Source organism: Pyxicephalus adspersus, chromosome 2 (assembly GCF_032062135.1).
Source record: "Pyxicephalus adspersus chromosome 2, UCB_Pads_2.0, whole genome shotgun sequence".
Classification (NCBI taxonomy): Eukaryota; Metazoa; Chordata; class Amphibia; order Anura; family Pyxicephalidae; genus Pyxicephalus; species Pyxicephalus adspersus.
The window spans coordinates 67,964,363-68,015,214 of NC_092859.1; the positions used below are offsets into that span (position 1 = coordinate 67,964,363).

Below are 50,852 nucleotides of genomic sequence, written 5' to 3' on the forward strand. Positions count from 1 at the left end.
TGGGCGGGCACAAGTGCCGCACGCTGGATCTCAGGGGAAATCAAATGAATTTTTTTTTTCTTGTTTTCCCGTGCGGAAAACCTGGTGCGTCCTATAGTCCGGAGCGTCTAATGGTCCGAAAAATATGGTACCTTGTTGCGTTTCCTAGTGATGGTGGAACGTAGCAAGTTTGGTTGAAATGTCTCAATGCATTTCCCTGTGATGACATACACACATACTTACACACAAGTATAGCTCTCACATAAAGCACAGCGCTGTACGTAGATGACTGGTGCACTCACAACAGTCTTGGTCATATGTATGGCAAGTTGGGTTGAAATGTCTCCATGCGTTTTCGGGTGTTGGTGGAATATACATATACACATACATACATACATACAATTTTATATAAATCGATAATTATATATATATTATATAAAGATATAAAGATAAAGATATAAAGATGTGTATTGAATCCAAAACAAAATTATTTGAATTTCCTGCCGCTCCTCCCGCCTGCACCGACGCATGCACCGACTTCACCAGGAAACCCCGGAGATCATCTCTGCAGTTGCCAGCTGGAGATTGGAGGAAGAAGACGTGTCCAGAGGACCTGCAGGGACCAGCAGGACGCCAGGGGATGCCAACGGAACAAGGTAAGTGTTTTTTTTTTATGTTTTTAGTGACCCTGAGTGTTACTCAGGATTACTGCTTTTTGCATGGAAATTCCACCCTATTTTTGGATTGGGTATGGGGTACTAAAGGAATGGCTGAATTGACTATACACATGTAAACAAGGTGTGTGTAAAAATATATGGTTGCCAACCTGCCAGATTCCAATAAGCTGCATACACAATGACCCTCATAACATGGACCCAGTGTTAAAAAAATGTAAAAAGGAAACATTAGCCTATACTTCTTTTAAGACGCTGTCTAAAAACTACTAATTTTAACAGTAAGCTTGATGTGCATGTACCTGTATATACCTTTCTTCATAGGATCTCATGTTTGGAGTTTCCTAGACACTGCAAAGTTAATTACTACTTAAAAATAGTGTAATAGGGACATTTTTACCTGTTGTTGTGTAATACTGTGCACTATTATTGCATTATTATTGCATCATTATTGCACTTATTTAGGTTTCTTTTTGGAAAGGGTAAGGTATACTGAGTACCACTGGGTGTGTGGGACAGATATCTAATGTCCCTTTTATCAGATTGGGCTGCCAGATTCCAAATAGCTCCTCAACTGCCAACCCCCTCCTTAGGGTCACATCCTGGGGATTACCCTTTCTTGCCCAAGAATGGCCTTTGCTATCACTGGGGGCAGACAGGGGGCTTGTTTTAACAAAAGGCAGTGGGCTGAACTCTTTTAGCCCCCATCTTATTTGGCAAGGAAGATTCCAGGGGACCTTTTAAAGCTAAGAGGGATACACTTCTACTATTTACAATCCACAATGGCCCCTGCATGTAGCTTTTCCTGTGTAGACATCTCAAAGCTATGAGACTGCTGTTTGGTGCTGTCATCTTGGAGATGATGTCAGAAGCCCAGGTAGATCTCCCTGAGCTGCTACCAAAAAGCTTGTGTAAGGAAGAGAAGTTTCTGGGCCAGCTTGGTAAATTGTAATGATACTTTTTTTTCCCTCTTCCGTTGCTGAGTGCACCATCCGAGCTGAGACAGACTTCTACAGATAAACTTGTTACTGTATATCTTTGGGTGTGGTAAGCTAAGCTGCAGTCTGCAGACTTGTGGAGCTAAAAAAAGGAAATTGATTTCAGTTTGACATTTTTTTTTTACCTATATCATCGGCGGACAATTTATGAAACAGAGAATGGATTGGCTGGAGGGCAGGGATGTCTTGTTTATGGCGCCAAAAAGGCCAGAAGCATTCTCCTGTGAGGACCTGATCAAAAGCCAGTGCTTGCACATATGACAACCTCTCAATATACTTTTACCTGTAGTGGAGCATTTAATTTTACACCCAAGATTGCTTGCAGTACTATTATTATGCTACAGCCTCTCATACAGAAATGCCTATTCTTTATCTTCTGTACTGACATTTTTACCCATAGTAAAGTATCACACAATCATTATTTCCAAGATGACAGGTGAAGCAGCAGTGTCATAGCTTTGGGGTGTCTACACAGGGAACTGGGGGGGACAACTCTTTTGTGCACATTGCTTAGCCAAATTTTTATTTTAAAGAAATGCACGTTCCCTGCACAACTGCTTTTGCGAAATATATCCGCAGAGAAAAAAATTTTGATTGTGATTGTGACAAAAATAATTTGGGTCAATGAAGTTTGTCAAAAGGAATGTGTTGGTTTCTCCAAGTGCAAATATTAGCATTGGCAATGGGGGTGTGTGAAAAATTATAATCCCATACACCACTAGTTAATACTTACATATTCTTTTTGGACAAGGTGCTGTACCTGACCCACCTGAGGACATGCATTGTCTCTATATGTCAGCTGACTATTTGGTGACAAGTCTGGAGTCTGTGGGGTTATTTATTTAAAATACATTAAAAACTATTGGGTCTTGTAAACTAACCTTTGCAGTAACCTTAATACTGCAAAAAATCCCTGTCTCACCAAAGGGAATTTTCCTTAATGAGTGAGACGTCATGATGCCAAGATCAAAAATGAGTCATTTAGAAAAAAAAGCTGGAGAATACCAATGAATCTGGCAGGGAGGTTTAAAAGATCACCAAAATATTTGAAAAATCAATCATTCAGCTGTAAGAAAAATAGTCTACAAGCGCCATAGATTTTACATGATAGCTGAACTGGTCATCCCAGCAAGTACAGATGCAGCTGCTTTGCTGCTTCAAGGCCTGGGCTGCTTGAAGTTATCAAGTCAAATATGAACTCATGTATCATATCAAAGTGTTCCTGATGAGAATGTCAGGCCATCTGTCCACAGGTTCAAGTCACAGCAGAAATGGGCATTTCAACATGATATTTTTGTAAATAACAATCAATCATATGACATAGAAATGTCACAGAAAGAAGAAATGAAAAGTTATGGACTGACTTAGTCAACGCTTCTGACGTGTACACATTTGAAATGGGGATTTCATGCAAATAGACCGACAATGATCTTGCAAGTAAAGAAATATTGCATGGAAATAAATCATCATAGTTTAATGCAGTTGATGTCAAAGACTGGTTGGCAATAAAGCATCCCCACAAGTTAGTTCAATGCTGGCCTCTGAGGCCAATGGTATAATTACATTTTCCACAGTGTACCATTACATCTACTGATGTTTTTGTGTTTGTTTGTTTTTTTTGCAAGTATATCAATTTAATCTGAATGCCATTTAATAAAATGTAAGTTTGTCTGTTCCAAAATGTTGAAAAATACAGCATTTTATAAGGGGTGAGTATACTTCTTGGCATAACTGTATACTTATGCCATACTGTATTAACTGTATACCAGTAAATAGTATACTGTCATTGTGTGGTCCTCATGATCATGAAGTGCTGTACAGGTGCAACACAAAGATCCTAACTAACATTCAATAGAACAGAAAATTCTTGAAATAAGCAGTCTGGCACTGCAGCTGTGTTTTACATAATTGTTCACTGAGAAGGATATAAGTTCCGTGCTGTGCTGTGAAAACCTTTGTAGAAAATTGCAGGATTCAGCATACATGAAATGGATACTGTTATATACACAAGGAAACTGATAAAAAATGTTTTTTTAGTTAGTCAGAATTCAAACAAAGCAGCTAGCTGCTCTCATTTATTAAAGGTGTAAGCACTTATCTCTAGGGGTAGTGAGGGTTGGGGAGTTATTGATAAAAGGACCCTTTAATGATTAAGTTTACATGTACAACTTGCTATATTAGCATGAAAAAATAGTCCCAGAGGAAAAACAGACTTCTGTAAAAAATATTACAGAAGCATGCAATAAACGTTGCAATCACTGAGCTTCTAATTAGGATTTTGCCCATTGTAACTGTGTTCTGCAATAAGCAAATATGTGGTATTTTAAATCTAAGTTATGTATTGCAAACAACATTATTAGGGCCATTCCTCAATAAACTGATATCTGGAGTCTAGCTTGCTGCCAGTTCATTGATGTCTTTCAGCACACTGTTGAGCTTTTGGTGCTGGTATATTTCTTTGAAGGTTTCTTTTCTTTCTGCTGCATTTTTTCAAGGCATAAACTAGTGCATAGACTAAAGTGCTATTTCAAACTCACATAAGCTACAGCTTTCTTTCACAGGTTCAACTGTTGTCCTAACCTCTCTTTTTCAAGTGAACCATTTTTTGCATGCATCCGCACACAGCTGTGGCTACAGCAGATTGCTGGTAGCTTTTGGCCACAGAGTTGTTCTTTGAAGATTTGCCCAGTGACCGCAGCCGTAAACCTTTGCAAATTTGGTTATCCATGGTGCAGTTTACTGTGTGCCCAGGAGCTGCCAACTGCCCGGTTTCACAACATGGCAGTAAAAGGTCCCTAAGGTAGGTTAATTAAAAACAGAAAAACAATTTTTAATACACCGACCCTTAGAGTTTGAATTTTCTTCCTAGCTTCCCTACTATGCCTTAAGATATATAGGTAAAAATACCAGACCCACTCTCCAGTTTTTTTTTTGTAACATTTATGTTGCTCTATGTATATTTATGTCAACTTTAGCTAGTTTTACTAACATGCTAGTAACAATTTACTGACAAAATAGAGGCTATACACTTAGCAAAGTGCATGTTTGCTGAGATTTCTAAATAAATGAAGCTGTGTTCAGTACAAATCATGTGCTAGCAAAAATACCATTGTTTTAATTCCGCATATGATTGGGTATAGTTTCACCCTATATACTATCATTTATTTTACAGTGAAAAATGAATATTTTTTAATGAATAGTCTTTAACAAAATAAATCAAGCCATTTGTATATTTTTAAGCATTGAATATACATATAAGCACAATACAATGTAAAATAATGCATTGCAAAAATAATCAAGAGCATCAACATCATACTGGAGCTTCAAAAAGCTACATACCTATATCATCAGCTGTAATAATAATTGCAAGTAAAAATACTTATTTCATCTACATAAATCACTAAGCTTCATCACTGGTTAATCAATAAAAAAGGGTTGAATTGCTTTAATGCCATTCAATGTTTTGACAGACTGGTTATTTTTAAATATATCATTGCTAAATATTTCTATTGCTTAACTGCTTGTTTAAATATATGACAATGTTGTAAATTTATAGGTTTTAAACATGTATACATGGACACATGATACATTTTCCTTTTCTTTATTAAAGAAAAAATTATATATATATATATATATATATATATATATATATATATATATTATTTAAATGCATCAAAAAGTGACATGTTGTGCAAGCCAATGGTAAATATGCTCCCTGTCATTAGTGTATTTTCCCTAAGCCCTTCACTTCTTGAACCTGTCATATTTTTAATCTATATCTCCCTCGGGTAAAATTAAGAATTAAATGCAAGTTAAATGAAATTATTTTGCAAGTTTTATTTCCTTTGATAGCAGCAATGAATTGAAACATCAGCTATGATAAGCAAACAGTCTTTACTAATATATTTCATTTAAGTGAGGCTGATTCAGTATTAATGCTGCACAAATTGGTTGCCTGTGGGTATGTAGAAATAGTACACACTGTGAATTTAATCAGGAGGCACAACACACTGTTTAAATGAGCTCCATAAAACTGGTTTGCTTGAAATGCTTTTCATTATTGCAAATTAATTTACTGTTTGCTCAAACATGATACACCTTCCAATCTAAACATAATCTAGATTTAGTCCAATAAAGAATCATAGCCCTGTATTTATTTTGTTCTGTTTACATCTATCACTTGGATGTAGCAGTCAATATACCAAGTAGACTGAATTCTTTTTGCTCAAGGATGCAGAGAGTGTACAACACTGTGTTGTCCCTTTTTTTTATAATACTGTGCTACCATTGATTTCTGCCTGCTGCATTCTATGCTGTTTCCACTTCTTACCACTAGGAGACGCCATGCAATCAGTTTCTCTTCCCAGGACGCTAGCTAATTCTAACAATGAAACGAGATCAAGCAGAGAGAGACAACGGCACTCTCAAAGTGAAGAAGACAAGACAGCATTGTTTTAACGGGAAGGCTACTCTCATCTACTACATTCTCAGCTCTTGAGGATCAGTTAAGTCTCCTAGATCCATGTAAGTGATCAATGCTTTCTGCTGCAGACTAGCTTGTATCCCTTTTTATCAATACAAGTACATTTTTATGTATACTCCAAATGAATGTGTTCTGTAGATTTGCAATTTATATGTGTAAATCTGTTGTTAAATTTTAATTTAACCTGTTTAGTTTGAGAATGTCATTTCTTTATTTTCATGTTGTAGATCAGGTTATGTAAAGCTTTGTGGCTGTACAGGTAAATGTCATATTGTATGAAGAAGCCAGCATTGCACAAATTGTATTGCAGTTGCATGTGTTTTGATAGAGCCACATGTATCTTTTTAGGAAGACCTGACAGATGCACAGAACCTACTGGATGCTAAAGGTGTGCAACTTTGACTGGTGAGTGTGCACAGGTGATGGAACATAAGGCCATGGTGGTTTAGAAGAATGGACCAAACCAAAAAAGAAGCATTGTTCTTAAGGTGTCTTTAGATTGTTTCAAGATCACACCAATGCCATTTTTTAGTGTAAACATGCAGAGTGGTGAAAGTCCATCAGAAAAAACTGGAGGGCAACAGCCAGGTATTTTATATCTGGATCCATCATTCATATATACAAGAAAAACCTTCAGGGATCCAAATATCTGAATACAAAACATGATACCAAGATAAGTCATTGGCAGTACCCTCAACCTTTGTTAAAACTTCATAAAAACTGAGGACTCTGGATATCTTCCAGCAAACCAAGAACAATTACTTTAGGTGCCACAATGATGTTCTGTGGCTCCTTGACCTAACCTCATTCATATGCTCTGGTGCATACTCTCGAGGACTCTGATCCAACTACACACCTCCACGTCAAAACCTTCATCAGAGTTTGGAATGCCTAGTACACTATCACTGCTGGTTTGAGGATATTGCCAGAGGCATGATAGATCTAGTAAGCTAACAACCTGCCATTGGCAGGAAGAAGTTTTAATTGTGGCCATTTAATTTAGAAGAAAGTACCAGAGCTGGAAACAAATGTGTTGTCTTTTTTTCCATGGATCTTCAAAAACACAAGAAATGTGTATAAAAAAAGAAGTGGTTTGCAGCTCTATTTCTAAATGACAAGCGTGAAGAATGTAAAAGTACAGCTAAACACCAACAAAGGTCGAGTCTGAAAAGCTATATTCAATACAATAGATGCAAAGACAATGCAAGAGCTACCTTTGCCTTCAGAAGGGATCAAGCTTTAGCTATTCCAGGTACAGTATTGTCATTTCTCGTCTGTGATATGTACATGGGGTTGGTTGTAATTATCTAAGTCATCCACTAAGCAGTGCAAAGTATGGCTTTAAAAGGCATTTGCAGACTGTAAAGCGAAATGTAATAAATAAATAATGCTGTGACATTTATTCTGTGTGATACATTTAGGGCTGCCTCATGCAGCCTACATTGCCCTAGTTATGCAGCCTGTAATAATGCAGCACTGGATGTGCTCTTTTAATGGTTGAATAAAAATCGAGCTGTATGGGAGAATATAATAAGGATATTTCAGAGCTTAATTAACAATCCACAAATAAACAGACCGTACTGCATATTTATAGTGGCTGTTCTGCTGACACAGAAACTTAGCAAGCTAAAGTTAAGGGGCTAATTATATTAGTAAATATGGATAAATGGCTGGATTTTGAATAGATTTACAAAAATGTATTTATTTTTGCACTGGCATATATACCTATATGCATATACCTATTTTCCCTACAGAATATTTGCCAGTGTCAAGTTTTTTTCAGAAAACCTGTTAAAAGCATCGGGGTACCAATTAGCTGTAATACAACCTGTTATAATAAATAATGTTGAATGTTAGGAAACTATTTAGCCAATAGTTTGCTAAAGTAATAGTTGAATCTGCAGGTTTCTGCTGCGTGTGTGGAACGTTTAGTAAAGGTGCCGACCAAAGAATGTATGCTGGGTCCCTTTAGGTCACCTGTTGAAAATAAAAGGTGCTAGGCATTCCACCTGTAATCAAAGTTGCAGGTAAAGTTATATCTGCAGGCTTTTTTTGTTGGATAAGTCCCCTATGGTAATACTTGTTATGTATATATGATTTATATCTCTTGCCTATAGTTAAATTGTTCAGCTACCTTATATGCGAAACTAAAGATCTGGTGGTGTATGTATAATACAAATTAATACAAAATAAACTATTGCATCTATTTTACAGTAACTGCAATTTCATATGTGGGCACACAATTAAATCTAAAACATATTAAATCATGCAACGCATTTGCATAGATCTGTTTTAAAGACTAGATAAGTTCTGCGGGTGTCTGATGTCTCTTTCCTGCCAGTTCTATTTTTCTCTGCAATTTTAATCATTATAAAAACCAAAGCCTAATAGAAAGGGCCATATTTACCACTAAATATTACAATTTGTTCACAGCAAGGCAAGAAATCAATAGGCAATTTTCAGACCTTCTATAATGAGCAACTATCAGGTTGCATCAATTTCAATAGAGTTGGTTTTCTAAACCTTGCAATGTTTGAATTATATTATGAGTGCCATTCAGTTATTCAGCTACAGGATGCTACAGTGCTGCAATGGAATGCTGCATAATAAATCATCACAGAGATTGTAGATTTAATTTAAATTATAAGGGACACCATACGGCAGTGATAGAAAGAGTAGGAAGATTGTAAAGGGCCTTGTGAATAAATGAATTCTGTGTATACATAGAGCCATCTTTCAGTATTTGTGCTCTTAAGTGCTCGAATGACTCAAGTGTTATATAACTACGAGCTCCAGATACAGACTTGGTATTTAACGACTTCAAAACCAAATGTTAACTGTACACAAGACAGCTGTGGTTTATACAATGATACATGACTATGATAAAACTCCCTATTTTATTAGCATTCAGCGTAGCTCAATTAGAAGAGGATGGCATGTAAAAGTAGACTAAAACCCCTATTTTTTTAATAACCTAAACAGTCGTCTGTTTTGCGTGTAACATTTCTCAAATAGGTCCACGTGAGGACAGGAAAAACAACTATATCAGATACTGTGGAGGTCAGGCAGGTGTTGGCAGGTCGGAATATCCTACATGATAGCGACAGTGGTGAAAACCCTGCACCTTAAAAAAGATTTTCATTGTGTTTATATTGGTTCAACAAGTTTTGGTGCATTTGTGTTATCATAATAGAGCATAAAAATATTTCATAGAGGAGGAAAAGGAGAAGTTATCTTTCAGAGTGGAATTCACTTTGGAATTAACCCATAGTCAGTAACTGTCCACAAAGGCCAATTTAAGGGAAGGCTAAATAATCTTACCGGTATGTTTTTGGCATGTGAGAGGAAGTCCATGCAAACAAAAGAGAAAATACAAATTCCATGTGGATAGCATCCTGGCTGATATTTTAAATTTGGACCATAGTGCTGCATGATGAGAGTGCTAGATATAGGACAAACTAGCTACCTATCTAGTTTTTATTGTTCTGACTGTTAGACCATTCTTGTCTAAGAAGTGGAAACACCATTCTTGATGTGTAAGTGCAAAACCTGGCAACCTCTAAAATAACATTATAATAGATCTAATTTAACCAAATCATTTTGAAATAAATCAAAGGAACTTAGTCATGCTGCATATTTGTTCTTGGTGTTTTAAACTTTGGGATTCCGCCTGTTTGGTTTTGCACCATTCTCACCATTATAGTGTGTGCTTTCTAACTGCAAGTGCACCTTCAGATTTATCCAGGCCATAATGGTGTGTTGCCGCACATGGGTTAACATACCAATTCATCTCAATGCCCACAAAACTGTACCCAACTTTTTTTTTTAATAAAGCCTATCATTGTGATTTGGGATCCCATTCTTAATACACAAACCAATATGCAATTCTACATGAATAGCCCTGCAACACAATGCAAAATTTGCTTTAACATTTCATCATTGCAATGCATAGATCTAAAGGAGATCTAAAAGTCACTCTCACTGACACTGCAAGTTTTTAAAAGCCTTTCATACAACATTACTATCACTCTCAAAAGTAAGGGGGAGGCAGTTCTCTGACCAGAGTAATCCTTGACGTAATCTTTACAGAATTACACTCGTTTGCAAAAATGCAAGGTTTTATGTTAAAGGTTTATGTTAAAGTTCTTTTGTTTTTTGTTTTTTTTTATGAAAATGCTATGAATAATACATAGTATAGTAAGTTCAATGTTACATGTATTGGTCACCTAGCAAAACCTGGCACAAAAATTACTGTAGGTAAAGACAAATCAGCAAAAAATGAACACTCAGAATAAAGTATGCAGCATCCTCTTTATTAGCAGGAGTGTCTGACCTGAGCACAAGCTTGCTGTTGGTACACACTGAAACAAGCAAAAAAGGGGTAAATGAATTTGCTTTATGATGTCATCTGACAAAAGTTTATAAAGTGATAGAAGAATAGAAATATATCACATTTTTTATGTGCAACACTGAAAGACTAGAAAATCAGACTAACATTTGCAATATAAAAAAGCTGATAAAATATATTAGAGATATGTTGGCACATTTTTTAGTTCATAGACTCCTATATATGTAAAGTTAAATATTAGCAAAGATATCTGCGTAACATGGAAGTAAGAGATGTTTGTAGCCTTTTTTAGCCTGATATAAACGATCTACTCAAAATATGAGGGAACATTTTGCCTGGCATTGGGTTTTAAATGTCCACTTCAATACTAGGGCATTTTGATATGTATACAAAGGATACTTTGTATAAAAAATGTTTAAATTATTTCCTTAATAGTTTTAGGTAAAAAATAATCTTCCAACTTTCAAAATTGTCTGCATGTAGTTTAGTGCAATTTGTAGGGAGACATCTCTAAAATCTCAATAATAGTGTATTTTTAAATAAAAGCCTTAACAAAGTTTGTTATATCTTTGCAAAATAGACAGTGAGTGCCTGATATACCTCTTGATTTGCTTATATTACATAGGCATGTTATTATGAGGAATGGCGAGTTAACAGCATACTAAAGAAATGTTTTTTTTTTTAGTTTGTACAGCGAGAAGGTGCTTTATAAAATATATATATTGTGCCCTGTACAACCCATTAAATGAAATGAATTAGTTTAATATTTTATTGCATAACAATTTTTGTAGCAGCATTATATCTTCTGCTTTGTTTTATTAACTTAATTTCCTTTAAATAATTGATTATGATGCTACATTTGTGACATCCTTCTTTGACTGGACGCCTAGGGCGTATTGCTTGATTGGCATATTGTAACTGAAAGTTTTAAAACTGTAACATTTTCAGATATCAGCAATAACATTTCTATAATAACATGATTTTTTTTCATAGTACCTGTAACAGTGATAACATTACCCCAGTTCCAATGTTGGAAACTTAATAATGCAGCTTAGTTAAAATACTTCTTCCAGATGGACACACATAGTTCATCTTAGAGATGATGGCATCTAAAAGCCCATTATTCATCTTTAGGAGACCCCCCTCCCTCAGCCCTGCCACCTTGCGGATCGCTCTGAACTTCTTCATTCTTTTAAATAAAACAAATAAATAGTATTCTGGTTGGCCTGGTTATCCCCTTCCTCTTCAACATCAGTGGCAGAAGTTGGTGGCTCTTACCACTGCTGTCTAATCCAGTAATACTGTAATTCCAATCTGGGGTGATGACAATGGCTTGGATATTATAGTGGTTCTTCTTTCATTGCACCCAACAGCTGAACTGAGTAGTGGGAAGCAAAATAAAAATGTGCAGCGGCACAAGTACACTATATTTTACTAATATAAATATATATATATATATATATATATATATAATGTCCAAACCCTTGATATACTGCATATCTGCTTTCTCCAGAGCAGAGACTTAAAAGCAATAAAAAAGACAAAAAAAACTAACATTCATTGAACATAAAATAATGCCTTTCTGTTTTTGTCCTAGTTGCATGTTAATCCTAACTTCCTTTGAAATTTAACACACAATCTTTTGTCATTCTTTGTATCGAAAAATAATTGTACTAACCTATTTTTATTAGTAAGTTTTCAGCAGGGCTACATAAAATCAAGGATATGACTAACGTGAATTTATGACTAAATAAAAAGAAAAATATAAAGAGCTTAGCAATATACAGCAAAAAAACAACGTCCAGCACCACTGATCAAAATGATTTAACAAGGTTTTTAAACAGAACATATATCACTAGGTTTCCAGCTTCCTGATGTCTGTTCCATATCCACATGCTTTACAGTGAATTTGCTGAGATCAAATATTATGGTGCTTTATCGCAATAATATATTGTTACACAACACAAATGAGCCTTTGAACTGAATGTGGTACATGATAAGGAGATAGAAAAACCATTTCTCATAAGGGAAGAAAAACCCTTTCTCATAGAGGGAGAAAGCTGCAAAGTAAAAGGGTAGAGAGAGAAAAGCATGTGAGCAGAGACCCTCATTGCAGCATACAAGGTATCCTATTTGGTAGCCAATTTGAAGGCTTATTTATGCTAAAATTCTGAACAAGTGCCATGTAGAACCTCCTAAACATAAACATCATACATAATAAGTCATTCACTTCAGAATGTGCACAAACACCACAATATTATTATAGAAACATTACAAGCATTTATATGAGACAATAGTTCTGGGTATCTTGGAACAAATGATGAACTCACGATAAGAGGTTTGACAGCAACAAAGAAACTATCCCTATGTTCATCAATAAGACTTTCCAAGGACCCAGATTTTTTCTTATAAAATTTTCTAGTAGTGAACTTGTGTTATAAAAGTACCTTTACATAGTGTACAGTTAATAACAATTAGAAAACATATAAAAATATATTTTCTTTATTAATATTAAAATTAGTTATGTAGACTTGTTTTAGTGCTGTAAGAAATAGGAATAGTGAGCTTAAAGCGTTGATGTTTTCATCAAGCTGATAAAGCAGGAATGAGTAAAAATACTAGGGTGCTAATGGATACTACCTATAGAGATTAGGTAGGAATATGGCTAATCTACACATACCAGTCAGATGAAATTGGCATTGTGGAAGGGTTTATATATTCCTAAACTCTACTTATGCCCCCCCCCAAAAAAAAACAGAAATATCATACAATGTGTTCTATAAGAGTCTTATAGCTCTGAACTCAAAACTTCAACAGAATAGCAGAAACCAAAAAGATATTATTAATATAATTATTATCAATAAACAGGATTTTATAGCGCCAACATATTATGCAGCGCTGATCATACTAATACCATTTATACCGTTTAAGGTGACCTAGATAGCTGATACATGTATATAATGTAATAATCCATAACAGCTGGATAGCCACAAGCTTTAACTTGGAAACACATCTTTTTTTGGCATTACTACCTGCTGATGCATTTTTTTTATAAAGAGCTCTCAGTAGGTACCTTGTTTTTTGCAGCTTTCTTTTTAATTAATTATTATTATTAAACAGGATTTATATAGCACCAACATATTACGCAGCACTGTACATTAAATAGGGGCTGCAAATGACAGACTAATAGAGACGGTGATACAGGAGGAGAGGATATTTAAAGAACACAATTCATTATCAGTACAAAAACAATAGCACTTGTTCATGATAAACATTACTTTAAGAAACTAAGGCCATATTAATAAACCAGTAAATCAAACATTTACCACCCAGTAATTTAAAACATGTGTTGCAAAAAGATTTGTTTGCAGTGAATGCCATGTTCACTAATCTAAAATATGTCTCTAAATGTTGTCTGGTAATATTTTACATATACTGACATATATTAAATCGTTATATAAACCGTTTTTTTTATTTCCTAAAGCTTCCCACAGTTTTGACATGGCTTTTGTTTGTAAACCAGACTACAGTTGCTCTTTAGAGACTGCTCATTTTTGACTTCTGTCCAGACTTTTAGGGGAGAAAAACAACTATAAACAGTAAGAAAATATGTCACAACCTATGAGGGTTATTCTTTTGGCTGACCTAGAGCTGAGGTTTAGCCCTAGTTTGACTGCCAAAAGTCCTTTTGTCATATCTGCATTTTCTTGTCAGTGTCCCCCATGGGATCTATCAAAATGTCCAAGCTATAAATAGAATATAGGATTGTCCCACAATTGAAGTGCCAATAAAATGTACATTTTACTTATGATGACAGATCCCCAGTGTCCCGTACTTTTTTTCTCTGTATATGTAGAAATGTATTAACAATGTCCTAAAGTTTTTTTTATTTAACTAACAAAACAGAACACATTTTGTGCCTGTTCAGTAGATGTATGCAATATTTTAGAATTGGTAGTTATAAGTCTGATATTTGTTTTAATAAGCCATTATTATTTGCTTGTAATTTTCTAGATTTAAAGTGTGCCTCTGCCTAGAATCTAGACCAATGTTTCTCAAACAATGTTTTTAAACAAGTCTTCGGTGACCTTTCTACGAACTTTTGATGTAATTATTCCTTTATTCCTAAATAACCCTTAAAGAGCACAGCAAACAATCAGTTTTAGACAGTTTCTAACAGATAGGAAATGCCTGCTGGTAGCTTACTGGTAATCAACATATCTTAAAATATTTAACACAGAAGAACCTTTAAAATAACCTTTCGGTCTCAGGGAATCCCTGCTAATAATAAACATATCTACAGCAAATAATGCATTAGTGTTATGGTCAGTAAAAAAAAAAATATTCATAGATTTGTGGTCAGTGGGAAGAACCCCCCCCCCTTTATAGGTAGGCAAAAATATGACAAGTGTCAGTGGTTAAATATTTAAGTGACATAAATTGCTATTTGCTCAGGAGACCTCACCACCTATGGAGAAACATGGCTACATTAACCTGCTAATATTCTGTTCTGATACAAAATCTTTCTGCTTGTGTTGTGAATTTTTGAATTTAATTTCTTCACAGCACTTATAGCTTCACAGATGAATGAGAGCTCATTTTTAGTGCATGTTGGGAATATTTAAATAGTAGTAGTATTATCTGGGCACATGTTCACACTATTTTCACTTTAAATATGAAAAGAGAAAAATCTAGAAGATTGCTTTATTTGAAAATCTTATTTAATAAATTTCTTTTATGTCTGATATTGGCCTATATTCAGAATGCTCATACTGTATTATTGTTTTATATAAATCTAGCTGCACCATCTTACATAGAATAAACTAAAACATGAAGCCTGGTAAATAGCAGCAAGTAACCTATTAGATGTTATAGAAAACACAAATTACTATCCTTGTACATTATTTTGTAATCCTGTCTGGAAATAAATCAAGGGGAAAGTAGATATATATAATTTAAATTACAAATGCTAAACCTAATTGAAGTTGTGTTTTGACATTTAGCCTTCTTTGTATCGAAATTGCACTATCCTTGACCTTGTACTGGTTTCTTGACATAAAAAAATTGGCAGGGAAGGACTGATTGCTATAACACTATATTTTGTTTCTGCAGCAACTGCAGTGTTTTAGGAAGCTCAAGAATGGCTTTACATATGTTGGTATGGCAGTCAGGGCATTTTTTATAATATAGGCACATTGAAGGATCATGCAGTTGCAGGAAAAAACCTGTTGATTTACTTTCTCCTTAATTTACTATTAAAGGCTGTCAATACATGGTATTTTGTTTACTGCTTTGTAGTATGGTAATAAAAGGTGTGAGCCAATAGTGGTCTGTCCAATAGTAACTTTATTTACTGCACCCTTCCCCTCTTATCCTCAACCTAAAGTGCAGTTGTTCTGTAGTCTAAAACTGGGATAAAAACTGGTAGTTGTTTAAGGTTTTTTTTAGATAACACAATGTGAGATAACAAGAAGCAGGTCATTCTGGCAGGATAAAACAATTCATTGCACTTACAGATATACGAAAATACTTTCCATAATTATTTTGTATTTGTAGTGTCATGGAATACCTAATAATAAATGTCCCTTGTTTTGCTTAGGGTGGGTAGTAGAACCCTTGTTATATGTGTTTAAATTGAAAAAAAAAAGTTGGTGAATCTGCCATAGCCCCTAAAATAGGTCTTGTAATGCTGACTTCTAGGTGAGAGCTTTGCAAGATTTTCATTAAAGTTTTAAGTTTAAGGCCTGACACCGGCCTTGTCACATATAGTGATTGGGTTTTACAACCAGGATAACTAAACAGTCTTTGTGCTTTCCACAGAGAGAAACAGCAGGCAGACAGAGGCAGTAGGCTTTAGTTGTTTAAGTGAAAGGTAAACTGTTAAAAAAAATATTTAAAAGCAGTTACATTTGAACTATAGCTAAAAATAAAAATTGTAGTTAGGTCTTTTTTTGCAGAAGGGACAGGTGGTGTCCCTTTTGCAATAAAATTAACATAACTGCGTGATCACAATTTTTTCAATGCACTCACCTGTCTCCATTCCCTTGTGGGTGACACCATCCTTTTCCTTTTGCGTTTGCTGATCTTTCTTGGCTGTGCCAGGATGATGTAACTCCTATGCATGTATGCAGGGGTTTATTCCACTCGATTCCCCTGGGGATATCATACGTTGAGCTGCTTATGCACTTTTTTTTTAATGATAGGAAACAGACAAGTAAGTATGCTTTATTGTAGAATGGACATTGCCTGTCCCTTCAATGAAGACCTGTCCGATCCCTAATTTTCAAAGTGGAGTGGAGTGCAGTACAAATTGTATTTTTGTCAGATAATATGATCAGTATTTATTAAAATAGGGTGCATATTTATATATTTAATATATTAGCTGTATATTATCTTTAAAAAAAAGATGAAACATTTTTTAGCTAGGCAGATTAGTCCCTAAATTATAGTGATGTCTACAACACATCTAGTCACTAATGACTGCCGGTCACAGAAGAATAGATTTAACACATGTGATGGATTAAACACGTGTAAACAAAGGTAACTGTTTTAACCATGGTGAAAAAAGGAATACAAATATTTATTTTATTTTGTAGCAGCTGTATTTTTATTTTTTCAGGATAGCTGACTTTTAATTAGTTGTTTAAGTTATTTCAATAGCTTTTTTATTTTAAAGTTTTCTGCTCTTCCTTTGAATTTAATCAAATGTCCCTGCGCATACTGTATGTGAAGATCTTGTTAACAAATTGTTTCCATACTGAAAAGTACAGAGTTTAGATTCCAGCCCTGATGAAATACCAAATTTTGTACTACAGTATTAGCATATTTGTAGTCAAGAATTACAATGCGTTCAGTTCTCCCCCAGAGAGAACAGATGTAGCGCTGAAACACAGTGACAGACCATGGCAGTTTTTATTTTATTCATGAAACTTTACAGACAGTGATTTAGCTAATATAATGTGGATTAGATGGGGAAGAAAAATTATTTTTGGTAGTATTGTTATGCTAATAGGTGGATATGTGCATTCAGTAGTTATTCTGGAAGATATAAAATCTGTCTCAGACAAAACTTTTTCCCATTTCCCCCCAGCCCCCCCCCCTCTTTCTTGCCCTACCCAACACAATTAGTTATCTTTTACAAGTCCGCTGTCTGAGTCCTTCACAGGGGATCAGTTGTCCAGCCCTGTTGACTCGCAATGACAACATCACCTGCAACATGCAGACTTTCTTGTGGATACTGCATTTCAATTGTTCAGTTGTATCATTACAACTATAAGAAAACATTTTACAGCAGAATTACAGGTTACGGGTTAGTTTTTTATTGGGAGAGTGGGGGGCAGGGGATTGAAGGTATTGTCTGCTGAGAGTGATGACTGTTTTTGTCATCCCTTTAAGTATATTCCCAGTGCTGTTGTTGCTGTCTCATAGCACAGTAAGGCAGAAACGATTATTATTGCACAGCATCGACTTTTCATTTTAATAATTTTTTGTTACAGTTTTCCACAATTCATGTGTATTTACCCCAGTTTACAGTGGGAATACTATAGAAGTACACATTACAGAGTCTGCACTCTCTGGGATTCTTCATTCACACGCTTAAAATAAATTTAAATGTCAATCACTAGCTTGCTAAAGACAATTTTTAAAAACATTTACATACTTTTTTTTTTATATTTTATTTTTTTTAAAGGACAAAAAGTAAAAAAAAAAAAGAAAATACATTTTTAACTTACTTATAACAAAGTTAAAGGTACGTATCAAAGTACTATAATTTAACAAAACAATGGCATGGGAGACAGTTAAGGGTCTTCAGGTTGGTTAACATGAGAAGAGTAACAGGAGAGCCATTTTCCAGTAAGAGATATGTGTACCATCAGGTTTGGTTTAACGTCACCGCTATCCCTTTCTGAGGGCTTCAGGAAGGGTAGCCATGCATGATTCCCATATTTCAAAGAAATTCTTTACTCTTGACTCCCTATCCAATGAGACCTCTATCCAGTGTATTTGGAACACAGATTCTCTAAGAAGAGGCCCAAAGTAGAAGGTTCTGCATGTATCCACTTTTGCAAAATGCTCATGGCTACTAAAAGACTGGAACCTACCACACATTTTTAGCCATTCGTGTTACCTGTATCGCGATCTTCCAAAAATGGCGCAAGCAGGTGATACAGGGGTATAAAATTCACTAAATGACGCTGGGCATATGTCGCCACCACCCTCCAAAAGTACTTCATTTTGTGACAATTCCCGAACATTTGATAAAAAATCTGCTTCGACTGCTTTGCATTTTAAACACTTTGGGGTAGAGCTAGAACCAATATGATAAGAACAGAAGGGAGAAATATTTACCCCATTAACATTTTTTAAAAGCATTTCCCTATATATCGATGAGGAGATTGTTCTCCAAGCTCTCCTAAAATCTTCCAAGGTTTCACCAGGTGTTCTATCAAGGAACTGGGCACCCCACCTTCACAGACCCCTGCCTCTAGTGCCATAATCCAGGTTAATTTTTTATACTTGGTACACATCTGCAATTGCACGACTGTTGGGATCTAACCTCCCCATCTTTCTTTGCGATCCCCGTCCTCTCGCATCCTCTGGCTGACGTCCTCTGCATCTAAAAAGTCACCCGGGAGTTCCCGGTAACGTTGTTACATGCGGTTGGGAGAGTGGCGGGAATTTCAAATTAGTTTGTATTGCATTCAGTACAAAAAGACTTTATTGATTGCAATAAAGTGGATTCGTATGTCTAAAAAAGGTAAATTGTATTTTATTAAAATTTATTTTACTGTATAATATATTAGTATGAGTATATTATTTATTTATTTTTTTTTTTTAAATTTCAATTTTTTTTAATTGTATTTATTATTTTGACATAATTTTGTGTTTCAAACTTTATTATACTCATACTATATTATTATACTGTAAAATAAATTTTCATGAAAAACAATGTACTGCTTTTAGACATATAAATCCGGACAGAAATGAACCGTCGAGGAGGTTAAAGCAGATAACATCTTATCCAAAGACTTAGCCCAATCTCCCGCTGAAAGATTCTTAATAATTACCAATACATAAGATCTTAAATAGATAAATGTGAAGAGTTCAGTTCCCAAAAAATTATATGAATGGAAGCAGCTTCATGGGAACATTGTAAAGAATTTAAACGACACGTGCCCCACTATTTTAGTGTACTCCCTTCTGTCCAGACACTAACTATAGTTAGTTTCTATAACACTCCTTAAGATCATAGTGCAGCCCTCAAAAAACAGTATCCAGCCTAAAATTGTCAAATTTGCTTATCAAAAATTTGATTATTTACTTAAACATTATAAACATTTAAGCACAAGAGGTGACAATTGAACGGAGGCTGCATACTTAAAACAGTAAAGATTTATTTGAATTATCACATCATGTACAAAGAATATTCTGTTTTATTTCTATTTTATGTATGCTTCAATATTTAAATGAACACAGCTACAATATTCTCTGCAAAGCCCCATTGTCTCAGTATAGATTTGCTTTTACATGCAATATAGCCAAATCTATTGTCTTTCATAAAGTAGGCAAAGGTTAATACCCCTAAAAGGGTATTGTTTGCTGTCTTTAGCTGGGGTGGTTTAACCTTCTTTTGCATTTTGGAGATAAAACAGGAATTGAGAAGAATCCTTTCCAAAATCAGAGGAACTCCCATTTTACACAAATGTATACAGAATATTTCTCCCCATTTCCCCTATATCTTGCTTTTGTGACAACTTAAATTTAGCATCTCAATTTTTTCTTTTTCAGTGACAGTGGTCATGAAAACAAATAGAGGGGTTGGTATTTTGTCTTAGTGAAACTTGATGTAGGAAATATTTACCCTTATTAAGTTATAAAAAAAAGGTAATACCTGATAGACGGAAGTAATATATGGCTCTTATTCAGCCTGATCTCATTAGGTATGGTAGCAAACCAGAAATGCAAGAAAAGTATTTTTAATCTCAATCTCTGGAATTTTTTAAAGTAATAGGACCAAATTATAAAAAGATGAATATGAATATATTGTCATAGATATCCTAAATAAAACGTGCAATTTTTCCCATTTACGGAAAAGTGACAGTTACCCTTAATAGGCCACATACTTTCTGCCCATAAAATCACCTTTATATGCTCTATTCTATTTGTAAGGAGCAAGAGGAGCATTTCATCCTAACCCCTTTTTCTACGATGCAGTGCTTGGGTGTTTGGCCAATCACTACGCCCAAACACTGCCAAACAGAGAAAAGTAAAAAGCCATGTGGATGCTTACAATTGGTTTAGACCTAGAACTTCAAAAGTGATGGAACACTATGAAGATAAGTATTTTTTTTATTTAAACATTAGTACATTTGATACATCAATATACAGATTTTTTCGTGTACAAACAGGACTTATACCAAGTTGGACTTATTCCAAAGCGGACTTATACCGAGGTACCACCGAGGTATATATTTGCAATAGTTGGAGTTTAATTTTAATTAATTCAGTATTATAGTTTAAGAAACAAAACATTTGCATTTTGGAATGGAAATAAAGGTGGTAATCTTCATTCCAATCTCCTTTCTGTTCACATATTCAAAGCTAACCATCATATCACTATATATTTTATGTCTAGATCTTTTGATGATGTTGGGTTCCTGGGGACATCTTTTATATTGTCAGCTCTTGAGTTGAATTTGCTGGGCTTGACAGTCCTGGAGTAAATGGTTTAAAATAGTCTGTCAATCCTTTGAAATATTTTGCAAGACTTAAAGATATCCACAACCCTCTTTCTGAGAGCCTTAGAAAGGCATGATGACCCAACATGCATACTCCCAATTGAGGTGTTTTAATATTGGCCTATTATTCTTTTAAATCTGAATAAATAATACATCATGTTAATTTTATGTGTATTTGTTCTGGTATAGCACCTTTATCTGAAGGAACTGTTTGAATAAAGTTCACATTTGCCTGTTCAAATATACTAAAAAGCTCTACAATTTCTGGTATACCTAATTTTTCATATGACTGTATATGCATAGAACACCCTATGTGAGACACGCACAACCCTTCTCATACCAATAACAAGACAACATCAGCATCATCCCCATCGATATCTACACTTGAATCCTATATGAGCCCTACACCTTCCTCCTAGAGGCTAGTAGCTGAGCATGTCAAGAGAGGTGATATAAGTTGCTGATGCAGACTAAGTTAGGGAGCCCAAGGCACCAAGTTTGGGAACAACTGCCTTATATCATACAGGATGAACATTTACTGTTAGAATATTTTTGATTAAAAAAATTCATTTTTTACCTTAGCTATATTATGTACCTTTCATACAGAAGAATAAAGCTATTCCAGTATTAGCAGAGCTCCCCATTTTAGCCATTGAATCTCCTTTGTGCATCTCTTTGTCCATAGCTGCTGGCCACATCATTCATGATTGTATAGTTGTTGTGTACACTCATGGCCACCAATATTATGAGCCTCCTATTACAGTGAGGCCAAATGAGCCATACATATGTATGGGAAAGCAACTACCAACTAAGAATGATGTGGTGGGCAGTGGCTGCATGGACAGAACCCAGAGGCTGGAATCAGAACAGCTATAGCTATAGCCCAGTGTCTTGAATAAAAGCTTAGATTAAAAGCATAGTGCCATTTTATAGGCCAAAAATCTTGCCTTTTATTCAAGTATATACAGTAGATTTAGTTTGTCATTGTTTACTTCTTAGAAAAGATATGTTCCGTAACACTGACGTATTCCCCTAATATTTTCTTTCAACTTACAGATTTAATAATATGGGCTGGAAACCAATATTGACCTAGATTTGGTAGAGCTTACAATTACACTGATGTAGCTGTAATGTGTTTAATGAATAAAAAGCACACCGAAGGATGGGCTTTTAGGTTAATGCAGAACAAGCGGTTAATTTTCTTTCCATTACACGCAAAATCACAGTACACAGACATTTACATATCTTCCAATTTACCATTTTTGGCTAACTTGTCAATGTTATTATTTTACTAAAATACCAAACTTATACCCAAATATTATACTGTAGCAATTTAATGGGCCATTTCACATGATGATGAATTATTTAAACATTATACAACAGTGGTTATTGGTATATTTTATCGAGAAAAAAATGTTTTAAAAAAATTACATACATATATCCTTATTATAAACTTCTTCATTGTAAATGCTGATCTACAGAGTGTTTCATTAACTTTGAAAATTTTTTACCTTTATGAACAGAATGGTGCCCTATAATGGATTTGCCATCCCCTACTGAGAGCTCAAGGTGCAGTTATGTTTTTAACTAATTGAGTATGCATGGTTTTTAACCTGACTATATAATACTAAAACTATAATGACTATATAATACAAACAGTACAACAATAACATTTTAAATGAAAAAAATAGAGTAATAAATTACCCTGATCTATGACATATGTGACAAGATTTCTTTTGGAAAGTAAAGATGGTTTTATCATTGATTCAGTCAGGAAACAGATTCAGTTTGGCCCCTTTGTTGGGTAAACAGCAAAAACACAATGGTTTTTCCTTAGACAATGGGACAACACAGTCTAGTGATAGTTGTCCTGAATGGGATTAGTTCTTCAGTGGCATTTCTGTATTTGTGTTGCTTTTCCCCTTAGTATTGTGTCATTTAAACTTTTGAGAAGATAAATATTATAATAATACAAAAGAGTTTGCAGATATCTTAAATACTAAAGATATTGTAGATGTTGAATTTAGAGGAATGTTTCACCTAAATTTTGCAGGGAAACACTTTTAAAGTGACGGTCACTAACTTTTTGGGTTAGTTGGGAAATTCCTGAACCTTATATTGTCACAAAATGTGCATGTAAATGACAAAAATGAAGAAGAACAAAATATTCTTACTAAAATTCCTCGCTGGGGGTACTGAGCAATTTTTGATTGGATTGCAATTTTTTTTTGCATGAATTAAAACATACATTATGGGCCTGATTTGTTAAAGCTCACCATGACTAGAGAAGATAGACTATCTTAGAAGAACCTGGTTTTCTCTGCAAACCTGAAATGGATCTGGTCCAGGATTGAAAACATTTGCCAAATAATAGCAAATTATTTTTTAAGAAATACATTACAGGTTTGCTGGATCCCCCAGGTTCTCCCATGATAGTCTATCTTCTCCAGTCTTGAAGAGCCTTATTGAGTCAGCTCCAATGTGTATGTGAATTGGTTTATTGCCTACTGATTAGTAATTCAATTTTTGAGCAGTACAGAAGCAGAAGAACACACATCCAATATATCAGCATTGTCAACATTCCAACAGTGGTGTCGCCTGACAGTCTACACAATATGGCAACCGTTTTAACTGTGGATGCCATGTATTATAAGGTATGCTGAGTGTAATTTTACTTCAGGATTCGTACATATGTCAATGAGAAAAATGATAAGCCATTAACAAATTCAGAAGACTGAAGATTCTGAAACATTTTGGCTCCAATTTCAATTACTTGCTGTAATAGTGTTCCCTGAAATTTCAGTTTTAATTGACAGGTACTTTAAAAAATGGTATGGATGGTTGCTAAAATAATTATTTTTATTTTTTAATAACATATTACAAAATATTTTTTTGACAAATAAACATTGATACCAAAGATACACTTCAAATTTTACTACATTAGGATAGAATCGTAATCTAAATAACCAAAAAAAATTATTGTTTTTACAAAAAGGAAATGCATAGATACATATATACCGGTCGGGACTAACCTTAATTATTTTTTAGTACGATATTATTAAAGAATCCTTATTTTAAGAAGCACCTATCCCCAGGAAATTTTTTGTATATCTTCATTTCTAATATGGTTAACTCGCAAACGCAAAACCTAACCTTTAATAAATTAGTGCTTTTAAAACATAATCCAGTAGCGTCTAATGTTCGTTAGTTTATCCATTTTTTTACCTAATGACAATCCATGTTTCAGAATGAATATACTTTTTATATTGACATATTGATATTAATAGGGCACTTAAGGCCAAATTCTGGGCAATTTTGAAATAGTTTCCCAGGAGGTATAAAATAAAAAGATTCTCTTGTTTGATACTTAACAATTGTTTTCTGACACTTGGGGCTCTATTTTTAAACAGGGAATTTTACATTCTCTCAAACATTCCCTCTTGGAATCTTTCAGGTCCATGTATTTCAATAGCAGTAATTGATTCCTAACAGGGAATGTTTAAAGGAATGTCAGATTACCTGTTTTACAAATAGAGCCCTAGATGTTCATGGTACTTGGGTTAAATGCCCAGTGTAATTTAACCAAGTTCCTATGAGTTTAGGGTGTCATGGCAGATGGGGGGCATAACCATGGACCATACAAGACAATGCTGCTCCCAAGAGTGGTGTTACCCAGAGTTGATTAATAAAATGAATTTGCAAATGTATTTGTAGTTTTAGATAGAAAAGGGAAGGGTTTTTACCATCCCCCACTTACCATAATCCAAAATTAAGGAAAAAAGTTTTGGCTTTAGGAGACTTTAAATGAGGCCCACTTTTTCAAAACTGGTAGAAGACATATTAATATGAACTCTTCATTGTTTTATTTGCTGAGTAACACCAACCTACATGTATGTTTTACCTATTTGCAAAATCAATACACTTACAGTCTGTAAGGATTTTTGTTAAAATCAAATGGAAGCAGTTTGCATGGCAAGATTCAGCAAAATACTTATGTAAAAAAAAAAAGACCTAACACTCCTGTTACATTCATGCATTTGCAAATAGAGCCTTAAGACGTGAATACTGAAATAACATTTCTTGTCACATTGTTTTAATGGCAATAAAAGCTACATTATAGCACTTAAGAATATTCTAGCAATAAAAGATTAGAACTTCAGAATAGTGTAGGAAGTAACACTGAAAAAGTGCCATTATTTTGCTAAAGCACTAAAATTCTGATGTTTTTTTCTTCCAACAGCCTGTTGAAGACAAAGAAGAGATCACCTTTTGTAGCAAAAGCAAAAAGAGGAGCCAAATAAATTGACCACACAGAAGCACTTTTCTGCATAGAAGAATGCCCTGTAAATGCAAGTTGGAAAATTAATTCAAAACGCGAGGCAGTAAAAAGGAAAGGCAATCAATAAAGGGAACCAGTCGAAAAGATGGCTAGACTGCAAGTTCAATAACCTATTTACCCGAGACTGAGCTGTGGAAGTTGGGTACTGTCGATAGTATAACAGAATGTCAGTTATCTAGTCTGATGTCCTGCTGCTACACCAACCATTAACTTAGCAATGACAGTCTATTGATGTCAGCGTGTTGAAATGGCTTTTAATAACTGACAATTGCTTTACAGTAGCACTGTGTAACTGCTTAGGAAAAGGAAAACCAAGAGACAATATGGGCACGTAAAAGGACAATGCAGAGAACTGTATTTGCAAGCAATACATGTTACTGTTGACATGCATTGTTTCTACAAGGCAATATGACTTTAAATACAACCATTATGGATGGAGAAATACTGCTTGCAGAAAAGGATTCGTCATTTCGCATCTTAACAGGATGTTTCCTTTCTGTTTTAATACTTTCAACACTTCTTGGAAACACCTTGGTCTGTGCAGCTGTTATCAGATTTCGTCATCTGAGGTCAAAAGTCACAAACTTTTTTGTGATCTCTTTAGCGGTGTCTGACCTTCTGGTGGCGGTGCTGGTCATGCCTTGGAAAGCTGTTGCTGAGATCGCTGGCTTCTGGCCTTTTGGTTCATTTTGTAATATATGGGTAGCTTTTGATATTATGTGCTCAACAGCATCCATCCTTAACCTTTGTGTCATCAGTGTTGATAGGTACTGGGCTATTTCCAGCCCTTTTAGGTATGAAAGAAAAATGACCCCAAAAGTAGCCTTTATCATGATAAGTGTGGCTTGGACTTTATCAGTTCTGATATCTTTTATTCCTGTGCAGCTTAACTGGCATAAAGCGAAAACGACTAGTTTTTTTGACCTGAACATTACGTTACAAGGCAATGCAATGGATAATTGTGATTCCAGCTTAAATAGGACATATGCAATTTCCTCATCTCTTATTAGCTTCTATATACCTGTGGCCATTATGATTGTAACCTACACAAGAATTTACAGGATAGCAGCAAAACAAATAAGACGCATCTCTGCTTTGGAAAGGGCAGCTGTGCATGCCAAGAACTGCCAAAACAGCACTGGTAATGGCAGTAGCATTGATTGCCAACAACCAGAAAGCTCTTTGAAGACTTCATTTAAAAGAGAAACAAAGGTTTTGAAAACGTTGTCAGTGATCATGGGAGTTTTTGTATGTTGCTGGCTTCCCTTCTTCATATTAAACTGTATGGTGCCATTTTGTGACCCCAGTGTCTACACGCGTGGTGCAGATCCCTTCTGCATTAGTTCCACTACATTTGATATTTTTGTGTGGTTCGGATGGGCCAATTCCTCATTAAATCCTATAATATATGCTTTTAATGCTGATTTTCGCAAGGCTTTCTCAAACTTGCTAGGCTGCTACAGGCTCTGCCCCACATCCAACAATGCCATAGAGACAGTTAGCATAAATAACAATGGGGCAGTGATCTACTCATGCCAGCAAGAGCCTAAAGGTTCAATTCCTAATGAGTGTAATTTAGTTTACTTGATTCCACATGCAATTATCTGTCCTGAAGAGGAAGTCCTTAAAAAAGAGGAGGAAAGTGGCTTATCCAAAAGTTTAGACAAAATGTCTCCAGCATTTTCTGGGATTTTGGATTACGATGCAGAAGTCTCGCTAGAAAAGATAAATCCTATCACACAGAATGGTCAGCCAAAAAGCTGAATAACAAATGATGAGAATGTGAGGCTTAAAGTCACTTGACATTTTACCCCGTGAACTCTGGCTTCTGATTGGACACCATTTAAAAGAATTATTCTGAAAGACGTGACTTTTAACTAGATTTCTAAAGATGCATTCCAATGTATTTTGTATAAGTGTTTATTTTTGTGCTGTTCACAGGGAAATAAGCTTATTGGTAAGAGGCCATTATTAATGCTTTCATAGATGGTGCATACAGTGTATACTGTATTATGAGAATGTGTCTTTGTTTTTGTGCAAACATTCAGCAGAAATAGAAGTATTATTCTAACAGAATGCAATGGACAGAGTCATTAAAATGTGTAAAAAACGTTTTAGGCAAAGTCGAACACCTTGGAAAAAAAGCAAAAAAATGTGTGACATACAGTATTAATCGATAACCAGAGTGCAATGGCAAGAAATTTGAATCTTGTTTTAATTTAGAATGTAACATAACAATATGTAAAAGTATAAAATAACAAATAGGGTAAGCCACTGCTACCTAAAAGGGTCAATCCACATAATACTTTAGAAGCCATTAGGAGGTTTTAGTAAGTTGATTCACCCAACTATGTAGGCAAGTTGCAGTTAATCAGGTTTGCGCTTCTTTGTTCCCACCTCTGCCACAGCGATTATTAAAAACGTACAGCTCAATCCAAAGGTAATCAATGATTTTATAATGTTGGAACGAGAACACAATCTTCCCTGTGTCTATGGAAGTATCTTTACCAGTTCTGGCATAGAGGTCTGGAAAGCTATATTGAGAGCAATATAACATACAGTTGTCATCCTATTTGTATACCAATGAATATACATAACATACATATTGGTAAGTGCATTTTTTTGAATAGGACATAAGCCTGTTGAGATTCTCTGCTTTGTATTCAGTAGAACGGGTTTATTACCAGCCCAATGCACATAGGGATTAGATGTACTTAAAAATGTCTAACTACACCTACATTTAATAGTAGAGATGAGTGGTTTTAGGTAAATAGATTTTGCCGCCAAAATACCAATTTGGTGGAAACTTAACTTACTGAGCTGTTTAGGTTAACTTTGCTTGAAAAGAAGATCTTTTTTTTGTTTATGCAGAGGACTTTTCTTTTTTTTTTTGCTCTTCTCATTCACAATAATTTTTAACATATTTGCAGGGCAATGAAAACTCTAGGTTTTGTTTATCCCCATCCCATTGTTTTAAAGCCATATTGGTACTTCAGGTGGGTAATATAGTAGATACCCTGCCTGCCCTCATATTTCAGAGCACTTTGTGGGAAATTTTGATGTCTATTGAGTATGGGGTCCCATCTTAAAACATCATTTACATGCTGATTTTGATTGTTATTAACAGAAATGGATAATGTCTGATATTCTGTGCTGCTAGCAATTTAAAGTAATTATTTAATATAGTCTAAAATATAAACCTGAGAGCAAAGATAACATTTTTTTTTAAATCAGCAAATACAAACCATGCTGTTTAGAGCAGATTTTTTTCACTATTTGCACATTCAAACTTTGAACAAAAGTATGACAATGCGTAATATGTCAGTACTATATAAATACTAGTTAATATTAATAATATTAGAAAGTTTCAGAAGGAGCTTGGATAGTAATGGCTATGGCAGAGAACATATATGGAATTTCCAATTTAAATATCCTAAAACAGGGGTCCCAAAAGACTGCATTAATAAACACTGTAGTTAATTGCACTTAACCAGTGAGCAAGAAAGACTACACACAAGATTATTTTTTAGAATATAAACTTTTATTTGGCATCTGGCTTTGATTCAATATGGGGTGTGTCAAACTTCGGGACTGCTAATTACACTAATAGAAGCAGTATTTGCCATGAGTAATGTAAAACATTATTGTATACCTTTTCACTGCACACTAAATGTATGTAAAGAGTTTTTTTTTTTTTTTTTTAGCAAAGATCAACTGAACTTCAGTTACTTGTTTTTTAGTAGTATTTAATATATATATATATATATATATATATATATATATATGTATATATATATACTGTACATTGCACAGAATTTAGTTACATCCAGCTAAGATCCCACAAACCCCCCCTACAGCTTCTAGGCAGCTAGAAAAGGACCAGCAGCTCATTAGATTGAACTATATTTTACTATAGTGTTTTTATTTTATTTTAAGTTTACAGTGTTATTCTTTTGTTAACAATCCCATAAATGTTGTTTACTGAAATATTAGGAAATTACTATTGAGTAATTAATATTGAGGCATACTTACTAAAATAGTTGATTACTTACTGGTACGTCTCGTGTAGTAAATCCTTTCACTCTTTAATGACTCTGTCCCTAAGTACTGCGAACAAAATAATGCAAGAAACACATGGTGCAATTAAATGACTAGGTTGTTACCGTGATGGATTGTGTAAAATAATACGTAAATGCCTTTATAATTTCCTGTTTGAAAAATAATGGAGCCTTATAGTAAGAGTGGGTATTTTTTTAAGAAAAGATTATTGTAAGCATATTCTACTTTTATTTATTATGTTAAATCAATATTTTTAAGAGATAAAAGAAAAACTCTATAAAGATTTACCTTTATTTAGCTTATTTTAAACCGCTCTGTTTTGTGAGACTTGTTTTAATGTTTCTTTTCTGCATTCAGTACAGTAAATTTGATATTGAATAGGCAAAAGAATCCATCCAATCACTTCTTCCATCTGTATTTCCTTAATATGTGATTTCCATCACTAAATTAGACTTTCTCTAAGTATATTTAGTAGTTTTATCAGTGGTGTCTCAATAATGGAAATCAATGGTACACATTTAAATATAGCCTAATTCTTTCTGATACTTAAAAGAAACTCTGTGCAGTTGATTAGCAATACAAATTCTCTAAATACATGTGTTGTCAGCTTATTCCAGTAATAGTCTTACACATATCGATCATTATGAACTCTGCATCCCCCTTTGATGAGTTTATTTATGTATAATATATTTTTATTGAGGTTTAACAAGTTTACAAAACAATGACAACAAAATGAGGGGAGGGGGATAATAAGGTAGTGGAGGGGGGTGCGAAGAAAATGTTCACATATATAAGATATATATATAAGATATAAAAAGTACCATTAGCATATATTAAAAGTCATTAGCATCGTACAGAGAAAAAGTAGTGCATTGCACACCAAAACAAGGTCGCTCCAAATACATACAATCTCATGAGGCATATTATAAACACAGTATCACGCAACAGATATCCATAGGAACTAGCACCATATGCCAACTTGTCGGATCCTGGCAAGAATATAGATCAGTGCCCAACATTGGTAGTACCTTGTATATCACTGAAGATACAGCTGGATGGATGTCTTGAGATAATCTAAACATTTCCCAAATATCCCACAACATTTTGTGCTGAGGCCCTGGTTCTTCTTGTAATATTTGTTACTCAAAGCCTGCAATAATGTCCATTTCTGTTATCCATTCCAGCATGGTAGGGACTACAGAAGAACCCCAATGTCTAGCAATTATCCTTTGGCCTGCAACCACAAAATGGCGAAGAAGACCACGCTTTATTGCTTTATTAGAGCCAGGAAGGATGGCCAATAAAGTAATGTGTGGGTGTGTAGACAGATCTTCGTCCATAAGTTTGTTGTGTATAGCAAAAACCTTCTTCCATAATGCATTAATAGAGGGAAAGAGCTACAAATATGTAACATAGAGCCATGACCGTGTCCACATCTCCAGCAAGTGGGCGAGTATGTGGAATCAAATCTGCGTATATCTACTGGACATTTGCTTTCAGAGTAATGTTCTGAGTCTCCCGTTCCATCACCTGCTTGATCTATATTGATAATATGAGGTAGCAAATATTTTAATCGAACAGCCAAAAGCTTGGAGTAAATCCATATATCCAAATTTGTTTTTGAAGAAAATGGGTCGGTAACTGCCACATAAAGTATGGTCCCGACCAGGCTTGAGTTACACAGTTATGTGGGCCTTCAGTGACTGGATGAGAAACACGGAAGAAGCTGATACATCATTAAAGATGAAAAGCAAAAATGGTGAAATGTGTTCCTGAAACAACTTATAAAACCTAGGTGTGAACCCATCGGGGCCTGGGCTCTTACCAGGTATTAATGAGGATTTACAGACCTGCAGTTCTAAATCTGTAAAAGGAGTATCTAATCGGGATTTAACATCTTTAGAGATGGTAAAGCTGTGTCTGAAATATATTCATGTACTTTAGATTGGAAAAGATCAGGATCCATATCAGTGAACATCCCTTTCAGATTGTATAAATCCGAATAGGACTCCTTAAAGGAAGAAACAATTTCCTACGGGTGGAAGGTTTTTTGACCTGATTTCTGGTTTATACAAGGAACTGTAATACTGTTGATTCTAGGATGAAGGGCCCTAGCTAAAAATTTCCCGGGTTTATCGCATTGGTGATAGAATAATTTGTGAGTTCTGTCTCTCATTTTAAGAGAAAATTTATCTAATAATGCTTTCAATTGTTGTCTTTTCTGTGACAGAGAAAGCAAAACCTCTGTTTCTGGTTTTTGTTTATGAGTTTTTTCTAAAGAGGCCGTGCTGAATGTTTTTTCAGATAGCACCTCAGTACACATTTAAGCTCTTCCCATTGGGTAGGCAGGGGCGTGTTATCAGAGGTATGATCCAATATTAAATGTTTGATAAGTTGGGGTAGCTCAGATGCACAATCGGGGACAAATAATAGATTATCATTTAGTTTCCACATAAAGGTGGATCTAGGTATATCCGTGACCTCTAGAGACATAAAAACAGGTGGATGATCGGACCAAAGGAAGCTTTACTAAGATATGTTGGGATACTAAAAACATATCTAGACAATGGTAAGTATAAGGAGCAGGGGAAAAGTATGAATAATATCTATTGTTTGGATAGGTTACTCTCCATATATCCACTGGAGAGTATTGGGTGAGTGTCTTCCTAAAATGTTATAACCGGGCCCCCACTAGAGGTAGAGTCTATGGGGGGTTCCAGCACAAAATTGAAATCTCCAATAATGATCTGTCCCTCTTTAAAACTTATCAGTTTGTGTAGTATATCGATACCATATTGATTGGGGTCTTGATATAGATTAACTAAGGTATACGTTTTACCATAAAGCTCTATGTTCAGAAAAATAAATCTTCCTTCTGGATCAGATTGTTGGGCTATCATAGTGAATAGAACAGACTTATGAAAGCCAATGGACACACCCCTGGATTTAGAATCTGAGTTAGAACTATGGAACCAGTTAGTAAAGTATATGTTGCCAGTCTGAGGGATATGCCCAGATCGGTAGTGGGTCTCTTCGCTAAAAGAGGATGCCCACTTTTTGTTTATGTAATGCATAGAGTATTTGAGAGTGCTTCTTAGGCACATTAAAACCTTGTAAGCAAAATTTGAGGTTAGTCATCCCAGAAATTGGTCCAATCGGGAGGGGTGGAGTAGGACCTAAGTTAAGTTAACTAACGTAAAGGGTGAAGCTTACATTTCCCTGAAAATGTAGGAGCCCTACGTGGGGGCGTGGAGGGCTATCAACCTGTATCAAGACAAGGCGCCTCCACACAGAGGCGTTGGTATATTTATGAGTGTATATACAAATCCTCATAACATAATAAGATAAAGAATGACATCTCCTAAATAACAGATAGCAATAACAAAATATATCTGTGTACATATATTTGCAATCCTATTTCCAACTCACACTAGCCAACAGTATATAAAACAGTATTATTTAGGCCTGCAATTTTTCGCATTCAAGGTAACACATCAACACAAAATTAGAAAAACCTATATAGGGAACACAGTGGTAAATCCTGTGCATCTTGAAATCCTTTTACAAAAAAATATTCCGCTGTGCAAAGGACGCCTCACCGTATGTCTATCCTTTAGCCATATAAGTTCATCCTGGACATAGAGCAGCATAGGAAGAAAAAGATAGAAAAAAAGGAAAAAGAGTACAAACATTGGTCATCAGGAAACAAACTGGAGAAGTGGGTCAAACCGAGCTATTTCTCCAGAAACAAAATAAACAAAAAATACATCAATCAAAATAAAAATGCATGTAAGCCGAGGGTATCCCAATCCTGTAAACATTTTATGGACCAATAATCTCACCTATATGGCATATCCCTTGATTTTAATTCCTCCAGTATTGGTTTGAGGGCCCTGCGTCTTGACAGATCTTATAAAAATAATAATTGCGCACTATCAAAGTCCAGGATTCATTTCTGAAATAAAAATAATGAACTCGGCTATGACGTCTCTCGGGCACAATAAATCCAAAGACCTGGGACCCAGCGCTCTGTAAGCCATGACAATAAGAATTTCAGTTGTTACAGGCCTGTCCATTAAAAGATTAAAAATCCCTTGCACTGTTGCCATCAGATCTGGAGTGGCAGTAGCCTCAGGCAAACCCTGGATTCTGATATTATTTCGCCTGTTGCGATTTTCTAGATCATCCAAGGAATAAAATGCATATTGAAACTTGCGATTATGAGCCACCATTTGGTTCTCCATCTTGGTCATTCTAAGAGATAGGGTTGCATGCTCTACTTGTAAAGATAGTACGTCTGTTTGTGTGGATTCCAAATTTTGCTTAAGTTCAGCAAGCTCCTGTTTAAAAGATGCTACCCAACAGCATGTGTGATGTTCTAAATTTGTACTAGTGGGTAGGGGGCGAAGAAAAGCTCCTATCTCTTTCAGGGCTGAGGGTGATTCAATCTCACCTGTTGAATGTGGCAAGGAAGGAGCTTCCGAATCCTCCACAGAGTGATGAGATAGTGGTGAGGGTGCTGAACCACATGGTGCGTCAGCCATCTTGTCTCCCCCACTAGCTTCTTCCTGCATCTTTGAAGTCTGTGGAAAAAAGTCAGTTATGCCTCCACTAGCTGACACCCGCGGTCCGCAATTGGTAGCAGGGGTGTTCTCCTTCTTAAGATGAGTGTGCTTAGGGTTTTTCGCCAGCATGATGAGAAGGTATATCCAGAAATAGAAGCGCTCTGTGTGGAGCTCTGTAGCGTGTGTCTTTACTCGGCCATGCTCAAGCCACGCCCCCTTGGTGAAGTTTATTTAGAAGGAATACACATCTGTGAAAGAAAATGCCAAAGACATGTCACTTTTAATACAGGCTATGCCAGCCATATATAACTAAGAAAGTGAAATTGATTTTAAAGTTTTTATTACAATGATTACCACTATTTATGAAGTTTTAAAGAGACCTTGTTAACTCTCTTAATATGTTAAATCAGCAATTAAGTGAGTGAAGACTGGACAATGGAACCGTGGCATGTGGCAGAAGACACAGGCTTCTGAACACACTGAAACAAGCTGCAGTGCTGGAAATGCTGGAAGAGAGTTAGATGACATAGACAACCAAGGACAATATACCTCTACTTGCTAAGAGAATATAATCCTTCTTGCTAATTTGAACACCTTCAATGCTTTTCTTGTAAACTTTGAGGATGAATCCATCCACATTGTGTGAAACTACAGAGGTAGTAAAGGCTTGGGAGCATATTTACTACTAGGAATATGTGAATATTTAAATCCCATCAGTCCAGCCAAACTTCCGATTTTAGTTATTTTTTTATGTGACTTGTACTTTTAACAGTCATTACCTTCAATCTGTTTCTTATTTTATTTGAGACACAGACAACAATTGTTAGGCCCGTTTTCATTAAAATAGGAAGGGGTTTAAACCTTAGTTATTATTACCCTGAGTAATACATTATTAGGTAATTAGAGTAATAATTGAAGAGAAGCCAACACACAAGGTTCCATCTGAAACCTTTACTGGAGTTCCTTAAGATTAGTGTGATCTCTTAGGGACAAACTGTGGCCCCTATTTATAAGGCAACATACAGATGTTATGTCTGCTACATATGGCACAAGGCGGCACAATTACTTTTAATTACTAGATGTTTTACACTAGTCTTAAAAAGCTCCAGTAAAGTTGTTTGAATTGTAACCTGGTATACTTGCTTCTTTTACCACAATTGCTGAGCACTCAGTAAATAAACTGTGAACATATGAGGATTAGGTGTAGGACAGATTGTTGTGATTTATGTTACTATTAAGGTCTGTGTTTTCATATAATGAATACAACCACCCCCCTATTTTCTTGTTCTGTTGTCCCACTCCCTCTCACAGACAGGAAGTGACATAACCATTCCAGGGACAAGGGCAGCAATAAATAGTTTACAGAAGTATTTACTTCTCCAAGTCTATATAAAGCAAAACAAAAAAAAACATTGAGTTGAGCTCCTACCCATGGTTACCTCTCACTCTACAGTGGAGTCCTACTCATTATGCAGTAGTAGGAGGAATCTCTATCATTTTGTGGCATTCTGCTTTCCCTTGCGGCTATGAATTTAAAACAAAATTGTAGTCACAAACAAGATATAAAACGTATAGTCTGAAAAAACTAGGGTTTACTTCAGTATTTAGCTTTAATCAAATGTTTTCCCACTTTACATTTCTTTTTTGTTAGATATACCCATTGTTATGGACAGCGCTAAACGAATTCTGTGGAGTACAGGTTATTCTGTTTCTGTCTTAGCCTGTTACTGGACAGTGAAATAAGGAAAAAGTGTAGTTATAAGCCCCTTGCAAAAATGTATGTGGGCTTAGGGGGGACAAGCCTGATGATATTACATGTCTAAGCAATGACCTTGAACCACCACATATTGTGTATAGTATACATGCAAGAGATCAAATTAAGGTAGAAAGATGAAGCAGCTTGGAAAGTTTCTACCATTAAAATGGTCCTTTTTTCCTAGCTACACTAGTTTTGCCAGGAGTCAGGAGGAACCAGAACATCACTTCAAAAATACCCTATAAACACTGAATGAGATTTGCAGATATCATTCCCATCTTAACTAATATATATATAGCTTTACCTAAAAATAAAAACAGTAAAAATAGGTAGATCATTATTTTGAGATCCCTTTCTTTAATCCCCACTGCTACTGTATAAGTAATTAACATAACATACATTGCTGTTGAATACAGTAAGGAACAGCTAATAATTTTTATTTACCCAGAAACAATCCTGGATCAACATTTGTAGACCAATATGACAGTATACTGTAAGCGCACTGTACTGTAATGTACTGTATGTGCAGGCAGATGAGCTCTGAATAGAAATGGAACTGGCTCTGTGGACTCTTTGTGCACTGTATAAGACACAAGAGCTGTCATTGACACCCAAAGAAGCCCAAGAACAGTCTAAAGCTACATACACATGAAAAACTAGCATGTGTTCAGTGGTTCCCCGACATCTTTCATCAATCCACATTGACGTACAGATAACTGACCAAGTCACAATGACCAGTGTACTTTTCTATAGAGGAAAGCATAGCTGGGAGTTGCTCGCTCATCCTCCCCCCTCCATTCTCTAAAAAATAGAATGGCGCTGTGTGTACAATCACAAAAGATTGTTTACAGTGAGAGTAATCTGTTGTCTATCTGACGTCTGTACAGAGTTTAGGACAATCATTGGCTTTAGTGGAAAACTGGGCAGTTGCCTACAGCAAAGAGTGTGTACTGCAATATCTTTTATTGAATTTCAGGATTTGTGCAATAGGGATAAGGAGAAAGTTTTGGAACAGCAGTTTTTTTAAGTTACAAAGGCAGAAACGCATGGGACAGCAACAGGTGATGCTGGAGTTCTTCTGTTATGACATTTTAATGATTACAATAATGTGTTTTGATTTGATATATGCAGAGTTCAGCTTAAATCCTTCACTTCACTGTAAGTAGGGTCAGTTAACTAAAACAAGCAGCACAGAGATTTCCAAACAATATACCTGAAGAGATAACACTCACATGTATATTCATAATGAAGTTCAAATATTCACTTTACTATCCAGAAACTTGTCATCTGTGATGGCTGTTTTAACTTAACAGATGGAGTTCTCTGTTTCTCTGCAATAAGAAATAATAGAATATTCAGCAGAAGCAGATCAGTAGACACAAATGTTCAGATGGGAATCCCACTGCCAGAGTCTATGAGAGACAGAAAAAGCTGATGAGTGATTCAGCCAAGCAGCACACACCCTAACCTGAAACTGACTGACCTTTAAATAATGAAGTGCTGTCAGCTCAAATATTTTATAACACATACTAGCTAACTATACAGTGTTCAGAAACAGGGTCTCAGAAATGTAACATAGCCTGCACTTCAAGTGCTGCAAAGAGCCTGGAAGGCTTGACATGTGACATCTAGATCGTCTTGACTGCTTTTTGTGACTACCTCTGACACAATAGTCATAATTTTAAAATTAGGAACACAAATCGGTGATCATATGTAAAGAACAATACCCACAACAACCTACTGGTTTGCAACAAAATAAACTATTTTTTTTAATTTAGATATACTTTAAGTATACACAATATAGAAATTAAAAGTACAGAAACAACAAAAATAGAATGGGAATGATTTGCTAAAAGACATTTTATTCCTACCGAAGTAAACCTGTTTTCGGTCAAGAGCATATCTAGGTGCATACAGCTTCACTGAGCTAAGTAAAAATGTGCTCCCTTAGTTAGTCAACCCTAATAAATCTGTTGATGTCTTTAGCCTTGGATCCATCTTCAAGAGATTAGAGATTATGAAAGGCAGGAGACTGATTGATGTTGGAGGTTTGATACAGTTACTATATTTATCCTTACAGCAGCTTGTTGGATCGGTTTTACTCCATCTGCCCATTCAGACGAAGAGTAAAAAATGCAATTGTGACTTTGTTGCTGTTTTCAAGAAATGTCTGTAAAGCTTTCAGTCATGTTGATTTTTGGATGTGTCGTGGTAGTAAATTTAACACAACTAACTGAAAACCCAAGAATAATCATTAAGTCAGTGGTGTTTTCTTTACTACCACTAGATGCCTAAAAATAAAAAAAAATAAAAGAAAAGCTAAGCTCACTATAAGTATTTAAACTCAATCACTATCATTTCATATAGGCTTTACTATGTAATTTCATAGGTCTTTTCTAAACCTGCAGCAATCATTAAAAAAATACCTGATCAAAGTCGTTGGTTGCTATTATATGATGGCGTTGTTCTAGTCCTGTTTTTCAATTGTTCTTTTGTGTTGTTAATTTACAACTTTGGGCATGCACAGAAGGGGCATTTTCCTTCCCTGATGTGAAAGTGATGCCGTTCTCACGCATGTGCAGTGGGATCAGCACTCTTTTTTTTCCCCTTTTACAACAGGCTAGGTCACCTGATCTCGTCCCTGCACAGTACGAGATCGGATGACGTACCCAAAAGAAGGAAGAAGGAGGCCGAAGATGGCAGCGCCCAGCGTTTCCGCTGTGCAGGGAGGAAGAAAAAATGCCAGGAATTCTATCGAGGTAGGCTCCAGCATCATCGAGGGATCCGCAGAATTAAAGGTGTAATTTTTTATTTTTCCAGTTCTCTAAAATTTTACTCACACTATACTAAACAAAATAAAATGTTTTGACTGGAATTGGGCTCTAAGTAATCTATAGAGTATTAAATACTGTATAGAGTAATAAATCAGCATCAATATTTACTGATAAATCAACAGGAACAGCTATATTAACCATAGGACTCGGATAAATGAGACCAGATTTCTAATTCTTTTTTCCTAGAGAAGTGGTGCCCAACCTTTTTTCATCTGGGGGCCGCTGTTGAGATAAAACTTGCCTGCCACAATGCAAACAAACATTAAAGATGTATGTTTAAAACTAGAATAGTTTTAATTTAAAAAAAATTGAAATGGTTCTAGTTACGGTAATGTACATTCACCAAATAAAAGAGATGCCAAATCAAGAATTTCTGCACTCACCATTTGATTATCATTTTATTAATACAACATTTATTAATGAAAGATACATAACTAAAGCTATCATTCGCTATCATTCAGTGCTGGCTTGTCATATATTGCTCCCTGCTCACCAATTTTGTACCAAAGAGCAGAAACTACACCATACAATGCGTCCTGTGAGTTATAGGGGGCCACTAACCTTCTTTGTACCCAAAAATCTCTGCAATTGATACTTCCAGAGAAATGCAATTCATGTGACAGATAGCCACATAAACAGATAGGCCCCTACATCTCCCCATTACTGAGAAGTTAGGGTTCATAGAAGCTAAGTGGCCAGCTATGTGTGACATGGTAGCATAGTATGACAGGTATAGTTTTTTGTATTTTGTGATAGTGCCATAGTGATGAAATTATAGGGGGAGTTAGCCACAAGAGTCCTGCACTTGCAGTTACATTTCCCTTTTCTTACTTTTCTTTTCTTCTTTTCTTGGGTTTCATAGAGAGTAAAGGGATAGTAAAGGAATAACTATGTGTGACAGGGTAACATTATATGATGACTATGAAATTATATTTGGGGGGACAAAAGTCATTTTCAACTGGCACCACATTTCCAGTTGCCAACATTCCTCTATTCCAGAGAAATTGAAGTCGTCAGTTGTGTGTAACAGGCACCTCACCAGCCGCGCAGTCCTTCACACCACAATGTCTGCAGGTTCGACTCCAGACAGCAGTGAGCAGTACTAAGCATCTTGCCCTAGGCAGGGTTCTATGGCATGAGGAAGGGGTAACTGAATCACAACATCATCGCCAACCTGAATGCAATCTCAAGCTGCTGCTTGGATTATCCCACAGTACAAGTTGGGTGGGGAGCAGTCACAGCTGATTGCCAGGTCTATAGTACACGCCCACTCTCCTGACAGCACAATCTCATAGAGCAACATAGGAGATGTGCGCGCCCTATTCCCTGCAAGACAACAAGCAGAGAAAGCAGAGAGGGAATAAGCAGAGGGCCGGATATTGCAGGCCCTAGGTTGGGCACCCTTGTCCTAGAGGAACCCTTGAAATAAGGTCTTAAGGAACCCCTAAAAATGAATATACTTAAAACTAATAAACTATTATTAAAAATAATTTGAAATAAAAGAAAAAAAGGATGTGAAAAACCTATTTGACACCCAGTCCAGATAGTTGTTTAACAGCCATATATATTTCCAGTACTAATCCTGAACAAAACAACCTAAATTGGAGGTCAGTGAAAAGTAACCTCTCCATCTCCACCAGTGGCCATTGTAGGTGGGAGTCTCTAATGCTTTCCTCCCTACAATGGCAACCAGCAACATCATTAGGTATGCTAGATCAGCAGTCGCCAACCCGTTGTCCGCGGACCAGGAAATTTTGCTTATGTGTGGCTCCAGCCAGTGCACCCCGAGCTGGGTCAGGAAAAGGACCTTGCTTGGGGGGGCCCTTCGGCCAGAGCTGCGGACCACGTCTATCGTATGGATCACAGGCTCAGGGTGGGTTGTCTCTGAACACAACCATCCCACTCTCCTATCGCAGGCTCAGAGTGGGCGGGTTCTGGCATCATGACGTTACTATGGGGCATGCACTGTACAGAGCCGGTAATTAAGTTGTCCGTGGGTCCAAAAAGGTTGGCAACCACTGTGCTGGATGACAAAAACAGACTTATGATGCAGTCATTTAGGAATAAAGTTAGTATTTATATGGCTGTATTTAGAAAACTCTGATACCCTTCACAGGACATTTAGGCAAATTGTTTTCAAGCAGATAACAGGTGAGTAAAGATACAGTGGATAACAGGTGGATAAATTAGGTATAAGTTAGTATAAAATATCAGTACAATCTTCTTTACAGGTGTAAAAAACATTAAGGGAAATACAATAGTTTTAAATATTGAAAGCTAGAGGTATCTGAGGCTCGAATAATGTTGCATAGTGTGGCAGCACACATCATTACTACCAAGAAGAGTGGACAAATCTGAAAAAAAAACAAATAAAAAAAAAAAAACCTTAGAAGGATGGGGGGGGACGTAAAGTTGAACAGTTAGGCGTCTGTGACCTAAGGTATCAAATACACGTGATTAACTCTCAAGCCAATATCTGGAAGTAGTAAACATCCCAGCTCCACTATATCCGTTCAAATTTGTCAATAATATTTTTAAGTAGGGCTGTTAGATACTCCATCAGGCGAACATCTTGGATACGTTTATGTAGGTCCTCCATAGAGGGGGGTAAAGTGGCTTTCCACTTGGTGGAAATCAGTGTGCGAGCTGCCACTAGGATGTGGGCTAGAAGCCTACAAGTAAATTTAGGAAGGCCCGTAAGGGGCAGACCTATGATGAGTGGGCGGGTGCATGTTAATAATGTATTGACTCTTTCCCAGCAGCTTTGAAGGGGCAAAACCAGAAAATATGTTCCAGAGTACCCCTTTGAGCCTTGCAATGCCAACAAATGGGGTCAGCATTATGGAACAGTTTATGGAGCACATCTGGAGTAAGGTACCAATGAAAAATATTTTATATAGATTTTCTTTGTAAAGTGTACAAATTGAACTTTTATGCACTGTTTCCCAAATCTCCAACTATTCGTCTCCTTCCAATGTTTGACTGAGTATATTCTCCCATGTACACATTTATGCAAATTTGCCATAGTTCGCCTGTACAGTTGTATGGACAAAACCAGTAGATGGAGGAGATGAGACCCTTAGAATATGGACTATCTGCACATTTTCTCTCAAAAGGAGTAACATCAAAGAACCTGGAGGACTAAATAAGGGAAGATACATAATATCTTATTTGTAGATAAGCATAAAAAGATGAATGAGGAGCTCACATTTGTCTGGGAGTTCAGAGAAGGAAAGTATTCTTTTCTCTACTGGATGCAAAATAAGTCTGAGGTGAAAAAACCCTCTTTCCCTCCAAGGTTGCGACATAGCCCTGGAAAGGCTGTTGGGTATTTGTGGGGTGTGGATGATAGATGTCAGCACTGTAGCTGGAGAGGAAAGACTATATTTCTATTTGCAGGTTTGCCATATATTCTTTGCAAACACCACAGGTAAAAAATCTTTGCAAGTAACATAAACAAGCTCCATAACTTCACATTTGGGTGGATGGGAGCAATCCAGTTCTCCTCCAGTTACCTACAGACACTAAGGTCCATGATGGTAGATAGCGTAGGTGAGCTGCTATATAATATTTGTTCAAATCTGGGACCCCTAGTCCTCCATGTTCCCTGGAAGTACAAACAATATGTTTAGCCAGTCTGTGCCGCTTGTATGCTCAGATGAAGTTTAAGAAATTTACCTGTATTTTTTTTATGGCTTGCGCTGGCACCCTAACTGGGAGAGTCTCAAACGAATATAGTAATTTGGGAGGAAGCATCATTGTTAAAGATGCTATCTGTCCTGTCTACTAACGATAGAGGATGAGTCTTCCACTTATCCATGAGGGCGTGGAGCTCCTGAAACAATGGTGGAAAATTGTGTGAGTACAGTTGATTATATGTAGCTGTGATCTGGGTCCCTGAATAGCAAATAAAATGTTCCCACCACATAAAAGGGTAGGTATACCGCAACACAGAAAGCTGTGCAGGGGCCACGTGCAGAGGTAGTGCTTCAGTTTTTGTTGAATTTACTTTATAACCCTAAACTTCACAAAAGTTGCAGGGCTCTCTCCATAGGTTCAGGAGGGTAGTAGTCGATTGAGTCAAAGTAAGGAGATTGCCGTCTGCGTACAATGAAACTTTATAAGGATGACCCTCCTACTGAGACACCCTGGATCTTGGGGTTGGCTCTGATCTTTGTGGCTAAAGGCTTAATGCACAAAGCAAAGAACAGGGGTGAACACAGGGCAACCCTGTTGCAAACAATTTTTATAGGGAACGTTGATGGAGACTGTAGGGGACCTGTATAAGTATTTGTCTGCCTGAACGAAGGGTCCTGAGATGCCCATTCTGTTAAGGGTAGAAAACATGAAAGTCCAACTTCAGAAAGGCGGTCAAAAGCCTTCTATATTATTGTGGAGAAATCAAGCCATACTAAAGAATAAACTGGTTTGTAATGAAGAGAAGTTGGCTGGTTGCTGAAATCGATATGTGGTTGCTGAAAGAGGATAAAGGTAAGTTAAAGGTAGGTAAAGGGTAAAATAAAGAGAGAGTTTATTCATGCTGATATTATAGTAGTGTCACAGATACCTGCAGGTCCAGGGGATCTGTGCCTCTTCAGTGCCACCCACCTTACACTCCCCTGCTGCCAGCTCCCCCTCTGCTAAGGCATCACCTCCTCAGCTCACTTCCTGGTCTAGGTTATGTGACTCCCAGTCAGCTGCTTCACTACCTCAGAGGACTAGAGCGTTTGCGCTCCCCCTGCTGGTGTAGATGTGAACACCACCAACCTCTAGTCTCCAGGACCCCCTCTGGTGGTAGGATAGGATTTAGCAGGTCACATGACTCCATCCATCACATGACCTGCCCTAAAAGGGCAAAAGGAAGTTGCCTGAACAAGGAGTTCCTTTGGCTCTGCTTCCAGGTTCCTCTTGTTTGTTTCTCTAATTCCTGACTTTTCGTGAATTGACCTCGGCTTGACCTTGACTACTCCTGATCGCTGCCTGCCCTGACCTCTGGCTTCCCTGACTACTCTCTGCTCTTCGTTCTGGTACCACGTCTTGTTTCTGCCATCAGCAGTGACCTGCCTCTGCGTGCACAAGGGCCGCAGCCTGGCAGTTGCCCGCAGCACAACACCCTTACCTCTAGAGGCTCTGGTGGAGACCGTGCAGCTGCCTAAATTCTGCGCTCTTTGCACGTCTCTACCAACTGAGCTGGTGACACAGAGGGTCCACCATCCTGCCTTGCAGCTACTGTGACAAGTAGTACCTTCTGTGGGTGGGTTATATGTTAGGATTGCTTAAGGGATCCAAAAGGTAGCTATTAAGCTTCATCGGTTTATATTTCTTCTCCATAGGTTCAGGAGGGTAGTAGTCGATTGAGTCAAAGTAAGGAGATTGCCGTCTGCGTACAATGAAACTTTATAAGGATGACCCTCCTACTGAGACACCCTGGATCTTGGGGTTGGCTCTGATCTTTGTGGCTAAAGGCTTAATGCACAAAGCAAAGAACAGGGGTGAACACAGGGCAACCCTGTTGCAAACAATTTTTATAGGGAACGTTGATGGAGACTGTAGGGGACCTGTATAAGTATTTGTCTGCCTGAACGAAGGGTCCTGAGATGCCCATTCTGTTAAGGGTAGAAAACATGAAAGTCCAACTTCAGAAAGGCGGTCAAAAGCCTTCTATATTATTGTGGAGAAATCAAGCCATACTAAAGAATAAACTGGTTTGTAATGAAGAGAAGTTGGCTGGTTGCTGAAATCGATATGTGGTTGCTGAAAGAGGATAAAGGTAAGTTAAAGGTAGGTAAAGGGTAAAATAAAGAGAGAGTTTATTCATGCTGATATTATAGTAGTGTCACAGATACCTGCAGGTCCAGGGGATCTGTGCCTCTTCAGTGCCACCCACCTTACACTCCCCTGCTGCCAGCTCCCCCTCTGCTAAGGCATCACCTCCTCAGCTCACTTCCTGGTCTAGGTTATGTGACTCCCAGTCAGCTGCTTCACTACCTCAGAGGACTAGAGCGTTTGCGCTCCCCCTGCTGGTGTAGATGTGAACACCACCAACCTCTAGTCTCCAGGACCCCCTCTGGTGGTAGGATAGGATTTAGCAGGTCACATGACTCCATCCATCACATGACCTGCCCTAAAAGGGCAAAAGGAAGTTGCCTGAACAAGGAGTTCCTTTGGCTCTGCTTCCAGGTTCCTCTTGTTTGTTTCTCTAATTCCTGACTTTACGTGAATTGACCTCGGCTTGACCTTGACTACTCCTGATCGCTGCCTGCCCTGACCTCTGGCTTCCCTGACTACTCTCTGCTCTTCGTTCTGGTACCACGTCTTGTTTCTGCCATCAGCAGTGACCTGCCTCTGCGTGCACAAGGGCCGCACCCTGGCAGTTGCCCGCAGCACAACACCCTTACCTCTAGAGGCTCTGGTGGAGACCGAGCAGCTGCCTAAATTCTGCGCTCTTTGCACGTCTCTACCAACTGAGCTGGTGACACAGAGGGTCCACCATCCTGCCTTGCAGCTACTGTGACAAGTAGTACCTTCTGTGGGTGGGTTATATGTTAGGATTGCTTAAGGGATCCAAAAGGTAGCTATTAAGCTTAATCGGTTTATATTTCTTATAAAGAATTTATGTAGTAGGATAAAAATGATATTGGTAAAAATAGCAATTATTATAGATTACTTACAGTTTGGCTGGTAATGGAGAGGATCGCCAGCAGCTTGTCAGTTAAGAAACTGCCACTGCTGGTGATGATTTCCAAGTTACCAAGTAATCCTATTCCTCATTTTTCAGCTAGATCCATGTTTCCTGGGATAGGATACCTTTATTTGAAACACACCTTAATCAACATTGTGTATTGAATCCCTGTAGCAACCCTAATATTCTACCTACCATAAGTGGGTATTATTAAAAGCTCTTTCACTTTACTCACACTACTTTTTACTTTTTGATAAAATTCTCTTACAGTAATCTATAATAATTGCTACTCATATTTTTACCAATTTCATTTTCATCCTCCTACAGCCATTTCTTTATTAAAAATATCAAATGGCCAATAGCTACCCTTGGATCCCTTAAGCAATCCTAACATATAACCCACCCAAAGTAGGTACTACTATAATATCAGCATCAATTAACTCTCTTTTCTTTGTTTTACTAAATTTTATTGTAGTACCATGATCTCTCAATATCCCCTGAGGAAGCCCCCAGTGGGCTTAAACTCATTTGAAGCTGCACTGACTGAGTCATGAGGAATCAAAAAGAAATATCAATTGACCAGCAAGAAAAGGTTGTTGAGATGTACAAATCAAGAAAAGAACATTTTCATTTTCAAAACGCCTCTCTGAAAAAAAAAAGTGAAATGCTAGGAGTTCCATTGTTACCAAGCTGAGGTCATGTAGACCAACCAATATTGTAGCCACAACTGCCAGGAGAACTTGGGAGATGCAAATAAAAAAAACATAAATCACTAAATAAAGGCTTCCCTGCAAACAAGTGGTGTTTTTGTTTAGGGATTTACAATAAGGAGATACATAAAAGGGCTGCATGGTCAACTTGCAAAAGTTTAACAATATACCAACACCACAAAACATATACAACAATATGCCACACATCATCTAGACAAGCCTCAAAACTTTGGAGTGACCAAAATTGAACTTTCTATTGAAACAATTAACTTTTTTTTATCCTTTTTAAATATGTTTTTTTTGGAAAGGATGCCAGAAGGCCCTTTACTATTGTGAAGCATGGATGTGGATCTCTGATGTTTTGGGGCTATGTGAGCTACAGCAGCACAGGGCTTTTGGAGACAATTGATGACAACATGAATGCAATATGTTACCAGAAAATATTGGACGGTAAGTTACATTTATTGGAGCCTGCACATGGGGTTCACCTAGATCTTCTAAGATAGCAATGACCAACAACACAAGGGCAAGTCATCCTTTCAGTGGCTACAGCAGAGAAAATTGCCATCCTAGTCTCCTAATCATTCAGTCACTTTGGGGGGGACCACACATTTTCAGTTCATGCAAGACAAGGGTCCTGGAGGCTTGTTACCAAGAAGAATGTACAGTTATAAAAAAAATCAAGAGCTTCACTCACAATTATCACAAAGCCTGAATTCCATCACTGATGCAAAAGGGGTTGAAAAGTCCTGAAAATTAAATATGTAAATTATTTTACAAAATGTAAAAAATAGTGAGCGAAGGTGGAAATATATTAATGCTAGACATGTTGTTGGGTTAGCACAATTTATTTAATATCACTTATGTCTCACCAACAATAATGCTTCCCCAGTATATACTGATATATGTATACCATATATCAGGTCATCCTAAAGGAATGCAGCATATCCTTTAACTGGCATCCTTATAAGGTAAAAAGCTGGTTAAGGGATGATCATTGGTCAGTACTGGTCAAACACTGGCCATTGTCTCAGTTTCCTGGATAGTTAAAAACACAGTACCATGCTTAATAACTAGTCTTGACCAGAAGTAACTGTATACAACATGTTTTTTGATCATCTGCCAAGCCATTAATTTGGAGGACTCCTTGGATAATGAATGCAACTCACTTCTGTAGCTAAGTATTTTTGTTATATCTAAGTCTTTGTAACTGCATTGTTTTATCTATCTGTCTTTATTATTAAATAGTATAATCTTTCAAGTCTTTGTGTTATCTCTCTTTGTACACTACAAATTGAACCCATCAATATTTTCATAAACTGTCACAAATTATATCCGTGACATAACACATGTCTCAACCGTGAACAGGAGGAAAGGGGCTTATTTGGAAGCAGTTATCGTGCCAAGATAGTATGCATGTACTAGGTTTTTGGTGGGTTCAGGTTTTATTTTATTCAAGCCAGAAAAAAACTGACATAGCAAGGCTGTTATTAGTGACAGTGGAAGTGGGTGTTTGTGGGTGCTTATTTTTAGTTTTAAGACTTGGGGACAAGCAGCCTATAGCCATAGAAATATGTTTAATTTTTGTCACTGGCTGATTTGCCCTTCTTGTCTCTGGAGAAAGACTCACAGGAAAACTAATACCTGGGTAATAAAAAAAAGTTCAATTTTCCCAAATGCCCCAAATTCTGATTGGGTCCTTTTAGCAAGTTTGCATTGCAGTCCCTGCCCATGTGTGTTTGACTTGGACAAGTACTAGGTAAATCTCTATTTAAAAAAAACAAAACATTAAAATATCATGATTTGGATTGAAATATGTTATTGTACAACCGTTCAGACCATGAGATGGAGGAAGGGTTTGTCCTTTACCTTGTATATGTAGAAAGTCCTGTTCTCCCCATATAGCCTTAGCTTTCCAGGGTCTCTCTTTGTTCCCAAATTAATGAGGAGATAAAAGAGGTGTGAAACCAGTGAAGGAGGAACAGCAGGATTATTTGGGGGGGGGGAAGGTAAAGGACAAGGAATAGGGTCATTAGAAGAAAAAGATAACATATGAAAACCTTGCCTCCATGTGATATCACATCTACCTCTTTTTGTGCTTTTTAGGCCTGATATTTTTTTCTGTACTTTTTTCAGCTGCCTGCACCTACGTCCGCATTCTCGAAAGGATGGGAAGCAAATGTGAGTACATTTTTCCCATGCAGCTGAGTCTCCAGTGCCCTGACTAAAATAAATATTAAAAATAACCCTGGCTTCTGAATTCCTGGAAGGAAAAAGATTTCTCTCTTGTGTGCTGTTTGACCACAATATCAATTCCAAATAATAAAGGAAAGGAACAATAACTAAGAAATCAAAACATAAAAATTGTATTTTTTGGCAAGTATATTTATATAAAGATTCTACAAAAGTAAAGAAAGCTACCGAGCCACCTTTTTATACAGATTGGTGTTAACCAATACATTTAGCAAATCATAAGACAGGTCAAATCATAGGGAGTTGGCTAGCTGGCTAGACAAGGTTTCACTGATACACTGGAAAACCCAAACTGTGAACAAGGGTAGGCAAGAGGTCTCAGCACTGATGCGTTTTGCCCCCTGGGCTTCTTCAGGAGATTGTGGGAACCAACAAGCAAGTAGCTATGACATTAAAAATCATACCTTATAGTTGTTTGCATGGAGAAGGCAACTTATCAAAACAGTTTTTATCCACATAATAATCACATAGTTTATTAGAGTTCATGAGTGATGTTAATTATCAGTATATAGAAGGAAGGTGACATTGTAAGGGTTGCCTTAACATTGTGTAAGGATCATTTAATAGAATATCTTCCCCTATTTTAATCACAATATATTTTTATATATTTACCTATACAACAACATCACCTTCGTTCTAAATACAGGTAGTGCCTGAGTTAATGACATCCGATATATTGACGACTCCCAGATACAAACAGGGGTTTTTTGCAAAACACAGCTGAGGTTGTAGGTGATCTTAAGAGCTGAGCTGATCTGTAACATCTTGTAACTCTTTATTAACCAAGACAAACTCTGCAGCTGTTTCTTTATGCATATCAAAGCACAGCTTGCTTCAGAAGTGAAGAATGTCTAGGCTCCATAAAGTTTTTTTTTTGCTTTATTTGTGATTAACCCACAGTGATGACTTTATACAGTAACCCACCCCATACTACCTAATAATATGTTGAGACAAACATCTGTGTTAATTGCATTTATTAAAATAATGTACATGTTCCGACTTACATACAAATTCAACCTAAAGACAAACCTACAGTCCCTATCTCGTACAACCTGTACTGATCACTAACATTACTTGTAAACCATATATATGCCTATTATTTATGCCTTCCAAACTTCATTGAATTATGTGATAAATAGTTTGATAAAAACAATGTTAAAACGTTGCCTTTGCAAACAACTAATATTAGTATGTTTTTTTGTCATAGCTACTTGCTTGTTGGTTCTCATACAAGAGAGAAACCCTTTTCCTTCCAGGAATATGGGAGCCAGGGTTTTTTTTTTAATATTTATTTTTAAATTATAGTTAGGGCACTGGAGACACAGCTGCATGGGAAAGATCTACTAATATTTGCTTCCCATTCCTTTGAGAAAAAGGTGGGTCAGTACCTTGTATGCTTTTGAAAAATCTTTATATAAATATACTTGCCAAAAAACACTCGTTTTTCTTATTCCTTCTTTTATGTTCTATATTTCTAACTGGGGTTGGTTCAGGAATACTATTTCTCAAATAGTCACACACCCACTCAGAAAAACTAAACTATCAAAATAAACAAAATATTGGGGGTAGGAGTCTCTGGGCCACCCATAATAATCTTTTCTGCTTGATGTGGTTTATTCTGAGCCTCTGAAATTCCCTATGAGATTTTACTCTTCGCCACTGGAGACTGCAGATCTTGTGTACCTTTACTGGTAATTTGTCCAATTGAGATGCTGTTCCACTCAATCTCTGTGGTGTATTTTGCTGTAGTGTGGTGTCATTTGTTTACTCATGCATACAATGCACAAATGACTGGTATTTTTACCACATCAATAGAGGAGGGGAGGGGGAGAAGAAGAAAGAGGTCACTTCAGCAATGTTCACCTTCCACCACCTTTTCTTGTCCTTTTAGGTTTGCCTGTATTTTTTTTTTTCCGATGTCCCTTTATGGGAGGGAAAGGGTGGCTATCTGTGCTATGTTTTTTTACGCAGCTGCCAGGCATTTTGCCCTAGCCATGGAATTTTGCAGTACCTCAGAGGTAAAGAAATGCTAATACAGTAAATTTTTTTTCGAGTTAGAACCTCCTTATTTCTTCCTCCTATATTGCAGATTTACCAAGGTTCTTAATTACTGATTGGCCACTGAACAACATTTTAGCCTATTGTCTCTTAGAAATTACACTCATTTTTTTTGCAAGATAAAATTTTTTTTTAGATTGTTGCTGTTTAAGTGCTCTCACAATCAAGCCAAATCGGAAGCTTGCTTAAGTGCACGTATTAGCGATTCTCAATCGGAGACCTCAAACCTATTTATCAACCAAATTTCAGCCATCGATAATACGCTGGTGTATTCTCCCGGCAGTTATCAACTTCGAGCCATGCATCTCCGGCAGCTTGACACTGGCAAGCTTGCATTAAAAGTCACTCTTTCACGGAAAAATCAAATTTTAAAAT

General features: G+C 36.6%; 1 protein-coding gene across 3 annotated transcripts; it reads left to right on the forward strand.

The window, feature by feature from the left end:
* The first annotated feature begins 6,066 nt into the window (after positions 1-6,066).
* DRD1 (dopamine receptor D1) lies at positions 6,067-30,142 on the forward strand. 3 transcript variants are annotated; one of them, XM_072400936.1, is made up of 4 exons: positions 6,067-6,175; positions 6,483-7,386; positions 22,745-22,790; positions 25,462-30,142. In XM_072400936.1, the coding sequence occupies exon 4, from the start codon at positions 25,969-25,971 to the stop codon at positions 27,322-27,324; it is 1,356 nt and encodes a 451-aa protein (XP_072257037.1). In that variant the 5' UTR covers positions 6,067-6,175; positions 6,483-7,386; positions 22,745-22,790; positions 25,462-25,968; the 3' UTR covers positions 27,325-30,142. The 3 variants fall into 3 exon arrangements, with proteins under 3 accessions (XP_072257037.1, XP_072257036.1, XP_072257038.1); XM_072400935.1 differs by lacking the exon at positions 22,745-22,790; XM_072400937.1 differs by lacking the exons at positions 6,483-7,386; positions 22,745-22,790.
* Positions 30,143-50,852: the final 20,710 nt, after the last annotated feature.

Bases quoted from the DNA above. Each gene is read 5' to 3' on its own strand.
- DRD1 (XM_072400936.1), top strand. From the start codon at position 25,969: ATGACTTTAAATACAACCATTATGGATGGAGAAATACTGCTTGCAGAA.